This window comes from Pristiophorus japonicus, chromosome 1 (assembly GCF_044704955.1).
Source record: "Pristiophorus japonicus isolate sPriJap1 chromosome 1, sPriJap1.hap1, whole genome shotgun sequence".
Taxonomy (NCBI): domain Eukaryota; kingdom Metazoa; phylum Chordata; class Chondrichthyes; family Pristiophoridae; genus Pristiophorus; species Pristiophorus japonicus.
This window is the reverse complement of record NC_091977.1, coordinates 205,498,611-205,570,699: the sequence shown is the minus strand read 5'-3', so window position 1 is coordinate 205,570,699 and position 72,089 is coordinate 205,498,611.

The window sequence follows — 72,089 nt, the reverse complement described above, 5'->3', positions numbered from 1 at the left end:
ACCCATGCTGATAATATCACTAACTGTAACTTCAGTCAATGTTAAGCAATAGCTGTAGGAGTGCCTACTTTAAGAAGTAATATTTTTCTCAACTTTACTGCATTATAAGCCCTTAAGATTAGAAATGATAAAAATCGATAAAGAGGAGGTACTTAAAAGGTTGGCACCGTTCAAAGTACCAAAGTCACCTGGTCAGTATGGGATCCATCCTCGGTTGCTGAGGGAAATAAGAGCGGAAATAGTGAAGGCTCTGGCCATAATCTTTCAATCCTTCTTAGATACAGCGGCGATGCCAAAGGACGAGGATGAAAAATGTTACACTGCTGTTCAAAAAAGGGAGAGGGATAATTCCGGCAATTACAGGCCAATCAGTCTAACGTAGGTGGTTGGGAAACTTTTAGAGACATTAATCTGGGACAAAATTAATTGCCACCTGGAAAAATATGGGTTAATAAATGAAAGCTAGCATAGATTGGCTAAAGGCAAATAGTGTTTGACTAACTTGATTGAGTTATTTGATGAAGTAACGGAGAGGGTTGATGAGGGTAATGCGGTTGATGTGTGTATCGATTTTCAAAAGGCCTTTGATAAAGTACAACAAAATAGATTTGTTAGCAAAATTGAAGCCCATGGGATTAAAGCGGCAGTGGCTACATGGACATGAAATTGGCTAAGGGAAAGAAAGCAGAGAACAGCGGTGAACAGTTGCTTTTCAGACTGGAGGAAAGTGTGCAGTGGTGTTCCCCAGAGACCACTGCCCTTTTGATATATATTAATGACCTGGACTTGGGTGTACATGGCATAATTTCAAAGTTTGCAGATGAAATTAAACTTGTAAATGTAGTAGGCAGTGAGGAGGATAGTAAGAGATGTCAGAAGGACATAGACAGACTGGGCAGAAACATGGCAGATAAAATTTAACACAGAGAAGTGTGACGTGATTAATTTTGATAGGAAGATTGAGAGAAGTCAATATAAACTAAATGGTACAATTTTAAAGGGGATACAGGAATAGAGAGACCTGGGGTGTCGTATATAAGTCTTTGAAGGTGGTAGGTCAACTTAAGAATGTGTTAAAAAGGCATAGGGGATCCTTGGCATTATACATAGAGGCACAGTGTTCAAAAGCATGTAAGTTATGTTAAATATTTATAAAGCACTGGTTGACCCCCAACTGGAGTATTGTGGCCATTTCTGGCACCACACTTTAGGAAGATTGTAAAAGCCTTAGAGATGATGCAGAAGAGATTTACTAGAATGGTAGCAGGGATGGAAGACTTCAGTTATATGGAGAGACTTGTGGATAGACTCGTGAAACTGGGATTGTTCTCCTTAAAGCAGAGAAGTGTAAAGTCCTATCCCTGCAGTACAGATTCACACGAGGCACACTCAGGACCTGCACCTTTATTACACAGCTCTCGAATGCCTCACTTGCCTGAGACCAGTCCTTATATACCTGTCTGGGACAGGTATCCAGTGTCTCCTGCGAGTGCACCCCTGGTGGTAAGGTAAGCTTGTGGTTACAGGTCTTCTCTGGTTACCGTCATGTATAGCATGGTAAGATACAGTTATGTACAGTAGTGTGAGATACATTACATCACCCTCCCCCAAGGTCTTATTGTCGTTATAGGTTCAGTCTCTCAGGTGGTTTACGCTCTTGTGTGGAGCGTCTTAGTTGTGGTTCAGTTGTTTGCCTTGGTGCCTGTTGTTCCTTCGGGGTGATTGCTGGTATCTCGCCTGGGCTGTCTGTTTCATTCAGTATAATTGTTGGTGTCTCGCCTGGGCTGTCTGTTGGGATTGCCCTTTCCTCAGGTTGTTCCCTCTGTCTGTCCACCAGGTGTGGTGTGAGTTCCACATTGTAGTCTGCCTCTGGTTCAGCAGTGTTGTTGGTAAATCTACTTTTGACTTGGTCTACATGCCTCCGGCAGGTTTGGCCATTGTCCATTTGTACCACCTGTTTCATTCCTTGGCTGTCACTGTCCCTGCAAGCCATTTGGGACCCCTGCCATAGTTTAGCATAAACACTTTGTTTCCTATCTCATTCCACCTCCCCCTCGAATTTCGGTCATGGTACTCGGTTAGCTTACGGCGCTTTGCCTCAACTATTTCATGCATGTCTGGGAGGATTAATGAGAGCCTTGTCTTTAAGGTCCGTTTCATTAATAGTTGCGCGGGGGGAACTCCAGTCAATGAATGCGGACGAGATCTGTATGCCAGCAGTAGTTGCAACAGGCGGCCCTACAGTGTGGGACCTTGGATTTTGAGCATGCCCTGTTCAATGATCTGCATTGCTCGCTCCGCCTGGCCATTGGAGGCCGGCTTGAATGGTGCCGTCTTAACGTGATTTATGCCGTGGTCACTTATAAAATCTTGGAAATCTGCGCTGGTGAAGCACGGACCATTATCACTGACCAATATGTCAGGAATGCCGTGCGTTGCGAACATGGTTCCAAGGCTCTCCACAGTGGTGGAGGTGGTGCTCGAGTTTAAAATGGTGCATTCAATCCACTTAGAAAAGGCATCTACAACTACGAGGAACATTTTGCTCATGAATGGGCCCACATAGTCTACGTGCACCCGCGACCACAGTTTGGTGGGCCAGGGCCAGGGGCTTAGAGAGGCCTCCCTGGGGACATTACTGAGTTGGGCACAAATGGTGCACCATCGGACGCAGAGCTCCAAGTCCGTGTCAATGCCAGGCCACCAGACGTGGGATCTGGCTATGGCCTTCATGAGAACGATCCCCGGGTGCTCGCGGTGGAGCTCCCGGACAAATGCCTCTCTGCCTCGCAGAGGCATAACTACTCGGCTGCCCCACATCAGGCAGTCTGCTTGCAGTGACAGCTCATGCATGCGCCTATGGAAATGTTTGATCTCCTCGGGGCAGGCATCACGAGCCTCTGCCCAGTCACCGGTTAGGACACATCTTTTTACTAAGGATAACGTGGGGTCGCTGGTCGTCCAGGCTCTGATTTGGCGAGTCGTCATGGGCGAACCTGTGGACTCAAAGGCATTGATTGCCATGACTATCTCACAGTCCTGTTTGTCAGACCCTTCCGTGGTCGCCAAGGGTAGCCTGCTAAGTACGTCGGCACAGTTGTCTGTGCCTGGTCTGTGCCTTATGGTGTAATCGTAAGACGCCAGCTTGAGTGCCCACCATTGAATGCGCGCCGAGGCGTTGGCGTTTATTGCCTTGCTTTCGGATAGTAGGGACGTGAGGGGCTTGTGGTCGATTTCTAACGTGAACTTGGCCCCGAAAAGGTATTGGTGCATCTTTTTGACACCGTACACGCACGCGAGCGCCTCCTTCTCTACCATTCCGTAAATGCGCTCCGCCTGTGAAAGTGACCTGGAGGCATAAGCTATGGGTTATAATTTGCCCGCACTATTGACATGTTGCAAAATGCACCCGACCCCATACGCTGACGCATCACATGTAAGAACTAACTTTTTACCTGGATCAAAGGAAGCCAAAACACTGTTGGAACACAGAAGGTTGCGTGCCTTATTGAAGGCGCGTTCCTGGGCGTTTCCCCAAAACCAATCGCACCCCTTTCTGAGTAGCACGTGGAGAGGCTCCAGCAGCGTGCTTAAGTTCTGCATAAAGTTCCCAAAGTAATTGAGTAGCCCGAGAAAGGCGCGCAGTTCTGAGACATTCCAGGGCCTGGGTGCCAGGCGAATTGCTTCGGTTTTGGACTCTGTTGGGCGGATTCCATCAGCGGCAATCCTTCTGCCCAAAAATTCAACCTCGGGCGCGAGAAACAGGCAATTGGATTTCTTAACTCTTCGGCCTACCCAATCCAACTGCTTTAGTACTTCCTCTAAATTGCGGAGATGGGAGTCGGTGTCCCTGCCCGCGATAAGTATGTCGTCTTGAAATACAACCGTCCCCAGGATGGACTTGAGCAGACTCTCCATGTTGCGCTGGAATATAACAGCTGCCGACCTGATGCCGAATGGCCATCGATTGTACATGAAAAGACCTCGATGTGTGTTGATGGTGGTGAGTAGCTTGGACTCATCGGTCAATTCTTGTGTCATATATGTAGATGTGAGATCTAGTTTTGAGAAAAGTTTTCCTCCAGCCAATGTGGCAAATAAGTCCTCCGCTCGGGGCAGCGGGTATTGGTCCTGTAGGGAGACTCTGTTTATGGTAGATTTGTAGTCCCCACAGATTCGTACGGATCCATCAGGCTTCATGACTGGGATGATGGGAGTTGCCCAGTCGCTAAATTCCTCGGGTGAGATAATGCCTTCCCGCAGAAGCCTGTCCAGTTCATGTTCAATCTTTTCCCTCATCACATAGGGCACAGCTCTAGCCTTGTGATGGACCGGTCTAGCATCCTGTGTGATGTAGATTTTGACTTTAGCCCCTTTGAAGGTGCCCACACCTGGCTGAAAGAGATGTTCAAATCGACTTAGAACTGTTGAGCAGGAGGTCCGTTCCTCTGACGACATGGCATGAACATCATCCCATATCCAGTTTAGTTTTTCCAGCCAGCTTCTCCCCGGGACAATCCACAGGGGAAGTCGGTTCACTGTCCCTTTGTGTGCGACTGAGAGCATGGCGATGCCGAGGACTGGGACGATTTCTTTGGTATTGGTCCTTAGTTTGGTGTCGACCCTTGTGAGTTTTGGTCTGTCCCTTTCGTGCGGCCACAGCTGTTCAAATTGTTGAGCGCTCATGAGAGATTGACTCGCTCCCGTATCCAGCTCCATGTTGACGGGTATCCCGTTGAGTAGGACCCTCATCATTATCGGAGGCGTTTTGTTGCAGTGGCCATTGATCGTGTTGACCTGCTGTACATCGGTGTCCCGGGTACTGTCCCCACCATCTTCTGGTCCGCTTTCCGACCCTTCCAATTCGTATACGAGCCGAGCTGCCGTTTTTCTGCACATGCGGGCCAGATGTCCTGTATAGTCGCAGTTTCTGCAAACAGCATGCTGAAATCGACACCCCTTTGATGAGTGCCTTCCCCCACATCTCCAGCACAGACCGCTTCCATTGTTTCAAAAGAATGAGCTGCGCCTGGCTGATCTCTCCTGAGCTTCTCTCAGTTTGTAGTTGATTGCTCGCATTGTGTGTTGATGAGGTGTGAATGGCCGTTCATTTGGCCCTTGATGGCTTCTGGCACCACTGCCTGCTGTTGAGGGCCTGCTCTTCTGTCTTTGTCTGTGTGTGGGGGTAGCAGCTTGTTTCACGCTGTGAACCCCTTGTTCTGATGTTTCGTTAGTTGTCGTACCCGCAGTGTAGATCAACCTTGTTTCTTCTTCTCCTGCCAGGAATGTCTGTGCAACCAGTGCTGCTGCCTCTCGGGTCAAGCTCTTGATTTCTATGAGCTTTCAGAATATGCCTGCATGGCCTATTCCTTCAATGAAAAAGTTTTTCAGTACTTCTCTCCTTACTTCATCGGAGAACTCACATAAGCAAGCCAACCTCCGAAGTTCCGCCACGAAGTCAGGTATGCTCTGGCCCACACAGCGTCTGTTGTTGTAGAACCTGTGTCTGGCCATGTGTAGGCTGCTCGCTGGCTTCAGGTGATCTCTTACCAGTGTGCTCAACTCTTCAAATGACTTGCTTGCTGGTTTTTCGGGTGCCAGCAGGTCCTTCATTAAAGCATATGTTTTCGAGCCACAGCTGGTCAAGAGATGGGCTCTTCTCTTGTCTGCCTTGTCATCGCCTAACTAGTCTTTGGTTATAAAGCTTTGCTATAAAGTCCTCCCAATTATCTCCAGCATTGTATTTTTCATCTGAGCCGTTGTTCGCCATTCTGTGGATTCTGTAATCCCGTAACTCGTCGCCACTGTAAAGTCCTGTCCCTGCAGTACAGATTCAGACGAGGCACATTATGAAGTCAAGGTCACTCAGGACCTGCACCTTTATTACACAGCTCTCAAATTCCACACTTGCTTGAGACCTGTCCTTATATACCTGTCTGGGACAGGTATCCAGTGTCTCCTGCAAGTGCACCCCTGGTGTAAGGTAAGCTTGTGGTTACAGGTCATCTCTGGTTACAGTCATGTATAGCATGGTAAAATACAGTTATGTACAGTAGTGTGAGATACATAACAAGAAGCTTAAGGGAAGATTTGATAGAGGTGTTCAAAATCTTGAAGGGTTTTGATAGAGTAACTGAGGAGAATCTGTTTCTACTGGCAGAAAAGTCAGTAAGCAAAGGACAAAGATTTAAGACAATTGGCAAAAAACAGAAGCAACATGAGGAAAAACATTTTACACAGGAAGTTGTTGTGATCCGGAATGCACTGCCTGAAAGGATAATGGAAGCAGATTCAATCATAACTTTCGAAAGGGAATTGGATATATACTTGAAAACGAAAAAAATGCAGGGCTATGGGAAAAGAGCAGGGGAATGGGATTAATTGGATAGCTCTTTCAAAGAGCCAGCACAGGCACAATGGGCCAAACAACGTCCTTCTGTGCTGTATGATTCTATAAGAGGAAACAATGCTCACTCCACAGCCAATCAGGTTAATAGTGTAGGGTAAATGACTTGTACATAGAACAGGAAGATCCCAGGTACATTCCCCAAACCATGCGGAGATAGGAGATCTCAGCCCGAGCTACAATTGGCCTGAGCTAGAGAATAGTGGCCTTGGACTTTCCTGGACTAAGGAGACACAAAATCTACCTGGTTTATTACTCCTGAGCACTATGCAGTGGGTGTGAGTTTCAGACGAGGAAAGGATTGGTGTGAGTTGTGATTCCTCACAGTTAATTAGCCTGCTACCAGATACAGTCTCAGTTTGCACATGAAGAATGGCACTTGGGCAAATTTCTGTTGGGTGGCTTCCACCATGGAACTGTACCCCAGCAGGAGTAACCAAAGGAAATGTGAAAGACCTCAAAATGTCCCAAAGCGCTTTGCAACTAATGAAGTGTTTTTGAAGTGTAGTCACTACTGTAATGTAGGAAACACCAGCACACTGCATGCTCCAACAAGCAGTAATGAGATAAATGACCAAGTCATCTATTTTTTAGTGATGTTGGTTGAAGGATAAATAGCGACCAGAACACCGAGGAGAACTCCCCTACCCTTCTTCGAATAATGCCATGAGATCTTTTGAAAGTTCTGTGAGATTATCAATTAAACTGAAGCCCTTGCTTTACAGAGTCATCCTTGGAGATTGTCCAAAAGAGAATCAGCCAGCATCTGTAGTGCAACTATCAGTGTTTGTAAATTAGTGTAACGTCCATTAAAGGCTATAGAAATGTTCAAATAAGGAGACTGGTGGGCAGACCTGATCAGCAATAACAACAAAATTACAATTGATATCTTGATCATGAAAGCACTGCTTTTGGCAGAAAACGTGACTGGCCAGTGCTGAGGACGTTGAATCTACTGCACAGAAGCAGCCCATTCGGCCCAAGTAGTCTATGCTGGTGCTAGTATACTACACGACTCCTCCCACTCTAATTACCTCCTTCCACCCTCAGCTCCCTCTATTCCCTTCTCCCTCATGTCTGCATCAAGCATCCCGCCCCCCTTAAAAGCATCAATGCTATGTGTCAACCAGTCCAATTAGCAGCAAATCCTACATTCTCACTGCCAAGTGTGTAAAGAAATTCCTCCTAAATTCTTTCTGTATTTGACCTGTAAGAAGTTCCTCCTGATTTCTTTATTTGACCTGTTATCATTTCTGAGCATAGTGCCGACTCCTTCCCATGCAATAGCTCTTCTATAGTGTGTGAGAGACTCCAGAATACACTTTGGAGAACTCCTTCAAGAAATGTTATGCAATTTTTATAAGTCACTGCTGTTCTCTTTACTTCCTTCCTTGGCCAAGGGATTTTAAAAATAAAATAATCATCTCGGTTATTGTCAGTCCAAGATTTTCTTTTTAAAAAGCACCTCTTCGAACCGAACCGGGACCCAGAGACCAGAGAATGATGTCCGTCTCTGGTTCTGTGTATTGCAATGTCCACTCAGTTGCAGTCAGTCAGTGGAGCTGAAAGCTCCCTGGTTTTAGAATGATGGGGCCCAAGTTTCGGGCCGTGCTTAGAACGACGCAGCCCCGACCTGGACGCCCATTTTCGCGCCACATAATGCGCCTAAAAAATACTTACCTATTCTCCGGCTCCCTGCAGGCCCTCTGGAGCTGGGCGCGGCACAGCACGAGCTGTGGGGGGCGGAGCCAGGTCCCTGCGCTGAAAACAGTGCCGGGACCTCTGCACAGGCGCGCTACAGTGGGCCCAAAACTGTGTGGGAGGGGCCCGAAGCACGCAGCCCCTAGCCCTGGCCGAATGGGCTCACTGGGGCTGCGTGGATAAGGCTGCCCCCCACGCCCAGCTCCTGCTTCCTCCCGACCGGACCCGACCTGACTTGACTCCCGCTCTCCCCCCTCCCCCCCCCACCGGACCGGACCTGACCCCACCCCCCGACCTCCGCTCCCCCCCACCCAACACCCTGACCTCCGCTCTCTCCCACCCCCGACCTCCGCTCTCCCCCACCCCCCTGACCTCCGCTCTCCCCCACCCCGACCTCCGCTCTCCCCCACCCCCGACCTCTGCTCTCCGCCCCCCCGACCTCCGCTCTCCCACCCCCCGACCTCCGCTCTCCCTCCCACTCCCCGAACTCCGCTCTCCCACCCGACACCCGATTTCCCACTCCACCACCGACCTCCACTTCCCCCCCCCATCCCCGACCTCCGCTCTCCACCCCCCCGACCTCCGCTCTCCCTCCACTCTCCCCCCCCTGACCTCTGCTCTGCCACCCCCACCCCCGACCACCGCTACCCCCCCACCCCCGACCTCCGCTCTCCGCCCCCCCCCGACCTCCGCTCTCCCATCCCCCCGGCCTCCGCTCTCCCCCCCGACCTCCGCTTCCCCCCCCCGACCTCCGCTCTCACCCCCCCCGACCTCCGCTTTCCTCCCCCCCAACCTCCGCTTTCCCCCCCGACCTCCGCTCTCCCCCCCACCCCCGACCTCCGCTCTCCCCCCCCCCGACCTCCGCTCCCCACAACCCCCTACCTTCGCTTCCCCCCCCGACCTGACCTCCGCTCCCCCCCTGACCTCAGCTCTCGCCCCCCGACCTCCGCTCTCCTACCCCCCCGACCTCCGCTCTCCCCCCCCCGACCTCCGCTCCCCACAACCCCCGAACTCCACTCTCCCCCCCCCGACCTCCGCTCCCCACACCACCCTACCTCCGCTTCCCCCCCGACCCGACCTCCGCTCTCCCCCCATGACCTCCGCTCCCCACACCACCCTACCTCCGCTTCCCCCCCGACCCGACCTCCGCTCTCCCCCCATGACCTCCACTCTCCCCCCCGACCTCTGCCCTCTCACCCCCACCTCCGACCTCCGCTCCCCACCCACCCCCGACCTCCGCTCTCCGCCCCCCCGACCTCCGCTTCCCCCCCCGACCTCCGCACTCCCCCCCCACCTCCGACCTCCGCTTTCCCCCCGACCTCCGCTCTCCCCCCCCACCCCCGACCTCCGCTCTCCACCCCCCCCGACCTCCGCTCCCCACACCCCCCTACATCCGCTTCCCCCCCAGACCCAACCTCCGCTCCCCCCCCGACCTCCGCTCTCGCCCCCCGACCTCGACTCTCCCACCCCCCCCGACCTCCGCTCTCCCACTCCCCCCGACCTCCACTCTCCCTCCCCCACCCCAACCTCTGCTCTCCCCCCCGACCTCTGCTCTCCCCCCCGACCTCCGCTCTCCCACCCCCCCGACCTCCACTTTCCCTCCCCCCCCGACCTCTGCTCTCCCCCCCCGACCTCCGCTTCCTCCCCCCCCACCCCGACCCGACCTCCGCTCCCCCCCAGACCAGCGCTCCTGACCCCCCACCGGACCCCGGACCCCAGACCCGATGCCACCTACCTGTAAATCTTTAAATCCGGTGCTGGGGGCAGACCCAGCCCCAAGTATTGGGCTCGGCCGGCCCCGGCCCGTTCAGCCTCCCTCTCCTTTCTCCTTTCTCTCCCTCCCTCCCTTTCTCCTCCCTCTCCCTCCCTCCCTCCTCCCTCCCTCTTTCCTCCCCCTCCATCCCTCCCTCCTCCCTTCTCTCCTTCTCTCCCTTCTCTACCTCTCTTCTCTCCCTCCCTTCTTTCCATTCTCTTTCTCCCTCCCTCCCCTCTCTCCCCTCCCCTCACCTCTCCCCTCTCCCCCACTCCCCTCCCCTCTCCCCCCCTCCCCTCCCCTCTACCCCCCTCCCCTCCCCTCTCTCCTCCCCCTCTTTCCCTCTCCCCCCCTCCCCTCCCTTCTCCCTGACCCCCCTCTCTTCCCCTGGCCCCCCTCTCCCCCACTCCCCTCCCCTCTCCCCCCCTCCCCTCCCCTCTACCCCCCTCCCCTCCCCTCTCTCCTCCCCCTCTTTCCCTCTCCCCCCCTCCCCTCCCTTCTCCCTGACCCCCCTCTCTTCCCCTGGCCCCCCTCTCCCCCCCCCTCTTTCCCTCCACCCCCCTCCACCCCACTCCTCCTCCACCCCTCCACCCCCCTCCTTCCCCTCCCCTTCCACCCCCCTCCTCCCCCTCCCCTTGCTGTCAGAAACACAGACACTGACAGACAGAGAGTGAGAGACACACACACTGACAGACAGAGAGATAGAGACACTGACAGAGACACACTGGGGGGGGGGGTGGCCGTCCCAGCACGCTGTTGGAGGGCTCCCGGTGCTGCAGTCAGTAAGTAGAAAATGTTTTATTTATTGATTTTTTAATTTTTTTTATTTTTTATTAATTTTTTTGATTGATTTATTGGTTGATTTATTGAAGTATTTATCATTTATTATTGATAATGGCTCTTTATTTGTAAAACTGAAGTGTTTAATGTTTGTAAACTTCCCTTTAAACCCCACCCCCCCATTCCCTACGCCTGATTTGTAACCTACGCCTGATTTTCTAAATGTAGACAAGGTTTTTCTGAGCGTACAAAAATCTACACTTACTCCATTCTAAGTTAGTTTGGAGTATGTTTTCACTGCCTAAACTTTCAAAATGGGAATAAGTGGCCGGACACTTTTTTGAAAAAAAAAATCTGTTCCAAACTGAAACTGTTCTAACTGACTAGAACTGGAGCAAACTAAATGCCGAGAAGTGCAATTTCTAAGATACTCCATTCTAAACCAGTTGCTCCAAAAAACCAGGAGCAACTCAGGCCGAAACTTGGCCCCCTAGTGTCAGAAAAATACTAAGGAGATTATCTTAACCTGATGTACAAATCAATCTTTATCAAGCAAAAATATGAATGCTGGAAATGTGAACTAAAACTAGAGAAGGCTGGAAACATGCAACCGGTTAATCAGCAACTGAAAGAAAGTTTAAGATTTCAGATATGACCCTTCATCATCGCTCATGGCAAACGAGCCAAAGGTGGGCAGAGGAAACGTTACAAGGACACCCTCAAAGCCTCCCTGATAAAATGCAACATCCCCACTGACACCTGGGAGTCCCTGGCCAAAGACCGCCCTAAGTGGAGGAAGTGCATCCGGGAGGGCGCTGAGCACCTCGAGTCTCGTCGTCGAGAACATGCAGAAATCAAGTGCAGGCAGCGGAAAGAGTGTGCGGCAAACAAGTCCCACCCACCCCTTCTCTCGACGACTGTCTGTCCCACCTGTGACAGAGACTGTGGTTTTCGTATTGGACTGTACAACCACCTAAGAACTCATGCTAAGAGTGGAAGCAAGTCTTTCTCGATTCCGAGGGACTGCCTATGATGATGATGGTAGCAATTCAATTCTGAGGTAGCCCACACTATAATGTTTACAAGAAAACCACTATTAAATAATGATGATTTTTAAGCTAATCATAGAATCATAGTATCTTACAGCGCAGCCATTCAACCCATTGGCCCTAAAATCCCAGTCCTCCGATTCCCGCGGGCGCTCGGCAGAAAATGGTTAAAAAGATGTGCACCTACCTTTTCCTGCTGCACCCACCAGCGATCCGGGTACTGAGGCCTCCTCTCCCTGTGCATCGGACCGCGTGCACATCTGGATGTCCGTATGTTGGAGCTGGAGTCACATGGCACAGGTACAGTATTTTCTCATTGATAATAATAGGAACTCCGTAAGTAGGAGTTCTCATTATTATGATTGAGAAATACCGCCCCCCCCCCAAACACCCAAACACAAATAAAAAATAGAAAAAATACATCACATATTTAAGATTAATTTAAATTAAAGTTAATAAATGTATTAGAAAAGATAAACATTTTTCCGATTTTTAAAATGTTTTTTTAATTATGGTTTAAAATAAACTTACCTTAATGGACAGGGTTTTTAACATTAAAATGTATTTTTACTATGTTTTTGTATGTTTTAAAACTCTTACGCTGATAAAAGTAGGCTATGCACCTGCTTTTACTAGGTGCAAGAGTTTTCAGGACATTCGCTGGGCAAGATATGGGTAAATATCACAATCTTGCCCATGCGAATGTCCGGTTTTGGGGATATGGAGGATCTGTCATGCCACAGCTTGACAGATCGGAAAAGCCGGTTTTCGGCACATGCACATTGCGTGCCGAAAACTGGCTTTTATGATGCCTTCGCGAGTCCGTACACACTCTGTACGGACCTGGGGAGTCTGGGATTTCTGCCCCATTATGTTTGTGCCGGGTCTTTGAAAGAGCTACCCAATTAGTTGCACTCCCCCGCTCTTTCTCCGTAGCCCTCTAAATTCCTCCTTTTCAAATATATATCCAATCCTCTTTAGAAAGTTGCTATTTAATCTACTTCCACCACCCTTGCAGGTGGTGCATTCCAAATCATTGCAACTCACTGTGTCAAATAATTTTTCCTCATTTTCCCTCCTGGTTCTTTTATCAATTGTCTTAAATCAGTGACCTCTGATAATCAACCCTCCTGCCAGTGGAAACAGTTTCTCCTGATCAAAACTCTTCATAATTTTGAACACATCTAAAAAAATCTCCCTTTAACCTTCTCTATTCTAAGGATAACACTCTTAACTTCAATAGTCTCTCCTCGTAACTGATGTTCCTCATCCCTGGTAGCATTCTGGTAAATCTCCTCTGCACCCTCTCCAAGGCCTGCGCAAGGTGTGAGCGAGTGCGGTTTTATTTCACCCTGCTGTCAGGTAGATAGTAAAGTCTACACCGCACTCACTGTGCTTGCACAAAAGGGATTGTGCAACTTACAGAAAAAGCAAAACCTAAGACAGCCCTGTGGAGCAATGTGGAGTTCTCCAGTGATCTGCACCTTTCCCTTCCCGTGCTGCTATGTGCTCCTCAACAATCAGGATCATTGCATTTCTCCAATCATCCACAGACCCCTAGAAGAATTTGAGACTCTTCAAGTCCTCCCCAGGGTCTTTTCTAGGAGAATTTTTTGCTACCCCAGGCTTTAACTTATTGATTGTAATAAATATCTCTCTCGCTTCTTGCTGTGGCTTGTACATAATTAAACTGCACCTTGTTTAAAATGTCACTAATATTAAAGAGAAGAAAATCAAAGCCTAAATACAAGTATTGATTCATATCATGAAGTCAGTAATGTGTTACGTTTCAGAAGATTTGTTCCAATAGCATATACCGTAGTGCATCTAAATCATTATCATCTTCATAGGCTGTCCCTCGAACGAGGATGACTTGCTTCCAGATGAGTTCACAGATATTTCAATGAAGGACCCGATATTCCAGTTCTGAACTCCAATTGAAGGTGTGGAAGATGCCTGTGCATGGATTTTTTTTAACATGTGGTGACCGTTGCACATCAACCACCACACGGGCTTGACAGAGCTAGGTTTTTATCCAGTGGTAAGGGTTAACCAGGACGACTGGAGATCTGCTCTGCTGCACGGACCTAGTGCGCACACATATCGCCGTGTGGGCTGGCCCGTGCTGCCCCTGGACCCTCAGTACTTCTGGGCATCATACCCTCATTTCCCGCACCTCCACCACGATCTCTCACCGCTCCTCCGCCACAATCTCTCACCGCTCCTCCACCACGATCTCTCACCGCACATTCGCCTCAATCATTCGCCGCACCTCCTCCACGATCTCTCGCCGCACATCCACCCTGACTTTCCCACTGCTCTGCTGTACCTAGGCCCCGCCGATGTTCCTGCCCACGCTCCAAACAGCGAACTGGGTTTTGATGATGTCACCCAGTCGCCCAACTCGAAATTGTTGCACACTTGAAGCAGCTCATGCTGGAAGTTGTAGTGGTATGCTGCTCCAGCTCTTTTATAGCCTGACCTGCAGAGGTATTCTCTCGCACTTAATGCGTTTAAATATCTATAATATGAATAACATAGAGGAAAAGAAGAAACATAGCCATTTATGTGCCATGCTCTTGGGTTAGTTTAGGGCTAATAATGTCACTCGTACCTTCGAGATCACAATTAACTACAGACCCCCTGTAGCTTTGTAAATTCCCCCCACCCAAATGAGTGGAGACCAATAGATTTGTAACATCAAAAGGAGAAATACTGGGTGGGATGAGTATTTACAATCCAATGATTCCTGATGGAAGAACATAAGAAATAGAAGCAGGAGTAGATCATCTGGCCCCTCAAGCCTGCTCCGCCATTTAATAAGACCATGGCTTATCTGATCATGGATTCAGCTCCACTTCCCTGCCCGCTCCCCATCACCCTTCACTCCCTTTTCATTCAAAAATCTGTCTATCTCCACCTTAAATATATTCAATGACTCAGCCTCCACAGCTCTCTGGGGCAGAAAATTCCATAGATTTACGACCCTCTGAGAGAAGAAATTCCTCCCCATCTCAATTCTAAATGGGCAACCCCTTATTCTGAAACTATGTCCCCTACTTCTAGATTCCCCCACGACTGGAAACATCCTCCCTGCATCCACCTTGTCAAGCCCCCTCAATATTTAATATGTTTCAATTAAGAAGGGAGAAAGGGATAGACCGAGTAATTACAGGCCTGTCAGCCTAACCTCAGTGGTGGGAAAACTATTGGAATAAATCCTGAAGGACAGGATAAATCTGCATTTAAAAAGACACGGATTAATCAGGGACAGTCAGCACGTTTCTTTTAAGGAAGGTCGTGTCTGACTAACTTGATTGAATTTTTCGAGGAGGTAACTAGGAGGGTCAATGAGGGCAGTGCATATGATGTAGTGTATATGGATTTTAGCAAAGCATTTGATAATGTCCCACATGGCAGACTGGTCATGAAAGTAAAAATCCATGGGATCCAGGGCAAAGTGACAAGTTTGATCCAAAATTGGCTCAGAGGCAGGAAGCAAAGCAAAGATGGGTGTTTTTGTGACTGGAAGGATGTTTCCAGTGGGGTTCTGCAGGGCTCAGTACTGGATCCCTTTCTTTTTGTGATCTACATCAATGATCTGGACTTGAACATAGGGGTTATTGTTATGTATGTAAACACTACCAAAGAGTAAGATTTGCCACCAGAGGTCGCACCTGTGGTAGACCCAAGGGTCACCTGCACACCCTGGGCAAGCAGGTATAAAAAGCAGACTATCATGCTGCCTCCTCACTCTGGAGTCACACTAAAGAGACCAAGGTCACAACAGTTTGAGCTTAAGAAGTGCAGTCTTGTGGAGTTATTCTAAACATAACAATTGGCGACGAGTAACAGATCACGAACTTTCACGCAGTTATGGCTGCCATTGGTATTCTTGAGAGATTTGTTGAGAGTGATGATTGGGAAGCCTTCCTTGAGCGTCTTGACCAGTACTTCATGGCCAATGAGCTGGAAAAGGAAGAAACCGCGATCAAGTGCAGGGCGATTCTCCTTATCGTTTGCAGGTCCATGATATATGGCCTCACCGACGAAACCAACGGAGAAAACATATGAAGAGCTGTGCACGCTGGTTCGGGAACACCTCAAGCCGAAGGAGAGCATCTTGATGGCCAGGTATTGCTTTTATACGCACCATCGCTCCGAGGGCCAGGACGTGGCGAGCTATGTCGCCAACCTAAGACGCCTTGTGGGACCGTGCGTATTTGCTAGATTTTTGGGGGAAGTGTTGCGGGACTTTATCGTGCTTGGAATCGGCCACGAGGTCATTCTTCGCAAACTGCTGTCTGCCAAATCCCTAAATCTGAGCAAGGCCATCACGATAGCCCAGACTTTTATGTCCACGAACGATAACACCAAATAGGTATCATGGCAGCATCGGAACTCACCCGCAAGTACTGTGCATAAAATAATACCTTCAGCAGGCAGAACTGTACATGACAGGGCCTACACACCCGCAGAGGTCAGACCTAGGATGACTCAGAGCCCGCCGTGGGGCGTGAATGCAAATCCATTAGCACCATGTTGGCACTGCGGGGGTAATCATCGAGCCCATCAATGTCGATTCAAGCACTACGTGTGCAAGGGCTGTGGAACAATGGGGCACCTCCAGCAAATGTGCAGATGTGCTGCGACTCATCACGTGGCAGAGTCGGCAGAAGATGACCGATCCGGCACAGATCACGCTGAAGAAGTAAGAGAGGTAACTCAACCCGAGGCTAATGAGGAAGTTTATGGGGTACACACCTTCACCACCAAAAGCCCTCGATAATGTTAAAAGTCAAATTAAACGGCATTCCAGTTTCCATGGAATTGGACACGGGGGCGAGTCAACCAATTATGAGCCAGAAGGCTTTTGAGAAGCTGTGGGGCAAGAAGGCACAAAGGCCAAAATTAAGCCCGATCCACACCAAGCTGCATTTACACCAAAGAGCTCATATCAATCATTGGCAGTGCGACAGTGAAGTTATCGTACGATGGAGCTGTGCATGATTTACCACTATGGATTGTACCAGGCGATGGCCCAATGCTGTTCAGCAAAAGCTGGCTAGAAAAGATCTGATGGAACTGGGATGACATCAAAGCACTGTCTGCGGTGGATGATGCCTCATGCGCCCAAGTGCTAAACAAATTCCCGTCGTTATTCGAGCCAGGCATCGGCAGCTTCACAGGCGCCAAAGTGCAGATCCATCTAGTCCCTGATGCATGACCCGTTCATCACAAGGCCTGAGCGGTTCCATACATGATGCAAGAGGAAGTTGAGATCAAGCTGGACAGACTTCAATGAGAGGGGATCATATCGCCAGTTGAGTTCAACGAGTGGACCAGTCCAATTGTGCCGGTGTTGAAGAGCAACGGGACAGTCAGAATCTGCGGGGACTACAAGGTAACGATCAACCGAGTCTCGTTACAGGACCAGTACCCACTACCCAAAGCAGATGACCTGTTTGCAAAACTAGCAGGGGGGAAGTCATTCACCAAGCTGGATCTAACCTCTGCTTACATGACACAGGAGCTGGCTGAACTTTCAAAAAGATTGACGTGCATCAACACGCACAGGCGACTGTTCATATACCACAGATGCCCCTTTGGGATTTGCTCAGTGGCGGCCATCTTCCAGAGGAACATGGAGAGTCTGCTGAAATTGGTTCCGCACATCGTGGTGTTCCAAGATAACACCATGATCACTGGCCGCAACACCACCGAACACTTGCAGAACCTGGAAGATGTTCTCAAGCGACTGGTGTAAAATTCGTGGCAACCAAGTTTGAACCAAGTTTGGGATTTTAAAAGGCATGTTTTGGCCTGTGGGGAAAGCTGCAGAGGCAGAGGGGTGGGATCAACCTTCACCTTTAGAATTTGAATATTGTAACTAATCAGTTTCTCTGGGGGGAGCTGTTTAAACATAGAAACATCGAAAATAGGTGCAGGAGTAGGCCATTCGGCCCTTCGAGCCTGCACCGCCATTCAATGGCTGAACATGCAACTTCAGTACCCCATTCCTGCTTTCTCGCCATACCCCTTGATCCCCCGAGTAGTAAGGACTTCATCTAACTCCTTTTTGAATATATTTAGTGAATTGGCCTCAACAACTTTCTGTGGTAGAGAATTCCACAGGTTCACCACTCTCTGGGTGAAGAAGTTTCTCCTCATCTCGGTCCTAAATGGCTTACCCCTTATCCTTAGACTGTGACCCCTGGTTCTGGACTTCCCCAACATTGGGAACATTCTTCCTGCATCCAACCTGTCTAAACCCGTCAGAATTTTAAACGTTTCTATGAGGTCCCCTCTCATTCTTCTGAACTCCAGTGAATACAAGCCCAGTTGATCCAGTCTTTCTTGATAGGTCAGTCCCACCATCCCGGGAATCAGTCTGGTGAACCTTCGCTGCACTCCCTCAATAGCAAGAATGTCCTTCCTCAAGTTAGGAGACCAAAACTGTACACAATACTCCAGGTGTGGCCTCACCAAGGCCCTGTACAACTGTAGCAACACCTCCCTGCCCCTGTACTCAAACCCCCTCGCTATGAAGGCCTACATGCCATTTGCTTTCTTAATTGCCTGCTGTACCTGCATGCCAACCTTCAATGACTGATGTACCATGACACAAAGGTCTCGTTGCACCTCTCCTTTTCCTAATCTGTCACCATTCAGATAATAGTCTGCCTCTTTGTTTTTACCACCAAAGTGCATAACCTCACATTTATCCACATTATACTTCATCTGCCATGCATTTGCCCACTCACCTAACCTATCCAAGTCACTCTGCAGCCTCATAGCATCCTCCTCGCAGTTCACACTGCCACCCAACTTAGTGTCATCCGCAAATTTGGAGATACTACATTTAATCCCCTCGTCTAAATCATTAATGTACAGTGTAAACAGCTGAGGCCCCAGCACAGAACCCTGCGGTACCCCACTAGTCACTGCCTGCCATTCTGAAAAGTACCCATTTACTCCTACTCTTTGCTTCCTGTCTGACAACCAGTTTTCAATCCATGTCAGCACACTACCCCCAATCCCATGTGCTTTAATTTTGCACATTAATCTCTTGTGTGGGACCTTGTCGAAAGCCTTCTGAAAGTCCAAATATACCACATCAACTGGTTCTCCCTTGTCCACTTTACTGGAAACATCCTCAAAAAATTCCAGAAGATTTGTCAAGCATGATTTCCCTTTCACAAATCCATGCTGACTTGGACCTATCATGTCACCTTTTTCCAAATGCGCTGCTATGACATCCTTAATAATTGATTCCATCATTTTACCCACTACTGAGGTCAGGCTGACCGGTCTATAATTTAACCATAATCAGGCTCCCAGAAAACACTAGCATTTAAACAATCGACCACGGAAGAAACATTATCCATCCCACCCACAGGACCCAAATCTCACATACATATTCCAACACCTTTTCAACATGCATAGAAATATCTGGCTCGGCCCAGACTTCCTGAAGCCAAAGCAGTGCTATTGCAATGGACAAGAGTTCATCAGCTCATAAATAAGAAGTATCACGATCCCAAAGTCTATCAACACCAGATTAAAACATTTAATCAAGTTTCAGTTAGCTAGGCCGCCAAAACCTATACAAAGAAGACCACTTAAAATCAATGGGCAGCAAAACTCAAATAAAAGAAACGTTAGATTTGGCGCGAAGATAAGCAATATGGTTAGTCTGTCTACAGTGACAAGTCCAGCAATTGGACAAGAAAGTCGAGTTGCTGGAGGCAGACCTCAAGGTGTCCGAGGAACACTCGAGTGCCAGAGCTATCATGGGGAGAGATTATTTGAGGAGTTAGGCAAGCAAAAGCAAGGGTAACTACAGTTAGTGGAAATACATAGAAACCGCCAGGATTATCTTCAGTGCCAGGTCACCGAAGCGAAGGATCAAGAACTGGTGTTGCGGGGAGAAAACTGCCGCCTCACCAGGATAATTAAAGAGCTGGAGGAGAGGTTGAGAGATGCCCAGGCAGCTTACAAAGTAGCAAGCACTAGGGGGTTTGAGTCGGGAGACCACGGCCCCTGCCAGCAACAAATAAATAGTCTGAACCTTGCTCTGTCCAAGGCTAAAGGCGTGGTATGCCTAATAATCCTGGGTGTGGCCCGGGTGGACCTGGAAGAGCAGGGGGAAACCATTTGGTCGCCACCTGTGGCACCGGGTAACGACCCGAATGGGCAGCAGAAGGGGCGAGCGGGGAGAGACATTCGACCACGACCTGTGGCGCCGAGGTTGGACCCAGTTCGGCAGCAGGAGGGGCGAACGATTTGTGAAGCAGGCAGAGATTGTGGACCACCACCACTTGTGGTGCCGGGTTTTAGCTCGGTTTGGCAGCAGGGAGAGGTGGGTGAGCCAATGTGAGAAGCGCCAGGACCGGGGCCGATATGCCTGATCCGGCAGCAGATGTTTGGCCCGCCCAACGGTGGTGGGGGCCAGGGGCCCCTCAAAAGTCACTTTGCGGTTCCCCACTGCACCCAACAGCTTAGGGCTATGGTAAGCCACCTGGGTAAGCTCATTCACAAAGGGGACCCCTCGCTCCACTTCATGGAGGTGGAACAGGCGGGGGGGGATAAACGGTTGCGACAACTCCGAAATGGCAAAAATGCTCCTATTCTGCCTAAACAGTAGAGTATACCAGTCTCTCTCTGCGGAAAGCAAGAGAGGACAGAATACATACGCTGCAGTCAAGGAAGAAGTCTTGGAAGTTATGGGCCTAAATGACGGGAGTCCCTTCTCCCGAGTGGAGAAGACGATCAACAGGCAGGAGAAACCCCACAAGCTTTCACAGACAGGCTGTGGCCTGTCTACGAGAGTGCCTGCAGTGGGATCCTCAACCGGGATCACTTGACCCGGGATGAGAGAGCCCCCTGGTTCCGGATCCTGGTGGTAAACAGTTTGCCACCAGTGAAGGCCAAAGCCGAGCTGTGGTTTGATCCTAAGGATCCCAACGCCACTGAGGAGTCAGTGATTAGGCAACTAACCCTGGCTTTTAGGAGCGGCCAAAGGACAGAGGAGAACCCACTCAAGGGGAGGGTACATGAGTTAAGGCCCCACCAAGCAAAGAGGGAATGGCACCAAGCGTAACTGCTTTGGGTGGGGGAAACGTGGGCATTGGAGAAAGGATTGTAGGAATCCTTGGAAGGATAACGTAGCTAAGGAACCCGCAGCACCTGCCCAAAAGGCCGGACCCGTACCTGGAACGCAGAACTCTCCCTCTTCCTTCGAGGAGTTTGTGGCCGCGCTCCGGTCTGTATTGGGCGGCCCAGGGAAGGTAGCTATGGCCATCGGGAGGGAAACCCCATCCTCTCCACTGGAGCCGACGCCGTCTGTGTACCCGTGTCCCCTTCAGTATGATACATGGAAGAGACTGTGTGTTCCGATGGAGGTGGAGAAGGTGAAGGGGACTTATCTGCTGGATACTGGAGCATCAAGCACCCTCGTCTATGCAGATAATCCCACCAACTCACCTCTGTCTAACGGGGTCCTCAGCCAGCAGCCTCCGACTTTGGAAGGCCCACAGGGGACGTTGCAGAATCACAGACCACACAGATGGGGACGGTGAATTATATTGCTGGAGAGACTATCCCACCAATTGTTTGGGACTCGGACGCACCCCCAGTAGCCAGAGCCCTAAGAATTGCTCCCCGTATACCACGGCCAAAGACACCATAGTCACCAGCACTCCCGTTTCAGTGGTTCAGCCCCGGGAGGGTTGCAGCCCGTAAAAGAATGCCCAAGGTCAAGGATCATTCTAGGGTTAGGGATCCCCAGCCTGCAGCCTTCAATGGTGAGGGACTCACAGGAGAGGTAGCGGTGGGCCAAGAGAACGACAAGGGTCCCCAGCCTGCGGCCTCAGGTTGAGCGGAATGCACAGGGCAGGACATGGACTCAGCAGCTACACAGAAGGGGGTAGTGTGCTGTAGTACAGGAGGGGTCATTCCCCCGATCATCTGGGACTCAGGGAAACCCCCAGTTACATTTAGAAGAACTCTCCGGGTCCTGCGGCACAGGTCACCTTACACCCAGGTGTACAAGCTGCCCAGAGGCCACACAAGGCAGAGGCCGAACAGGAATTAGCCTGGCCGCCCAGAGCATTTCTGATTTAAGTGTGTTTTAAGATTTTTGGTAGTTTCAGTTTTAGAATTTAATTATTTTAGAAGTAAGTTTAAGATTGTAGAACTGCATCACCTTTGCCAAGCCAGAGAATTGTCTTTCTCAAAGGCAAGTTTATCTATTTTGTGTCCCTACACGGAAGGAACCGAATGATGAGAGGGGCCTTGCTCCTGCTCGCCCTAATGGGGGCGAGTACGAGTCACAGAGGTGACATTGAGGAATCTCGTATCTTTGGGTGCTCAGGAGGAAGAGCACCACTGTTACTGCTGGACGTGGTACACCAGGCGTGGAGGAGGTCGCCACCTACTTCCACGAGGGGAGTTGGCCAGGATGGCTGGGGACCAATTCTACCCGATACTCCAGCCAGGCCGGGTTCACCCAAGGGGAGGCCTCCATCCCATGCCCCAGGGTATAAGTCATTGCAGCACGGGTCAGTGTCACTGAGGGGAAACGAGTGTGTTTGACATGTAAGGGGCAGATTCCACTGGATAGGTGCTGGTGGCTCAGGAAGCTGAGCAGGGACACGGGGGACCAGGTAGCTGACTGGGAACAACTCAGTAATGATACTTACCGAACCATCACGGGGACACAGAGAGGAGTGAGTGTATGTTGGGACAAGTGGTGGGAATCTGAACAGGGGATCTATGTATGCATGTGGGGATCAGAGAGGGTCTGTCCCGTAGGCATATCAATTGTGTTTGCTAGGCAGTGGCAGGATGACAGGGAGAGGATGGGCTGGGATCAGAGCTTAGAATCATGTGTGATCCCACATCCCTCGATCCCAGTCAACGCCACAGAACTCGTTGCACGTACCAGAAAGCCCCTGCCCATGACCCCAACAGTACGGACAGTGATAGAGAGGTGTCCTACCACCACCAAGAGACCAGGGAATGGGTTAGTGTTTGTACCAACCGAAAAGGTATTATACTGGGGGTACACTATGCAGTAGCTTCAGTCATCTTAAACCTTACAGAAGTACACTTACCTGCATGATGCCTGAAGGAGATAGAGCAGTTATACCAGGCCCTACTCAGAGAAATGTTCAGGAAATTTTACGAATTAGATTTTGGCAACGTAGACAAAGCAGATTTATACTCACTATATGCTGGGAACACTATGGACATGGGAAGACAAAGGAGGGGAACCTGGAACGATATTTTCACTGCATATAATACAGGATCCTCTGTGATAACTAGCATGGACGATATGGAAATGCAAATGCAAATAAATGGTCTAAAAAAACAACTATGGAAGATCCTAAGAGAAGAGAACACAGTGGTAGGCTCAGAGCTACACGAGGACGAGGCTATGACGGTCCATTTAAAGGAGATTATTGCTGAGCTGGAAAGACACGCCAAAACAGTAAATGCACTTACACGGGAGGACAGGAATGCTTCAGGCCAGGCTGCACAGAATGAGGTGTGTGTGCTGTATGGGGCATGGTTGCTGGACGAGGGCCGCAGCAACCTAGAGGATCTAAAGCAAGGCCAAGTCTCCTCTTGGATCAGCAACAAGCACCTCGCAGCCCTCCACCCATTTAGTAATTCACTAAGCCCATGTCAGCTCCGTCTAGCTTCTGAAGCCTACCCTGTCCCAGTAGATTGTGGGTGGTCCAATCATACCATCATGGGGATAGGTGTAAGGATGCCGGTTATGGGTGGGACAACCCGCGCCAGTGTACAGGGTGGAGAATATTGGGATTATTCAAGGAGGTGCACATGTTCGTTTCACTGCGGTCCCACCCTATGTCATAAAGTGGGAGCACACTATGACAGGTACTGACCTCTCCAGGTGCCGGAGCCGGGGCACACACGTAATACTGTGCCCCCAGCACTTGAACGCCTATTCCAAACGACAATGCGGGTTTAAAGCTGCTGGCGCACAGCCTATCAACTGTACCATGGAGGTACTGGCACAATGACCATGTTCCCCCACAGGTAGCATATAAAAAGGAAGTGGAACATATTGTGTCACCACAAGTGCACCCCACTACCAACATGGACAACACATTTGGTGTCCGGTGAGTGAAAGCAGTTTTTGTTTTAAACCCGAGGCGGAAGTTCAAGTGGCCCAAGAACGGATTATCCCCATTCCCGAACCCTCCACTGTTCATCTCACTGTAAATAACAATTTCACAAATTTACAAAATTACGTTGCACATTTTGGATATGAAATCTCCCCTCTACCTGAACATCTTACTGCCCAACTGAAGGCTGTAGAAGTATCACAGAAACATTTCTATACTCTAGAACAAAAAACAATTGAGATAGGAGGTGAAATTTCGGATATCACCATTCCAACCTGGTGGGATATTGTCAGAAATATAGACGTCCCTCCCTGGATCAGAATAGCTTCCCACGTTTTAGTTATCTGCCAGCTTGTGATTATTTTTTATTTATGGGGTACTACCTGCAGGGTGAGGGGCAGAGGTCGTCGATCCCGGCACCAGAGGGTGCTGAACGAGCCCTAGCTGAACTTAAGGATTGTATCAGGGAGGGAAACACAAAACATGATAGAACCCTGCAGTAAAATTGCAGTCACATGGTGATGTCCGGTTCAGATTCCACCTGCTGTAAAGTGTTGTAAAAAGTTTGTACTATGTGTGTTTTTACTGTGTATTTTTGTGAAACTGAAGTAATGGAGGGGCGTTGGACTCCTCTATGCTGTAATGTAATTGGAATGACTGAATTTACCTGTAAATAGCAATACATTTCAAAGGGGAATGTACGTTTGGGTTTAGCTAGGTAAATATCAGGGAAAGGTTTTAGCTCTCGGGTTCCATGAATTTTGTTCACTTAGGATGACACTCTGTGGTGAAGAGTGTCAAATGGGGGACTGTAAGATTCCAAAATTCATGGAAACCCCCCAGTGTTTGGACTCACTGAAAAGGAAATTCGATTTGGGCCTATTAAACAGAAAGTTTGGGATCCTAAAATGCATATGGAAGAAATCTACAAGCTTTAACCAAGTTTGGGATTTTAAAAGGCATGTTTGAGCCTGTGGGAAAAGCTGCAGAGGCAGAGGGGTGGGATCAACCTTTACCTTTAGAATTTGGATATTGTAGCTAATCAGTTTGTCTGGGAGAGCTGTTTAACCATAGAAAACGTTAGCATTTAAACAATCAACTATGGAAGAAACATTATCCACCTCACCCACAGGACTCAAATCTCACATACATATTCCAACACCTTTTCAACATGCATAGAAATATCTGGCTCAGGCCAGTCTTCCCGAAGCCAAAGACAATGGACAAGAGATCATCAGCTCATAAATAAGGAGTATCACGATCCCAAAGTCTAGCAGTGCCAGATTAAAACATTTAATCAAGTTTCAGTTAGCTAGACTGTCAAAACTTATACAAAGTAGACCACTTAAAATTAATGGGCAGCAAAACTCAAAGAAAAGAAACATTAGATTTGGCGTGAAGATTAAGCAGCCTCTCAGAGTATAATTGAGGGCCTATCATACCAAGAGAACTATTCTGACCATCACTTCGGAACAACAAGATCAAGATCGAGAGCACACGGCGAGTAAACACAGGAAGAAACATTGCGACATTGGAGAAAAAAACTTCAAAAACCAATCAGTGGAACATCAATATCAACTGACTTGGTAATAGCCATCAACCGGACCACCGCGACTGACGAAACCAACCAGGAAAATCGACCACCAAGAAAACCGGAGTCCACGCAAGTTTTCCACTCTACAATTTGTGCCTAGACTATCCTGCAGATAAAAATTACCGAAAGAACTTAAAACCCTATGGCTAACAAAAGAAATTGGGTACTCACCAGAGATAAATCTAAATGTGCCCAACTGCATCAGCGGACTCACCCTAACTGGCTTCAAGACACAGCAGAGGTCTTCTACCACGTCCAGGGTATGGTAAGGCAAACCGGCGATAACCAAAGAACCCCAAAACCGCGAAACAACCCTAGTTGTCAAAGGAAGAATCTGGTGAGCATGAATCTCTGGAGCTCTAGAGTTTGACCTAGTTAGAGAGTAAGTGGGAGGTGGGAGGTGTTTCTGTTGTGTTTATTACCTGTAAGAAAGTATTCCCCATTGCTTAGAACCTTTTTTGTAAGATTTTACAGTTTTATTGGAGTGTATTTGTGTTATTTGCTTTCTTGAATAAAACCCAAACCTTCTTTGTACAAAACAGTTGTCTTCTGCACTTTATCACACCCTGATTAATAAATCCAAGCTCAAGAATCAGGGAGTGGAAGCGACTCGCAACCCCTCTGGTCAGGAAGGCAAGCTGACAGACCCACCACCCCCTATACTGGACAGAGTGGGCCTCAGGCTGAAACGCTCCAAGTGTGTTTTCCTGGCGCCAGAGGTCGAATTTCTGGGGAGAAAGATTGCAGCGGATGGCATCAGACCCACGGACGCCAAGACGGAGGCCATCAAGAATTCACCCAGACCACAGAATGTGACGGAGCTGCATTAATTCCTGGGACTCCTCAATTATTTTGGTAACTTTCTACCGGGGTTGAGCACTTTGTTTGAACCACTGCATTTATTGCTACGCAAGGGTGATGACTGGATTTGGAGTAAATCTCAAGAGACAGCCTTTAATAAGCCCAGAAACCTGCTATGTTCTAACAAGTTACTTGTATTGTATGACCCGTATAAACATTTAGTACTAGCTTCTGATACATCTTTGCACGGGGTCGGTTGTGTGTTACAGCAAGCCAATGTGTCAAGCAAACTGCAACCGATTGCATATGCATCCAGAAGCTTATGTAAGGCTGAAAGAACCTACAGTTTGGTTGAGAAAGAAGCATTTGCATGCGTATATGGGGTTAAGAAAATGCACCAGTACCTATTTGGGCTCCGGTTCGAGCTCGAAACCGACCACAAGCCGCTCATTTCGTTGTTCTCAGAAAGCAAAGGTATTAACACCAATGCTTTGTCCCGCATCCAAAGATGGGCACTAATGTTATCTTCTTATGATTATGTAATTCGCCACAGACCAGACACTGAGAACTGTGCCGATGCACTCAGCCGGCTACCATTGCCCACCACCAGAATAGAAATGGCGCAACCCGCAGACTTGCTCCTTGTAACGGATGTTTTTGAGAGCGATGGGTCACAGTCACGGCTCACCAGATCAGGACCTGGACTAGCCAGGACCCGGTGCTATCATTAGTAAAAAGCTGCATCCTCAATGGGAGCTGGTCGGTGGTCCCAGGGGAAATGCAAGATGAAATTAAGCCGTTCCACCGCTGCAAGGACAAAATGTCCATCCATTCGGACTGCCTCCTATAGGGGAATTGTGTAAATTTGCCAAAAAAAGGCAGGGAAACTTTCATATGCGACCTTCACAGTACCAACCCAGGTCTAGTCATGATAAAGGCTATCGCCAGGTCGCAAGTTTGGTGGCCCGGCATTGACTCGGAATTGAAGTCATGCGTACACCAATGTAACACTTGCTCACAGTTGAGCAACGCACCAAGGGAGGCCCCACTGAGTTTGTGGTCACGGCCCTCCAAACCGTGGTCAAGGGTCCATGTAGATTTCGCTGGCCCCTTTCTAGGAAAGATGTTCCTCATAGCAGTGGATGCTTACTCTAAATGGATTGAATGTATAATAATGTCGTCATGTACGTCCACTGCCACCATTGAAAGCCTCCGGGCCATGTTCACCACCCATGGTTTGCCCGACGTCCTTGTTAGTGACAATGGACTACGTTTCACCAGCTCGGAATTCAACGAGTTCATGACCCGCAATGGCATCAAGCATGTCAGGTCTGCGCCATTTAAGCCCGCATCCAATGGTCAAGTGGAATGGGCAGTCCAAACCATCAAGTAGAGCTTGAAATGCGAGACGGACGGTTCCCTGCAGACCCGGTTATCTCGGATTCTGCTCAGCTACTGCACGCGACCCCACTCACTTACCGGTGATCCCCCTGCAGAATTGCTAATGAAGAGAGCACTCAAAACCAGGCTCTCCTTAGACCACCCGGATCTCAATGATCATGTAGAAACCCGGTGTCACCGGCATAGCGTGTGCCACAATCGCGCGGCTGTATCACGTGACATTGAGGTCAATGACCCTGTGTTTGTTCTTAATTATGGTCATGGTCCCAAATGGGTTGCTGGCACTGTGTTAGCCAAGGAGGGAAATAGAATGTTTCTTGTCAAAGTTTTGAACGGACAAACGTGCAGAAAGCACTTGGATCAGATCAAACTGCGATTCACTGACAACCAAGAAAAGTTTGAAGAGGACATTACCATCATTGATCCACCCACACACACCCAACTAGCAATCAACCTCGCGGTCAACCACGAGAGTGAACCCACCATGTCCGACAGTCCGATCAGACCAGCCGCGCTGCAGTGCAGCAATGATCCGACCGACTCACCCATGCCAGGACTTCAACTCAGGCAATCGACCCGGGAACGCAGAGCCCCGGATCGCCTCAACTTGTAAATAACTTGTACATAAGACTTTGGTGGGGGGGAAATGATGTGTATGTAAACACTAGCAAAGTGTAAGACTTGCCATCAGGGGGCACACCTATGGGAGATCCAAGGGTCACCTGCACACCCTGGCCAAGCAGGTACAAAAGGCTGTCTCCTCGCTCTGGAGTCAATATAAAGAGACCAAGGTTACAACAGTTTGAGCTTAAGATGTGCAGTCTTGTGGAGTTATTCTAAACGTAATAGTTGTGATTAAGAAGTTTGCAGATGATACTAAAATCGGCTGTGTGGTTGATAATGAAGAAGAAAGCTGCGGACTGCAGGAAGATATCAATCAACTGGTCAGGTGGGCACCACAGTGGGAAATGGAATTTAATCCGGAGAAGTGTGAGGTAATGCATTTGGGGAGGGCTAACAAAGAAAGTGAATACACATTAAATGATAGGACACTGAGAAGTGTAGAGGAACAAAGGGACCTTGGAGTGCATGTCCACCAATCCTTGAAGGTAGCAGGCCAGGTTGATAAGGTGGTTAAGAAGGCATACGGAATGCTTGTCTTTATTTGCTGAGACATAGAATACAAGAGCCTTCAACTGTATGAAACACTGGTTGGGCCACAGCTGGAGTACTGTGTGCAGTTCTGGTCACCGCATTACAGGAAGGACGTGATTGCACTAGAGAGGGTACAGAGGAGATTTACGAGGATGTTGCCGGGAGTGGAGAATCTAAGCTATGAGGACAGTTTGGATAGGCTGGGTTTGTTTTCCTTGGAACAGAGGAGGCTGAGGGGAGACTTCATTGAGGTGTATAAATTGATGAGGGACCTAGATACAGTGGATAGAAAGGGCCTATTTTCCTTAGCAGAGGGGTCAACAATCAGGGGGCATAAATTTAAAGTAATTGGTAGAAGGTTTAGAGGGGATTTGAGGGGAAATTTCCTCACGCAGAGAGTTGTGGGGGTCTGGAACTCACTGCCTGAAAGGGTGGTAGAGGCAGAAAACATCACAACATTTAAAAAGTACTTGGATGTGCACCTGAAGTGCCGTAACCTGCAGGGTTACAGACCTAGAGCTGGAAAGTGAGATTAGGCTGGATAGTCTCTTGTTGGCTGGCACGGACATGATGGGCCGAAATGGCCTCCTTCCATGCTGTAAACTTCAATGATTCTATATTCTAAGATCACATCTCATTCTTCTAAACTCCAATGAGTATAGGCCCAACCTGCTCAACCTTTCTTCATAAGTCAACCCTTTCATCTCAGGAATCAACCTAGTGAACCTTCTCTGAACTACCTCCAATGCAAGTATATCCTTCCTTAAATAAGGAGACCAAAACTGTATGCAGTACTCTAGATGTGGTCTCACCAATACCCTGTACAGTTGCAGGAGGACTTCCCTGCTTTTATACTTCATTCCCCTTGCAATAAAGGCCAACATTCAATTTGCTTTCTTGATTACTTGCTGTACCTGCATACTATCTTTTTGTGTTTCATGCACAAGGATCCCCAGGTCCCACTGCACTGCAGCATTTTGTAATCTCTTTCCATTTAAATAATAATTAGCTTTTTATTTTTCCTGCCAAAGTGGATAACCTCACACTTTTCCACATTATACTCCATCTGCCAAATGTTTGCCCACTCACTTAGCCTGTGTATATCCCTTTACATATTCTTTGTGTCCTCCTCACAACTTGCTTCCCCACCCATGTTTGTATCATCAGCAAACTTGGCTACATTATACTCAGTCTCTTCATCCAAGTCATTAATATATATTGTAAATAGTTGAGGTTCCAGCACCGATCCCTGTAGCACCCCACTAGTCACTGTTTGCCAACTGGATAATGAAGACATGTATTGATGTTGGGTGGACATTAAGAAAGAATTTAGAATTACGGAATTGTACAGCACAGAAGGAGGCCATTCGGCCCATCATGCCTGTGTCTGCTCTATGAAAAAGTTATCCAACTAGTCCCATTCCCCAGCTCTTTCCCTATAGCCCTGCAATGTTTTCCTTTTCAAGTATATATTCAATTCTCCTTTGAAAGTTACTATTAAATCTGCTTCCATCACCCTTTCAGGCAGTGCATTCCAGATCATAACAACTCGCTGTATCAAGTAATTTCTCCTGATCTCCCCTCTGGTGTGTTGGATAATTCATTCCTTATCCTTTCAACAGATTTGAAGAGCTAGAGATAGTAATATGCCTGTTAATTAACTTTATTTATTATTGTTACAAAACAATCATCACAAAACGCCAAACATAGCAGTACACATCAGATTTACTTCTAAAGCTAATGTGTACACAGCATTTTCAAAGTCTATTCACTCTACCTAGTCCATGAAGGTAGGCAAAAGCTCTTACTGAGTGAAAGGTTGTATCTCTTTTTATACGATTTTCTTTTATGGTCTATTTTTACTGCTGGATGCATTATTGGGTGTTTTATGATCACTAGTTATTTGAACAGATTGCTGGAAAGGGATGGGGAGGGCCCCACACCATACTATCGTTTCCTAGCCCTGTATTTCCTGAGTCATAGTTTTTGTTATAGAAACATAGAAACATAGAAAATAGGTGCAGGAGCAGGCCATTCAGCCCTTCTAGCCTGCACCGCCATTCAACGAGTTCATGGCTGAACATGAAACTTCAGTACCCACTTCCTGCTTTCACGCCATACCCCTTGATCCCCCGAGTAGTAAGGACTTCATCTAACTCCCTTTTGAATATATTTAGTGAATTGGCCTCAACTACTTCCTGTGGTAGAGAATTCCACAGGTTCACCACTCTCTGGGTGAAGAAGTTTCTCCTTATCTCGGTCCTAAATGGCTTACCCCTTATCCTTAGACTGTGATCCTTAGACTACAAAGCTTTGATGTTTATGCTGTATAGCCTTTTATATTGCAGTAACCTACCGTTTCCTACACTGCCCCTGCTCTAATCAAAAGCCTGTGTTTTTAACCTAACAACCCTTTTGGTTATCTACCTAGCTTATTTATTTAATAATCTATGTGTGCCTATCCTATTCTGCATAAAAGTAATGTAAAAACATATCTACATTTTTATATGGTGTTTTGACAATTATCTTAACTCTATGTTAACTAGTTCTCTCTATCTACTCGATCATAATTTTGAACACTTCTATTAAATTGCCCCTTAACCTTTATTGCTCTAAGAATAATCCCAGCTTCTCCAGTCTCTCCACATAACTGAAGTCCTTCATCCCCGGTACCATTGGAATAAATCTCCTCTGCACCCTTTCCGTGGCCTTGATATCCTTCAGAAAGTGTAGTGCCCAGAAAGTGTGGTCCCCATAATATTCCAGCTGCGGTCTAACCAGTGATTTATAAAGATTTAGCATAACTTCCATGTTTTTTATACTCCATGCTTCTATTTATAAAGCACAGGATCCCGTATGCCTTTTTAACAGCCTTATTGACTTGACCTGTCACCTTCAAAGGGCTCAGTTTTGCCCGGTGATTTGCGCCATTTTTTTGGCATAAGTTTTTAAATTAAAATTTCCCCAAGGAATCTATCGCCAACGTAACTGAGTTAGTTACGATTTTTTTAGGTTAGTTTTTTTTTTGCCGTCATGGGGGCGGTACCTCATGTCTGCACCAGTTTTTATAATTTTTCGAAGTTCGCTCAAAAAAAATGTCTTCAAGGTTGGTGTATCTGGCCATCCCGAAAAACCTTCTGGTGCATTAAGAGAAAGCAAGGCACATTGAAAAGTCAGTTCAGAAAGAAACCATTGTTTTTCATTGAAGTTTTGGAGGGAGTCGCTAGACTGCACGAGGCATCAAATGAGCCCGGGGAGGTTGGAGTGGGGGGATGGGGGGGGGGGGCGAGGAGCTGCTGTTGAAGGCGATCGGATCACAAGATTGTACTAGACAGCAAATGAGCCCGCAGGGTTTGGGAGGGGAGAGAGGAGTGGGGGTAGGGGGGGGGGGTTCCCAATCACTGCGCTTGCTCAGACCTGGGTGTGGTCCATACAGACCTTGGGGAGAGAGAACAAAGAACCTGTCCTGCCTGCCTGCCATTTTGAGCTTCTTGCAAAGGTAAAATTTAAGCATGGGGCCAATACTGACCTTGTGCGAGCCTTCTGCATCATGGTGCTGCGGAGGAGACAATTGATTCAACGTCATCGCATGAGGAACCTCAGAGCAGGTAGGGTGCTGGGCAGGAGGCCTTACCCACATTTCTATCGAGACTGACATTTGTACCTGCACCTGAGTGATGCAGACTGTGTGAGAAGGCTGCGTTTCCGCAAAGGAGTTGTAACCGAGATCTGTGAGTTGATCAAAGCAGACCTACTCAGTTTAAGTGAAGATTACAGCTGCACTTTCATTCTATACATCCGGATCCTTCCAAGCTACAACTGGGGATGTGCATGCCATTTCTCAACATGCAACACATGTCTGCATTCGGCAGGTGACTGCTGCACTATATGCCCAGAAGAATGACTACATAAAGTTCCCCATGACTGCCCAGGCAATGCGTGACAGGGCTGTGGGCTTCTCCAGGATTGCTGGCTTCCCAAGGGTAAAGGCTGCATTGATTGTACTCACATCACCTTATGAGCACCTTTGGAGGATTCCGAGATGTACAGGAACAGAAAAGGCTTCCACTCCATTAATGTACAACTCACGTGTGATGACATGCATCCCATCATGTCAGTCGATGCAAGATACCCTGGGAGCACCCATGATGCGTTGATCCTATGTGTGAGTGCTATATCTGCCAGCAGCCAGAAGGGCACAGCTGGCTCCTGGGAGACAAGAGTACGGCCTTGCCACCTGGCTCATGACGCCCCTACATGTAACCTGGACGGAAGCTGACCAGGAATACAACATGTCGCACATTGCGTCTGTGGAAATGTATTTTTTATCTAAGCTGATACCATACGGTATTTGTGTGCCTTTTGATTAAAATGGAGTCCTGGCCCTTCCAGAACTTTCTGCATTTTAGCAGTCAGCTTGCATAAACAGCTAAACCTGGTTTGAGATGGCTGATGGCCATCAGACAGCTAGGAGACAAGTCATGCTGAGACAAGTAACCCCCCATGGTGCTCTCCTATTGTCTACACTACAGGAGTTCCATGTCACCCCACCCTTATCTTCTAGCCATTATCTCTTCCCGAGACCTCATCCATTTGATGCAAACAGATAAACTGACCAGGAAATTGGAACAATCCTGACACAATACAAGATAGGTGATAGCCCATTACCTATGACTCATGAAGTAATGGCCGTTTGGCTTTCTGATAACCCTGACAAAAGGAAATATCTGGATACCATAGTAATTAACTCTTTATCTGTATTCACTGACTGTGAGACAGAGCAATACACAGGGAGAGGCCATAACTTTGGTTTTACTGTATAAATATATTGTTAAACTGAACCATTTGGGAGGTGTTCACTTAGCCCTTGACTGAGTGTAACCTACCCCTTGCGAGCAAGTAAATTAAAGAAACTTCTACCGGAGCTGTAAGTGTCGGAGTCATTCTTTGAGGTCGAGATTTCGACACGTCGCGCAGCATAATAGAGAGGACCATTAGCATCTTGAAACAGCGATTCCAATGCTTGGACCATTCAGGAGGCTACTTGCTATACTCCACTAAGATTGTCAGTCAGTTCACTGTTGTGTGCTGCATGCTACATAACTTAGCCATCATGAGGCAGCAGCAGCTGGTAGTAGAAGAGTCATCTGCGGTGAGAGTGGCTGATGATGATGAGGAAGATGCAGATGATGAGCAGGAGGACGAGGACAAGGAAGCCATGCAACTACCTGAACCTGAAGCATGATGGCGGAGGAGGGCGGGCCATCATGCTTATCCATGGACGCTTTGCTGCCTGAAGGCTCAGCGCCAACTATTCCAAATGGACCATGTTTACTGTTTGGACCTGTTCCGTAATGTTGTGTTGTGTCAATGGAACAAATGATGGAAATGATTTTTGTTTACTTCAAAAGCTGTGTTAATAATCGAACAAATAATGGAAATGATTCTTCTTGACTTCCAAAAGTTGTGTTAATAATGGACAGCATGGAGGCCGCGACCTGCGAGAGAGCATCAGCGGCAGGTCGGGGCCATAAAAGGAGTGGTGAGCAGCGGCCTGGGAGCAGCGTGGAGCCGTGCCACAACAAGGTTCAGTGCGAGCTGGTGCAGGAGGGCAACGGCAGCGAAGAGTGACTTCAGCAAGGTCCAAGTCGGTGATTGGCGTGTGGGCAGGTGCAGCAGGAGTGACAAGATCGGGGCGAAGGAGCTGTGAGAGACTGTGGAGGGATGTGATCGGGGCCCAGGGGAGGCTTGAGTTCGGGCCCAGGGGCCCAGGGGCAGCACGGGCCAGCTCACACTGCGATATGTGTGCGCACTAGGCCCGTGCAGCAGAACAGGTCTCCAGTTCTATTGGGTATCCTTGCCACTGGACCAAGACCTAGCTCTGTCAAGCCTGTGTGCTGGCTGACCACACATTAACAAAAATTCACGCACAGGCATTTTCTACCCTTGAGGATGTAATTCGGGTTCTTCTTTCGAAACACAGTGAACTCATCCTTTTTTTTGGCATGGAAGCAAGTCATCCTCGTTTCGAGGGACCACCTATGTCGATAATAATGGAACAAATAATGTAAATGATTCAGTATAATTTAAAATATATTTTATTCAAAAGTTTAACAAACATTTGTACTTAACTTTAATAAAAATATTCTGCATCAAACTTTAAAGATTTCAGTTACGATCACTTACAAACTTTAAGATCACTTAAAAACTTGAAGATCACTTACTATCTTTAATTTGTAAATTTACATAACTTACAAAAAAGTTTTAATTTGAGAACAGTTACAACATTAACAACAATAATAATAACAACAACAGCAACAAGAAGAGCAGTAAAGAAAGGCTGCACCCATCGTTCCTACACCTTATTCTCAAACCGCCCGTCGTGCTTGGTCTTGGTGACTCCACCACCCCTGCCTGCAGTGTTGAGGGCAGTGCAGGTGGCAATGTGGTGGACCCGGCTGGGAGCTCTTCAGAGGCTGGTCTGGGGATTGGAGTGGGAGTGACAGTTGATTCGGTCAATGGGCGCAGGATCTGGGCGTGTTCCCTTATTGCAGCAGCTAACTCCAACATGCCGTCCCTCATGCGCCCTGACAGTGTCTCAACGACCTGCAACATTCCCTCCCTCGTGTTCACTGAGAGTGTTTGAAATATCTCTGACATTCCCTCCCTGATGTTCACTAACAGCGCATCAGCTACCTGTGACATTTCCTCCCTCATGTTCACTAACATGATTTCAGCTGACTGAGATATTCCCTCACTCATGGTCCCAGACATCGTTCCCATTTCTCGTGAGATTGTTGTTACTTCTCCCGCTACCTCATCATCCACCCCACTGATGGTGTCCAGGAGTGATCGTGTGAGGTCAATGCTCTCCGCACTCATTGCCATCATCTGAACCACATCTGTTAGATCCTGCACCTCAGGAGAGTGCGATCGAGCTCTCCTTCCCTTCCTCACTATGGGTGTGGCTCACAGCATCCCATGGGACCCGCAGCCTGGGACGGCGGAGTCCTGGGTGTGCCTTGCAGCACCACACCACTGGGACCTGCAGCCTCGGACAGTGGGGCCCTGGGTGTACTTTGCTGCACCCCACTGGGATCCACAGCCTTGGACAGTGGGGCCCTGGGTGTGCCTCGCTGCACCCCACTGGGGGACCCGCAGCCTCGGACAGTGGGAAACCATGGAATGTCCCACCAACACTCAAACCACTAGTCAGGGAAGGGGCTAGGAACTCAATGGGCGGCACCTGCACCGTCTCCAAAGTGAGTACAAGAGATGGGGCTTCATCCATCCTCTCCCCCTTCCCTCACTCCTATGCTCTTGGTCTGGAAGGTAGGATTGGAAGATGTTCTCCTCTTCAGGCTCGTCCTCGTCTGAATATTCGTCTGCATCATCAGGGTTGGCCTCAAGTTCTGCAAAAATATAACAGAACACAAACAAATAGTTAGCAGCAGAGGAATGGGCAGGGTGGGTGGCATGAGTAGACTCACACAGCACAGGCAGCAGGCTGATTTGAAGGACCATGATGAATGATAGCACATTGCATCAACTGAAGCATAGCTGACGGAGGCATCCCCAGGAACTGAAGCATGGCTAGCCTGCGCGGTACTTAACATTTAACAAAGCCAGATGGTGGAATTTGCAGGACTTACCCTCTCCCTTGAGTATGGGCCCAGCTTGTGCAGTGGTGGTTGCTTTTCTCCAGGCAAGACCCATCACAGCAGCAACCCTCTCTTCCAAGGCAGTCACTGGGTGTAGATTTGCCAGGTCTCCTCCTGTTCGAATTCTTTCCTTTTTATTATGTGCCACCTAGATGAAAACCTAACTTTTTAGAGAGGGTGCCTTTTTGCTGGCTGGGACATATACAGCTGGTCACATTTACATTACAATTGCAATTGCATTGAATAAATGAAAATATTACTTACACTAACTCATCATCATAGGCAGTTCCTCAGAATCGAGGAAGACTTGCTTCCACTCCTGAAGTGAGTTCTTTGGTGGCTGAACAGTCCAAAATGAGAGCCACAGACTCTGTCACAGGTGGGACAGATAGTCGTTGAGGGAAGGGGTGGGTGGGACTGGTTTGCCGCACGCTCTTTCTGCTGTCTGCGCTTGATTTCTGCATGCTCTCGCCGTTGAGACTCAAGGTACTCAGTGCCCTCTCAGATGCACTTCCTCAACTTAGGGTGGTCTAGGACCAGGGACTCCCAGGTATCAGTGGGGATGTTGCACTTTATCAGGGAGGCTTTGAGGGTGTCCCTGTAGCGTTTTTGCTACCCACCTTTGGCTCGTTTTCCATGAAGGAGCTCCGAGTAGAGCATTTGCTTTGGGAGTCTCGTGTCTGGCATGCGGACTATGTGGCCTGCCCAGCGGAGCTAATTGAGTGTGGTCAGTGCTTCAATGCTGGGGATGTTATCCTGAATGAGGACGCTGATGTTGGTGCGCCTGTCCTCCCAGGGGATTTGTAGGATCTTGCGGAGACATCGTTGGTGATATTTCTCCAGCAACATTAGATGTCTACTGTAAATGGTTCATGTCTCTGAGCCGTACAGGAGGGCGGGTATTACTACAGCCCTGTAGACCATGAGCTTGGTGGTAGTTTTGAGGGCCTGATCTTCAAACATTTTTTTCCTCAGGTGACCGAAGGCTCTGGTGCACTGGAGGCGGTGATGGATCTCGTCGTCAATGCCGGCTCTTGTTGATAGGAGTCTCCCGAGATATAGGAAATGGTCCACGGTGTCCTGGGCTGCGCCGTGGATCTTGATGACTAGGGGGCAATGCTGTGCAGTGAGGACAGGCTGGTGGAGGACCTTTGTCTTACGGATGTTTAGCCTAAGGCCCATGCTTTCGTACGCCTCAGTAAATACGTCAACTATGTCCTGTAGTGCAGCCTCTGTAAGTGCGCAGACGCAGGCGTCGTCTGCGTACTGTAGCTCGACGATAGACGTTGTTGGGGTGGTCTTGGATCTGCCTGGAGACGGCGCAGGTTGAACAGGTTCCCACTGGTTCTGTAGTTTAGCTCCATCCAGCGGGGAGCTTGTTGACTGTGAGGTGGAGCATGGCAGCGAGAAAGATTGAGAAGACGGTTGGGGCAATGTCGCCGCCCTGTTTGACCCCGGTCCGGACGTGGATTGGGTCTGTGATGGATCCGTTGGTAAGGATCACGGTCTGCATGTCATCGTGGAGCAGGCGGAGGATGGTGACGAACTTTTAGGGGTATCCAAAACGGAGGAGGACACTCCATAGACCCTCGCGGTTGACAGTGTCAAAGGTCTTTGTAAGGTCGAAGAAGGCCATGTATAAGGGCTGGTACTGTTCCCTGCATTTTTCCTGCAGCTGTCGCGCTGCAAAAATCATGTCTATTGTGCCCCATAAGGGACGGAATCCGCACTGTGACTCCGGGAGGAGCTCCTCGGCCACGGGAAGAAGACGGTTGAGGTGGACTCTAGTGACGACTTTCCCAGTGGCTGATAGCAGGGAGATTCCTCTGTAGTTGCCACAGTTGGACTTGTCCCCATTTTTAAAGATGGTCATGATTACTGCATCTCTGAGATCCCCCGGCATGCTCTCCTCCCTTCAGATGAGGGAGATGAGGTTGTGTATTTGCGCCAGCAGTGCTTCTCCGCCATACTTCAATGCCTCAGCAGGGATTCAGTCTGCATCCGTAGCCTTGTTGTTTTTGAGCTGTCTTATGGCTTTTCCTACCTCATGCTAATTACTTGACCAAACTACTTGACCAAGGTCATGCCACTTCTTTTTGCACTGGCCTCCAGATCTTGGGATGGTCACCATTGCACAGTAATCTTCTGCAAGTTGGTTCCAACGTTTCTTCATTTCTTTGGGTGGAACTTTTATGTAACCTCTGTTGGTGTCCAGCTCCTGCCATCTGGCCTCAATCACAGTAACTATTGCCTCCACTTCTTCCTGTAAGAAATTCTTGGTCCTTGCACCATGTTGCATCTTGTATTGCAGCTCCAATTTTTCTAATGATAATTACAGTTCTCACACAGCAGTCAACGTTCTCACACAACTGGCTCTTTAAAAATGGCTGATTGCAGACCGGGAGCTGTACTGCGCATGCGCACCCATAGGAATCGCATCAAAAACGTCTTTTTTTTTTCGCGCATGCGAAGAAAGTTCAGCATCATTGTTTTTGCCGCAGACAGCAGGCTCCACCCCCCCGAGGCAACTGAACAGGCTGTGCGGCGCCAAATTTGAAAAATACAGCAGGGAAACTTGTCACAAATATTTTTGGAGTATTTATGGCCTAGAAAAATGGGCGTAACTCTAGCAATACACTAAAAAATGTCTTTGGGCAAAATTGAGTGCAAAGATTTGTGTGTGAACCTTCTGGTCTCTCTGTTCATACACTCCCTTTAAAATTGTGCCATTTTGCTTATATTGCTCCTCCTCATTCTCCTTTCCAAATGCATCACTTCACACCTCTCTGTATTAAATTTCATCTGCCATGTGTCTGCCCATTTAACCAGTTTGTCTATGTCTTCCTGTAGTCTGCTGCTATCCTCATCACTGTTGTGATCCTAGGCTAGGGAAGGGGAAATGAATCAGCTAGGATTACTTCTCTTAATCAGTCTCCCGAGAACCCAGCTGGAAACTGCAAGTGTTGCAATTACCTGTGATGCCCTCTACAGCTAAATAGCCTGCTAGCATTCATTGTCTCGGCTCACAAATCAAGAATGGCCCTTGAGTGAGGTACTGGACATGCATGTGCATCAATGGATCTTAACCAAATTTGAATCAACATCTTCAGGAGAAGGGAATTAATTATAGCAACATAAAAAATTACATTTGAGGGTATTAATTAGATATATTTACTTCCATTTCATTGATTTTATGCTAAGCATTTCCTGCCTCAGTTTGACTTACAGATTTCAGCTTCACTCACTGGATTACAATGCTAGAACCCCAGGAGTGAAATTTAGATTCCTGCACAACGGCTGCAACTGGTTATATCAATTTTGCAAGCAGTCTCACCTCATAAAATTTAATCAGGTTTGGGAGCAAATTCAATTACCTGGTCATCAATTAATGGGAATCACAAGTTCAGTTCCAAACAACCGCCGACAATTCGATGCTGAGCATGTCTCCCGTAAATCCAATGACAAATTGTTTTTGTTTTATTTATGTTTTTAATGATATACTAAAGTCCAGTACAATTTCATTATCTTAAATCACTTTCCACCATTAATACAAACATTGTGACAGTAATAATGAAAAGGGCTACTCTTTTTTAAAAACAATAATATGGACTTAACTCTTCAGTTCTTTGATCTCCTAGACTGGTTTCAATCATCAGCGGGATTCGGAGATTAATTTTCCAGAGGGTTTTTTTCCTTATTATCCCTGTTTTTTTCTCTGTATGTTTGCCTCTCCCAGGAGATTGCATGGCTGTGGGGGCAAGGTGGTAGAAAGTATCTAATCATGATTCTCCAGCCGTGATGTACCAGGTTCCTTTTTCAGAGTTTCCAATGTTAGCAAAAGTCTTTTGGCTCAGGGTAGGGTTTCAGCAAAGTCGGAAAATTCATATTTGGAAGCAGTCAGAGAACGCACCATCAAGCAAATGGACACTGTGGGACGTCCTAATAGCCAACAAGGCATTGATTGATGGGGTAGAGTTGGAGCTGATATTTGAATGCGTGACATCAGTTAGTGACAAATCTTGGTGAACACCATTTCACAGGCAAATTCTGAATGAAAGGGGACCTCAAACATTCATCACCTAAATAAAAGTTACACACTTGAACTTTGAGGGAGAACTTTTCAAACATCTGTTAGAATATAACATTTATATTGGTGGAACTCCAATAGATACTGAAAAATTAACTCTTAATGAAACAAAAAACAAATAAGTGCAATTCAAAGTAGCAGGTAACATCACCCCAGAGAGAGAGCTTTGTTCAAACCTTGATCCATTGAAGTCCAGTTAAGTGTATTGACAGATTCCTCACTGAGGTGAATACTAAAATTTACAACAATAGAGCTACTGATTTATATAGTAAAAAGGTTGATTTGTACTTGGCACCACTCATAAGGGGTGACATTCAATTGTGGCAATCATGGTGTTCCAGCCTTGATAGGTGGTGTCTGATAGTCTGCCCATTATACACCTACCTGATCAAGTGCAGTATGTAAGTGGCAGCTGATCTGCTGCTGCCTATTTTGCACTCTTGACAGAATTGAATTTCATCCCCAAAGTGCAGTACAGTACATTTAACCTGGCTGGATTCCAATAAATGCTGAAAATCAGCCTTTTCCTGAAGCATTAACAATGCTTGCAGAATCATGACTGGGGATATTTGCTTATTAAATATGTATTCAATGTGCAAAACTCTACCTCTAAACAAAATCATATTTGTTATTACGATACATTTAGGCAGGCAAGCATAGAAATATATAAGGGTTAATTTTATTTTTTAAACATTTTCTAAAATATACACTAAAAGATGAGTTCTGACTGCATAAAAATGTATCTTGTCACCCTAGTGACCACATTAAGCACTCCCAACAGACAAGATGTAACATTCCCTCTCTGCTACTCCTGAAGTGTACATTAACACCAGTCTTGAGGGCCGAAATTCAGCCTCCCAAAAAGATGACTTACCACTAGAAAGTGACGGCGGAGTTGAGCAGCCGCCGACTTCCGGTCCAATAACCGCCACGATCGAAATTCACCATGGGGATTTTTCTAGCGGTCCCTACTTCCGTCCCGCTGCTGCCGACCGTCCTAAACACGTCATCAAAGCACGCACCGCTCTCCCGCACCTCCATGGCACGCCCCATGAAACTTAGCTGCGCAGTGCCCCTGACAGCTTTTTCTGTCGGTGCACCTTATATTCTGTATGTGAGCCACGGCAGCGTGGCAGTCCTTCAAGGGGAGGGTGCACTGCCGCAGCCACCATTTTTTTGTTTTGCCGGCCGACTTCATGATCGGCCGGACAATTATGGCCCCAGATTCGGCCGCGCCGCCAACAGGCAGCCTAGCACCCCCTCTTGGGTGCCAGGCTACTGGCCCGGCCAAAATCCTTCCTGGTGGCCCAGTGGACCTAACCTAAACAATCGCTTCTCTCCCCTATAAATGAGGGGACTGACAGCGGCAGAAACTCTGCTCCACCGCCACTTCCGCCCCTCACCAGCACTTACCGCCGCACATCCGCCCCCAATATGACCGACTTCTGGTCTGCTCAAAAAAAATTGTCAAAGAGCTGAAAATGGATCAAGAGTCTGCCTCGTTTGACACGACAGCAAAAACACTTGGAAAACGGTCGGTGGGCCAGGTTTCCAGTGGGAGTGAATTTCTACCCATTGGAATGTTAGCCCGAATATTCCTCAGTATGATATTACTATTCTCTACTCCAGCCCCCATTGTAACTTCTCTGAGTGAGATTGCCAATTTATTGTCAAATTATCATAGAATCATCATCGTACCGCACAGAAGAAGGCCATTCGGCCCATTACATTCATATACATTCGAGTCCAAAAAAAAATAATTTGCATTTACAGTTTTGCATTCATGGTATATGCTTGGAATATTCTTGGAGTCAGTGCTGGGGTCAGCGCCGGTGCATGAGGACAAACTAGTGCCAGGACTGCAAGATGGTGTCCAGTGGCGGCGCGGTGCCCAGTGCTGGCAGTGGGAACCCGTTGGCTCAAGTTGCCTACTCTCGGGGCTTTTACCGTTGCTTCTAGCGTCGGGCAGGTTCACAGATGCCTGTGACCTCCCTGTCCCCTCCTTGCGCCCCGGGTCGCTGCTGCTCCCTGAGGGGCAGTCGTCTAGCAGTGCAGAGGGAACTGCTGACTCACTTGCCTGGGCGTTATTTGGTTTGGGATCCTGGATGGTCCCAGTCCCATTTGGGAGATCCATTGCAGGTGACCCTTCATTCCCGGGTGTAGCCTTGGTGGCGATAGGGTCTGGGGGCTGCGCCTTAGTGCAGTTTGCTCTTTCAGGCTCGTGGCGGTTGGTGCCATCGGGTGCCTGAAAGGTGGAGCCGATCGGGGGCAGGGTATAGATATCATTGCCGTTGCCCTCCTGAGATCACTTGCTCTGCAGCTTGTATATATTAGCTGCTTGTGGCCACACTCCGTGGTGCATCACTCTGGTCCCAGGGATGCAGGCTACAGCTTGGGTAGCTCGCTGGACCTGTGTGCTCCCGATGGGTGTTTGCCTGCTGCATTGACTGTATGCAGTGGTGGGATTTGAACTTATGACTCTGAATCATTAGTCCAGGCCTCTGGAATACTGGTCCCATAAATTAACCACTACACTACTATCCTCTTTTTTTTTGGATAATGTGGAATCTGTATGGGTAGAGCTGTGGAATACCAAAGGGCAGAAAACATTAGTGGGTGTTGTGTACAGACCACCAAACAGGAGTAGTGAGGTTGGGGACAGCATCAAACAAGAAATTAGGGTGCATGAAATAAAGGTACAGCAGTCATCATGGGCGACTTTAATCTACAAATAGATTGGGCTAACCAAACTGGTAGCAATACGGTGGAGGAGGATTTCCTGGAGTGTATTAGGGATGGTTTTCTGGACCAATATGTCGAGGAACCAACTAGAGGGCTGGCCATCCTAGACTGGGTGATGTGTAATGAGAAAGGACTAATTAGCAACCTTGTTGTGCGAGGCCCCTTGGGTAAGAGTGACCATAATATGGTAGAATTCTTTATTAAGACAGAGAGTGACACAGTTAAATCAGAGACTAGGGTCCTGAAATTAATTAAAAGGTAACTTCGATGGTATGAGACGTGAATTGGCTAGAATAGACTGGCAAATGATACTTAAAGGGTTGACGGTGGATCGGCAATGGCAAACATTTAAACATCACATGGATGAACTTCAACAATTGTACATCCCTGTCTGGAGTAAAAATAAAATGGGGAAGGTGGCTCAACCGTGGCTAACAAGGGAAATTAAGGATAGTGTTAATTCCAAGGAAGAGGCATATAAATTTGCCAGAAAAAGCAGCAAACCTGAGGACTGGGATAAATTTAGAATTGAACAGAGGATGACAAAGGATTTAATTAAGAGGGGGAAAATAGAGTATGAGAGGAAGCTTGCCGGGAACATAAAAACTGACTGCAAAAGCTTCGATAGATATGTGAAGAGGAAAAGATTAGTAAAGACAAACATAGGTACCTTGCAATCAGATTCAAGTGAATTTATAATGGGAAAGAAAGAAATGGCAGACCAGTTGAACAAATACTTTGATTCTGTCTTCACGAAGGAAGACACAAATAACCTTCCGGAGGTACTACGGGACTGAGGGTCTAGTGAGAATGAGGAACTGAAGAATATCCTTATTAGGCGGGAAATTGTGTTAGGGAAATTGATGGGATTGAAGGCCGATAAATCCACGGGGCCTGATAGTCTGCATCCCAGAGTACTTAAGGAAGTGGCCCTAGAAATAGTGGATGCATTGGTGATCATTTTCCAACAGTCTATCAACTCTGGATCAGTTCCTATGGACTGGAGGGTAGCTAATGTAACACCACTTCATAAAAAAGGAGGGAGAGAAAATGGTTAGCCTGACTTCAGTAGTGGGGAAAATGTTGGAATCAATTATTAAAGATGAAATAACAACGCATTTGGAAAGCAGTGACAGGATCGGTCCAAGTCAGCATGGATTTATGAAAGGGAAATCATGCTTGACAAATCTTCTGGAATTTTTTGAGGATGTAACTAGTAGAGTGGACAAGGGAGAACCAGTGGATGTGGTGTATTTGGACTTTCAAAAGACTTTTGACAAGGTCCCACACAAGAGATTGGTGTGCAAAATTAAAGCACATAGTATTGGGGGTAATGTACTGACATGGATAGAGACTGGTTGACAGACAGGAAGCAGAGAGTCGGGATAAACGGGTCCTTTTCAGAATGGCAGGCAGTGACTAGTGGGGTGCCGCAGGGCTCAGTGCTGGGACCCCAACTATTTACAATATACATCAATGATTTGGATGAAGGAATTGGGTGTAATATCTCCAAGTTTGCAGATGACACTAAACTGGGTGGCGGTGTGAACTGTGAGGAGGATGCTAAGAGGCTGCAGGGTGACTTGGACAGGTTAGGTGAGTGGGCAAATGCATGGCAGATGCAGTATAATATGGATAAATGTGAGGTTATCCACTTTGGGGGCAAAAACGTGAAGACAGAATATTATCTGAATGGCGGCAGATTAGGAAAAGGGGAGGTGCAACGAGGCCTGGGTGTCATGGTTCACCAGTCATTGAAAGTTGGCATACAGGTACAGCAGGCCTTGAAGAAGGCAAATGGTATGTTGGCCTTCATAGCTAGGGGATTTGAGTATAGGAGCAGGGAAGTCTTACTGCAGGTGTACAGGGCCTTGATGAGGATTCACCTGGAATATTGTGTTCAGTTTTGGTCTCCTAATCTGAGGAAGGACATTCTTGCTCTTGAGGGAGTGCAGCGAAGGTTCACCAGACTGATTCCCGGGATGGCAGGACTGACATATGAGAGACTGGATTGACTGGGCCTTTATTCACTGGAGTTTAGAAGGATGAGAGGAGATCTCTTAGAAACATATAAAATTCTGACAGGACGGGACAGTTTTAGATGCAGGAAGAATGTTCCCGATGTTGGGGAAGTCCAGAACCAGGGGACACAGTCTAAGGATAAGGGATAAGCCATTTAGGACTGAGATGAGTAGAAACTTCTTCACTCAGAGAGTTGTTAACCTGTGGAACTCCCTACCACAGAGAGTTGTTGATGCCAGTTCATTGGATATATTCAAGAGGGTGTTAGATATGGCCCTTACAGCTAAAGGGATAAAGGGGTATGGAGAGAAAGCAGGAAAGGGTACTGAGATGAATGATCAGCCATGATCTTATTGACTGGTGGTGCAGACTCGAAGGACCGAATGGTCTACTCCTGCACCTATTTTCTATGTTTCTATGTTTCTATAAAATTCTACATCACACGTTTCATTACTTATTGTACATAACCTGTAGCTCCGATTGCAATTGCATGACTTTATCTTGCTTATTGCATGTACACAACTCTGATCATCAATTACACATTTTGCATCTAACTCACAGTTGCTGTTACATTGATAGTGTGGAGCTGTTCCTTTAAGTGTGGTGAGTTGCAGGCCTCCTTTATGAAAGCCTTGCTATCTTGATCGCAATCCTCTTCTTCGGTTGGTGCCACGTGTTGCTCCATCAGCCCTGCACCTCGTGGTGTGGCCGCCGCCATCTTTTTCTTCAGCGCCTCACCTCGTGGTTTGGGCGCCATCTTTTTTTTATCCACGATGTCGACTGCTGTGATCCTCTTCTCCCCGGGTTCCTCCACCGAAGCTGGGAAGTCGCCTCTGGGTCCGATTCTCTTCCTCCGGAATCCTGCCACTGGAGCCTGGAAGGTGCGTTCGGGTTGTCTCAGCTGGATCATCTCCGCGCAGTCGTGCTGAGTGGTCTGTGTCTCAGATGCTGTGCTGGCCTGCTCTCTGGTGCCGGATCCAACCTCAGGTGGGGGTTTTCTTTGCCTCTGAGCGCGGAGGATGTTAATCGTTGGAGGGATGAAATCTTCCCAGCTCCAATGGATCTTCTCCATCCACCTTCTTCTGAGCAGCGTTGGTCCATCGCCTGCAACAATCCACAGTGGTAACTTGTGCACTGCGCCATTATGGCGTACCTTTACATCCGCACTACCAACGACTGGGATAAGTTCATTGGTGTAGGTGCGCAGCTTTGCCTGAACCGGGACTAACTTGGGTCGTTCAGCCTGATTGTCCCATAGCCTCGCAAAGATTTCTTGATCCATTACTGACTGGTTCGCCCCCGTGTCCACTTCCATGAAGACTGGAACGCCATTTATCTCGACTTCCATCCTCAACGGAGAACATTTAGTGGTGCAGGTAAACATGCTGTATACCTCATCGTGGGGCTGAGCTGCCTCTCTGACTATCACTTCATAATCCGCGCTGGATTCATGGCCATCTGCAGACTCTTCATCAACACAGTGAGACAATTTCTTTTACACATTCGCTGGAGATGGCCCTTTGTGCTGCAGCCTTTACATAAATAGTCTTTAAAGCGGCACTGGTGAGCCCTGTGATTCCCTCTGCAACGCCAGCATGATGCTACTCGATTAGCACCCCTCGGTGGACTCTGAGTTAAGGGACTCGGGGGCCTGTTCTCTCTCCCCTGAGAAGATTCACGTTCTATAGTCCAGCCTCTAAAAGGCACCACTCTGTGCACAGTACTTGCCGGGTTTGAGTCCTGAGGATGAGTCATCTGCCTAGAGCCGCAGGTCGAGGTCATGAATGCATGGCTCATGGAGATGGCCTTCTGCAGTGTGACTGTGGTATCCGCAGATAGTAGTTTACGAAGAAGGCCCTCATGGTCGAGTCTGATGAAAAGATATCTCGCAGCGCTTCGGTGAGGTGGTCGCCGAAATCACACGTTGCCCCCAGCCTCCTGAGGTCTGCAGCATATTTCGCGATCTCCTGGCCTTTGGGCCATCGGTGTGTATAAAACCGGTGTCTGGCTATGAGGATGCTCTCTTTGGGCTTGAGTTGTTCTTGGATCAGTGTTACAAGCCCCTCATATGTCTTGGTCATTGTCTTCACTGGTGCCAGCAAGTCCCTGACAAGGCCATAGATGGTGGACCCACAACTGGTTAGCAGGATAGCTCTGCGCTTATCAGCCAGTGTGGCCAGATTGTCGCTTGCCAGGTCGTTTGCTGTGAAGAAATGGTCGAGCCTCTCCACAAGGGCTTCCCAATCATCACCATCGGCGAACTGCTGCAACGTACCAAGGTTAGCCATTTTCACGTGAAGGTCCGTAATCTTGTCGACAATTGTTATGTCTTCAGATGCTCTAGTAATGACTCCACGAGATAATGTGTTGTGCTTGAACTGTAGTGACCATAGTCCATTTAATGTAGCTCCAGAGTGAGGATCACACATGGTGGCCTGCCTTTTATACTAGGCCTGGCACACCTGAACAGGTAACCTACAAGTCGCCCACTGCAGTGCCCTCTGGTGGCACACCTTGTAATAGTACAATCAGTAACCATGTAGGATACATGACACTACCCACTTCCTGATCGGGGGCTGGAAGGGCTTGTAGGTAGCTTTAATGAATACAAAACCTCTAAAACCTTTGTGGGCGAATTCGTGAAGATGTTTTCCAGGGTGGGGATCCCAAAGGAGACCATAAAAGACTAGGGGACTCTTTTTGTGTCTAAGCGGATGAAAAACCTTTGTAACATGCTCCACATTAAGAGTCAATAAAGACCTCCATATACCATCCTCAAACCGATAGCCTTTTGGAGGTCTTTAAGAGTATGCTAAAAAAGCTTGTAGATGACCAACCGCCCACTCATTGACCCTGCAAGCTCTGGCAGGCATCAGTGTTGGAGAGCACCTGTGAGCATGAACCAGCACATTGCCGGGCTCACCATGGAATTTCTAAGTTGAAATCAAAGTCCATTTGCTGTAATGCGTGGTTATCAATTATGAAATCAGTGGTAATTTTTAAGGCCTCATTTGGCTGCGCATTCCGTCTGTTCTAAATCTGAGGTCCAGCACTGTGGGGGCTGACTGGTTTTGCCTTCTTTCTGCAAACTTCTCCAATACCTTCTGCACCAAGCACTTCTGGGAGGAAAGGAATGGCCATTCGTCTCATAACCCGGGTCCCAAGTCTCCCTCCTTCTAAAGGGCTTCCTGGGTTTGGTCATAAACCTGTCTTTCTTTACTCTATAACACCCCATTCCTCAGCAAATTTGCTCACTTAACAGCTGCCCTGGGCTCCCTGCTGCTATTTCAGCGACTTAAATCTCATCTAATTGCTGTTCATAGCTGGTTGAGGATCATGCCTTCTTCTATTTTTAATTTGCAGACCCACTTCAGAGTAGTTAGAGGTCACTTTTACCTCATACACTGAAAACAGGAGAATGTTTAAGTTATTTTCTTTGTAATTCTCAAAAATGTCACCCCTTCAAAAACACACCAACACCAATTGCCAGTCTGATGCCCTGAAATTTTGTCTGAGTAACATGCAGGAGCAGTATCACCAGCAAATTGTTGTTCATTTTTTTACCGACAGACAGAAGTTAGTAGCATGATTCTGATACTCCTTCTATTTAGTGTCAATGGTAGGGATCGCCTCACCAAGTTCAGGTGAGGGCACTGGATAGGCTGCTGATGGGTTCAGGTGGTCCTGTTTTTCATATCTATATATCTGCAAAAGGCAAACTCATCTCCATTTCTTTTCAATTCTTTAAGGGAAATCTCCCATTGGGCATGACATGTTTTCTGCTCTGTGAGGCAGGCAATGTAGTAATGACTTCGGGTGGGGGGCTGGGGGGTGGTGGGGAAGAAATTACATTTTAAACAATAGTATATGTGAAAGTGATAAGGAAGTGTTCTCGTGTACACTCTGGGTAAAGGCAAGTAATTGCTTTTTAATAAAGAGATTGTTAATGGCTTTAATCACTGGAACTGGGGAAGGGCAAAGTGCACTATGGGGCCGAAATTGCTCAATGCCCAAAACGGAGCACAGCGGCAGAGATTCCATTGATGTTCGGCACTTGGAAGGTTTTTTGTTGATCGGGGCAGATGTCGTGGTGGTTGAAGGGCGGAAGTGCCCTTGCAGTGGGTCATCTGCCCTGACCAGTCATCAGCGTCCCTCCCCTCCACTGCAAGCTCTGCATACTTTTAAGTTAGGTCCACTGGGCCACCAGGGAAGGTTTCTGCCAGGCCAGCGGCCTGGCACCCAAGAGGGGGTGTCAGGCTGCCTATTGGCCGGGGGCATAATTGTCGGGCCTATCTGGCAGTCGGCCGACAAAAAAAACATGGCGGATGCGGCAGTGCGTCCTCCCCTTTAGGGGCAGCCGGGCCACCATGCCACAGAGAGTGTATCGACATAAAAAGCTGTCGGGGCACCGACCGGCAGCGGAGCCGCTCACATGGGGCATACCAGGAAAGCGGCCATTTCCCAAGGGATTATTTCGTGAGGGGGTCCCCGCCAGTTGCTAAGGGGTCGGCGTGTGCACACCAGGGCAGGAAAACGAGCTGAACGGTCCCAGACACTGCTCCAAAACTCAGGAAGGGCAATTTACAAAATGGCAGCCCCTCCACAGAGAGGGCAATTCTGGCCCCTATTACTCTTGGTAAAGAGCTGCCTGAATGAAATAGCCATGGACTGTTCCACTCTTGACTCCACTGACAGAAGGGTGGTCTTTGAGAGAAGTAACTATGAGGCAGGGGCATCTTTTAAGGGCTTTTTTTATTAAGGTTTGATTGGCAATTTGCAGGACAACTAAATACATCAAATGAGTGTGATTGGATCTCATTTATACTGGAGAACTGCTAGTAGAAGTGGTTGTTCAATGCCAAATCTCAGGCAAACTTGGATAGTTACTATCTACAACTATTCCAGAGATTCCCCAAAGACTACAGAAGGCCCATACAGGCGATCAGTAGAAATTCGCTGCCTGTACATTGGATGGAAAAAGTAGTTTAGCCTTACAGCCCACCAGTGACCAAGTTGTTTGACCACATAGGCTTCATTCAGCCTTTTATATTCAAGGTTGAAGCAGTGACAATATCAAAGGCATCGGATTCTCAATGTCTGCCACTACAAAAAAAACTTGCGTGTAAATAGTGCCTTTAGAAACATAGAAACATAGAAAATAGGTGCACGAGCAGGCCATTCGGCCCTTCGTGCCTGCACCACCATTCAATATGATCATGGCTGATCATTCAACCTCAGTATCCCACCCCTGACTTCTCTCCAGACCCCTTGATCACTTTAGCCATAAGGGCCATATCTAACTCCCTTTTGAATATGTCCAACGAAATGGACTCAACAACTTTCTGTGGCAGAGAATGCCATAGGTTCACAACTCTCTGGGTGGAAAAGTTTCTCCTCATCTCGGTCCTATATGGCTTACCCCTTATCCTAAGACTGCCACACCTGGTTCTGGACTTCCCCAACATCGGGAACATTCTACCTCCATCTAACCTGTCCAGTCCCATCAGAATTTTATAAGTTTCTATGAGATCCCCTCTCATTCTTCTAAATTCCAGTGAGTATAAGCCTAGCCGATCTAGTCTTTCTTCATATGTCAGTCCTGCCATCCCGGGAATCAGTCTGGTGAACCTTCACGGCATTATCTCAATAGCAAGCATGTCCTTCCTCAGATTAGGAGACCAAAACTGAACACAATACTCAAGGTGTGGTCTCACCAAGGCCCTATACAACTGCAGTAAGACCTCCCTGTTCCTATACTCAAATCCTCTCGCTATGAAGGCCAGCATGCCATTTGCCTTCCTTACTGCCTGCTGTACCTGCATGCCCACCTTCAATGACTGATGTACCATGACACCCAGGTCCCTTTGCACCTCCCCTTTTACTAATCTGTCACCATTCAGATAATAATCGGCCTTCCTGTTTTTGCCACCAAAGTGGATAACCTCACATTTATGCACATTATACTGCATCTGCCATGCTTTTGCCCAATCATCTAACCTGTCCAAGTCATCCTGCAGCCTTTAGCATCCTCTTCACAGCTCACACCGCCACCCAGTTTAGTGTCATCTGCAAACTTGGAGATATTACACTCAATTCCTTCGTCTAAATCATTGATGTATATTGTAAATAGCTGGGTTCCCAGCACTGAACCCAGTGGCACCCCACTAGTCACTGCCTGCCATTCTGAAAAAGATCCGTTTATCCCCACTCTTTGCTTCCTGTCTGCCAACTAGTTCTCTATCTACGTCAATACATTACCCCTGATACCATATGCCTTAATTTTGCACACTAATCTCTTGTGTGGGACCGTGTCAAAAGTCTTTTGAAAGTCCAAATACACCACATCCACTGGTTCTCCCATATCCACTCTACTAGTTACATCCTCAAAAAACCCGAGAAGATTGGTCAAGCATGATTTCCCTTTCATAAATCCATGCTGACTTGGACCGATCCTGTCACTGCTTTCCAGATGCGCTGCTATTATATCTTTAATAATTGATTCCAGCATTTTCCCCACCACCGATGTCAGGCTAACCGGTCTATAATTCCCTGTTTTCTCTCTCCATCCTTTTTTAAAAAATGGGGTTACATTAGCTACCCTCCAATCCATAGCAACTGATCCAGAGTCTATGGAATGTTAGAAAATGACCACAATGCATCTACAATTTCTAGGGCGATTTCCTGAAGTACTCTGGGATGCAGACTATCAGGCCCTGGGGATTTATCGGCCTTCAGTCCCTTCAATTTCCTTAACACCATTTCCTGACTGATAAGGATTTCCCTAAGGTCCCCCTTCTCGCTAGACCCTCGGTCCCCTAGTATTTTCGGGAGGTTATTCATGTCTTCTTCAGTGAAGACAGAACCAAAGTATTTGTTCAATTTGTCTGCCATTTCCTCGTTCCCCATTATGAATTCATCTGATTCTGACTGCAAGGGACCTACGTTAGTCATAGAAACATAGAAACATAGAAACATAGAAAATAGGTGCATGAGTAGGCCATTTGGCCCTTCGAGCCTGCACCGCCATTCAATGAGTTCATGACTGAACATGCAACTTCAGCACCCCATTCCTGCTTTCTCACCATACCCCTTGATCCCCCTGGTAGTAAGGACTACATCTAACTCCTTTTTGAATATATTTAGTGAATTGGCCTCAACAACTTTCTGTGGTAGAGAATTCTACAGGTTCACCACTCTCTGGGTGAAGAAGTTTCTCCTCATCTCGGTCTTAAATGGCTTACCCCTTATCCTTAGACTGTGACCCCTGGTTCTGGACTTCCCCAACATTTGGAACATTCTTCCTGCATCTAACCTGTCTAAACCCGTCAGAATTTTAAACGTTTCTATGAGATCCCCTCTCATTCTTCTGAACTCCAGTGAATACAAGCCCAGTTGATCCCATCTTTCTTGATATGTCAGTCCCGCCATCCCGGAAATCAGTCTGGTGAACCTTCGCTGCACCTTCCCTCAATAGCAAGAATGTCCTTCCTCAAGTTCGGAGACCAAAACTGTACACAATACTCCAGGTGTGGCCTCACCAAGGCCCTGTACAACTGTAGTAACACCTCCCTGCCCCTGTACTCAAATCCCCTCGCTATGAAGGCCAACATGCGATTTGCTTTCTTAACCGCCTGCTGTACCTGCATGCCAACCTTCAATGACTGATGACACCCAGGTCTCATTGCACCTCCCCTTTTCCTAATCTGTCACCATTCAGATAATAGTCTGTCTCTCTGTTTTTACCAACAAAGTGGATAACCTCACCTTTATCCACATTATACTTCATCTGCCATGCATTTGCCCACTCACCTAACCTATCCAAGTCACTCTGCAGCCTCATAGCATCCTCCTCGCAGCTCACACTGCCACCCAACTTAGTGTCATCCGCAAATTTGGAGATACTACATTTAATCCCCTCATCTAAATCATTAATGTACAATGTAAACAGCTGGGGCCCCAGCACAGAATCTTGCGGTACCCCACTAGTCACTGCCTGCCGTTCAGATAAGTACCCACTTACTCCTACTCTTTGCTTCCTGTCTGCCAACCAGTTCTCAATCCATGTCAGCACGCTACCCCCAATCCCATGTGCTTTAACTTTGCACATTAATCTCTTGTGTGGGACTTTGTCGAAAGCCTTCTGAAAGTCCAAATACACCACATCAACTGGTTCTCCCTTGTCCAATCTACTGGAAACATCCTCAAAAAATTCCAGAAGATTTGTCAAGCATGATTTCCCTTTCACAAATCCATGCTGACTTGGACCTATCATGTCACCTCTTTCCAAATGCGCTGCTATGACATCCTTAATAATTGATTCCATCATTTTACCCACTACCGATGTCAGGCTGACCGGTCGATAATTCCTTGTTTTCTCTCTCCCTCCTTTTTTAAAAAGTAGGGTTACATTGGCTACCCTCCACTCCATAGGAACTGATCCAGAGTCTATGGAATGTTGGAAAATGACTGTCAATGCATCTGCTATTTCCAAGGCCACCTTCTTAAGTACTCTGGGATGCAGACCATCAGTCCCTGGGGATTTATCGGCCTTCAATCCCATCAATTTCCCCAACACAATTTCCCGACTAATAAGGATTTCCCTCAGTTCCTCCTTCTTACTAGACCCTCTGACCCCTTTTATATCCGGAAGGTTGTTTGTGTCCTCCTTAGTGAATACCGAACCAAAGTACTTGTTCAATTGGTCTGCCATTTCTTTGTTCCCCGTTATGACTTCCCCTGATTCTGACTGCAGGGGACCTACATTTGTCTTTACTAACCTTTTTCTCTTTACATATCTGTAGAAGCTTTTGCAGTCCGTCTTAATATTCCCTGCAAGCTTCCTCTCGTACTCTATTTTCCCTGCCCTAATCAAACCCTTTGTCCTCCTCTGCTGAGTTCTAAATTTCTCCCAGTCCCTGGGTTCGCTGCTATTTCTGGCCAATTTGTATGCCACTTCCTTGACTTTAATACTATCCCTGATTTCCCTTGATAGCCACGGTTGAGCCACCTTCCCTTTTTTATTTTTACGCCAGACAGGGATGTACAATTGTTGTAGTTCATCCATGCAGTCTCTAAATGTCTACCATTGCCCATCCACTGTCAACCCCCTAAGTATCATTCGCCAATCTATCTTAGCCAATTCACACCTCATACCTTCAAAGTTACCCTTCTTTAAGTTCTGGACCATGGTCTCTGAATTAACTGTTTCATTCTCCATCCTAATGTAGAATTCCACCATATTATGGTCACTCTTCCCCAAAGGGCCTCACACAACAAGATTGCTAATTAATCCTCTCTCATTACACAACACCCAGTCTAAGATGGCCTCCCCCCTAGTTGATTCCTCGACATATTGGTCGAGAAAACCATCCCTTATGCACTCCAGGAAATCCTCCTCCACCGTATTGCTTCCAGTTTGGTTAGCCCAATCTATATGCATATTAAAGTCACCCATGATAACTGCTGCACCTTTATTGCATGCACCCCTAATTTCCTGTTTGATGCCCTCCCCAACATCACTACTACTGTTTGGAGGTCTGTACACAGCTCCCACTAATGTTTTTTGCCCTTTGGTGTTCTGCAGCTCTACCCATATAGATTCCACATCATCCAAGCTAATGTCCATCCAAACTATTGCATTAATCTCCTCTTTAACCAGCAATGCTACCCCACCTCCTTTTCCTTTTAGTCTATCCTTCCTGAATGTTGAATACCCTTGGATGTTGAGTTCCCAGCCCTGATCATCCTGGAGCCACGTCTCTGTATTCCCAATCACATCATATCTGTTAACATCTATTTGCACAGTTAATTCATTCACCTTATTACAGATACTCCTTGCACAAAGCCTTCAGGCTTGTTTTTTTAACACCCTTTGTCCTTTTAGAATTATGATGGAGTGTGGCCCTTTTTGTTTCTTGCCTTTGTTTACTCGGCCTTCCACTATTGCTTTTTACCTTTCTACCATCCGTTTCTGACTCCATATTACCTCGCCCTGTCTCGCTGCATAGGTTCCCATCCCCCTGTCATATTTGTTTAAACACTCCCGAACTGCATTCGCAAATGTTACCTCCAGGACATCAGTTCCAGTCCTGCCCAAGTGCAGACCATCCCTTTTGTACAGGTCCCACTTCCCCCAGAATTGCTTCCAATGTCCCAGGAATTTGAATCCCTCCCTCTTGCACCAATGCTCAAGCCACATATTTATTCTAACTATACTGTTCCCTCTACTCTGATTAGCATGTGGCACTGGTAGCAATCCAGAGATTACTAACTTTGAGCTCCTACTTTTTAATTTAACTCCTAGCTCCCTAAATTCAGCTTGTAGGACCTCTTCCCGCTTCTTACCTATATAATCGGTACCTTCATGTACCACAACAACTGGCTAATGTTCACCCTCCCTCTCCAGGCTGCTCTGCAGCCGCTCCGAGACATCCTTGACTCTTGCATCAGGGAGGCAACATACCATCCTGGAGTCTCGGTTGCGGCCGCAAAAAGTCCTATCTATTCCTCTACAATAGAGTCCCCTATCACTATAGCTCTCCCACTCTTTTTCCTGCCCTTCTGTGTAGCAGAGCCACCCATGGTGCCATGAACCTGGCTGCTGGTGCCTTCCCCTGGTAAGTCATCTCCCCCAACAGTATCCAAAACGGTATATCTCTTTTAGAGGGAGATGGCCGCAGGGGACTCCTGCACTACCTTCCTGCTCTTGCTTTGTCTCTTGGTCACCCATTCACTATCTGTCCTAACCCTTACCTGCGGTGTGACCAACTCACTAAATGTGCTATCCACAACATTCTCAGCATTGCGCATGCTCCAGAGTGAGTCCATCCGCAGCTCCAGTGCCGTCATGCGATCTGTCTGGAGCTGCAGCTGGACACACTTCCCGCACACATAGTAGTCAGGGACACAGGGACCTGACTTCCCACATAGCACAGGAGGAGCATGACATGGGTCCGAGCTCTCCTGCCATGACTTAACCCTTAAATGAATTTACTTACTAAAATGTACTTGAACACCAAACAGCTACTTAGTAGTTCGCTGCCAATTAAACCTATCTAAAAGTCAGTCTAAAAAGAGTTAAACTTACCAGTCAAACAGCCAACCACTTACCAGCTTTGCTGTGACGTCACCTCTCGATTTCGCACCCCTCTATCTTTGTCTGCAGCTGGTTGGGCTGGTCTCTGGGCCTCCGCTCCTACTCTCGCACTTCTTATCAGCTGCTCTAGTGTCAGCACTGGTTGGAAAAACAAGACAAAACAGCACCTGCCACCACCACTTGCCCGAACTCACCCACTTACTAAACTCACGAATGCCACTCTTTGCTGCTGCACTCCGTGCTCTGCATGAGCTGCCTCTTTTTAAACTGTATCTAGGTCAGATGACTCACGACTGGTCAGTTGTTTACAGAACTGGTTTTAACTAGCTGCTAATTGCCTCCTACTGGAGAATTACCTTGTTTTTCTTTGCCTAAACTTGAAAGATTCCCAACTATTTAACTTTTCCCCTTTAAATTAAACGGCTACTTACTTAGAAGCAACTGGCAATTGCCACTAACAATTTACTCCAGCCTCCAAATGGTTTAAAGAGAATAACCCTTAAAACTCACCCACTTACCAAACTCACGAATGCCACTCTTTGCTGCTGCACTCCATGTTGCCTTCGCTAATCTTATTCTCTTCACATATCTATAGAAGCTTTTGCTGTCAGTTTTTATGTTCCCAGCAAGCTTACTCTCATATTCTCCCCCTTCTAATTAAACCCTTTGTCCTCCTCTGCTGAATTCTACATTTCTCCCACTAATCAGGTTTGCTGCTTTTTCTGGCCAATTTATATGCCTCTTCCTTGGATTTAACACTTTCTGTAATTTCCCTTATTAACCACGGTTGAGCCACCTTCTCTTTTTTATTCTTACGCCACACAGGAATGTACAATTGTTGTAGTTCATCCATTTTGATCTTTAAATGTCTGCCATTGTCTATCCACCGTCAACCCTTTAAGTATCATTCTCCAGTCTATCCTAGCCAATTCACATCTCATACCGTCAAAGTTTCCTTTCTTGAAGTTCAAGACCCTAGTCTCTGAATTAATTGTGTCACTCTCCATCTTAATGAAGAATTCTACTATATTATGGTCATTCTTTCCCAAGGGCCCCCGCACCACCAGATTGCTAATTAATCCTCTCTCGTTACACAAGACCCAGTCTAGGATGGCCTGCACTATAGTTGGTTGCTCGACATATTGGTCTAGAAAACCATCCCTTAATCACTCCAGGAAATCCTCCTCCACAGTATTGCTACCAGTTTGCTTAGCCCAATCAATATGTAGATTAAAGTCACCCAGATAACTGCTATACCTTTATTGCACGCATCCCTAATTTGCTAACTTCCCTACTACTGTTTGGTGGTCTGTACACAACTCCCACTAACGTTTTCTGCCCTTTGGTGTTTTGCAGCTCTACCCATATATATTCCACATCAGCCACGCTAATGTCCTTCCTTACTGTTGTGTTAATCTCTTCTTGAACCAATAACGGTACCCCACCTCCTTTTCCTTCCTGTCTGTCCTCCCTGAATATTGAATACCCCTGGATGTTGAGTTCCCAGCCTTGGTTACTCTGAAGCAATGTCTCCATAATCCCAATTACATCATACCCGTTAACAACTATCTGTGCAGTCAATTCATCCACTTTATTAGGAATGCTCCTCGCATTGAGACTCAGAGCCTTCAGGCTTGTTTTTTTAACACTCTTTGTCCTTATTATAATGTGTAAATTGACGACTCACCTCCTGGCAGCGGATTGGTTGCCCATTCACCGTCCTGCCTCCGTTAAAACTAGAAGTGGGCAGGTCGGAGGCGGGTTCAGGTCGGGATTCTGAATTTTTAAAACACTTTAATACCCACAGGCTCTAAACCCACCCATTTTTTTTTAGTTTAAAATTTACCCCATAGTTAGATTTGTGGGCTCAGATCAAGAGAGAGATTATAAAGTAAAAGAAAACCAAACAGAAGATCAAAACAGAAAGAGATTTTCCTCTGAAGTTGCACCATCTTCCCACCCGTACTCCAGTGAACAGGGATAGTAATATGGGCAGGGAGCCATTCCACAACACTTCATCCCAGCGATTGTCATTTCCAGGATTTCCCACCCGTTCCTGCTGTTTCGTGTTGTCATAACATTGGGTGAGAAATTTTAATCTGCTGCAAAATGTTAGGATTGTTAAAAAAAAATCTATATATTTTCTTTGGCTGGCCCACAGGCAGCTGGCCAAAAGCTGCAAGCTCCAGAGGCATGTAGTGTTGGTTTCCCCGCCCCGCCATTCCCCTCCCCCCACGCCACTGCCCACCCCTTTGCAGTTAGAACATAAGAATTAGGAACAGGAGTCGGCCATCTAGCCCCTCGAGCCTGCTCCGCCATTCAAAAAGATCATGGCTGATCTGGCCGTGGATTCAGCTCCACTTACCCGCCCGCTCCCCGTAACCCTTAATTCCCTTATTGGTTAAAAATCTATCTATCTGTGATTTGAATACATTCAATGAGCTAGCCTCAACTGCTTCCTTGGGCAGAGAATTCCACAGATTCACAACCCTCTGGGAGAAGAAATTCCTTCTCAACTCGGTTTTAAATTGACTCCCCTGTATTTTGAGACTGTGCCCCCTAGTTCTCGTCTCCCCTACCAGTGGAAACAACCTCTCTGCCTCCATCTTGTCTATCCCTTTCATTATTTTAAATGTTTCTATAAGATCACCCCTCATCCTTCTGAACTCCAACAAGTAAAGACCCAGTCTATTCAATCTATCATCATAAGGTAGCCCCCTCATCTCTGGAATCAGCCTAGTGAATCGTCTCTGTACCACCTCCAAGGCTAGTTTTTCCTTCCTTAAGTAAGGTAACCAAAACTGCACGCAGCACTCCAGGTGCAGCCTCACCAATACCCTGTACAGTTGCAGCAGGACCTCCCTGCTTTTGTACTCTATCCCTCACGCAATGAAGGCCAGCATTCCATTCGACTTCCTGATTACCTGCTGCACCTGCAAACTAACTTTTTGGGATTCATGCACAAGGACCAATCATGGAGCTTTGGAAGCGTGTCCTGCTCAGTTGGCTGAGTGAGCAGTGAGGAGAGCAGCTCCTGTTGTAGCTCCTGGCTGGGCCTGTGAATCAGCCCAGGAAGAGAAGGAAGGAAGGTGCTTCACCACCAACATTCACCCAGAGGGAGAGGAGGAAAGCAGAAAACTTTAACAACTTTACCATTTCTACAAAGAGTTGGAGAGAGGGGGAAAGACCAACAACAACATCCAGTGTGGAAGGAGGGAGACTCTACCATTCTACAGGTGGGTGTATTGGTGTAGTCCCTAAAAGACTTTGTTGTATCGGTGGGGGGAGGAAAGAAGACCAGTCGGGGGCCGGAACATCGCGGGGGGTGTGTGTGTGTGGAAGTGTGTGTGGGGGTCTCGCTTACAGCTGGGCCCTACACACCACTGAAGCACCTCTCCCCCATTGCCTAGCCTGGGATAGCTGGAGCTACCAGGCTGAAGAAACAATTAATGCACCCGAATTAACATCGTTGGGAGTGTGTGCCTGTGTGGCTCCAGCTGCACCAGGTGAAGACATTTTCTCCCCTCACCCGAAGACCACCTCAAAGACTATTTTTGTTTGCCATCTGGGGATTGCAACCACCCACAGCTGCGAGGGGAGATCTGCCCTCGCAGTTTCCCCCCCCTTCCCACCCCCCACTCTCTTTCTCTGTTACTCTCTGTTTCTCCCCTCTCTCTCTGAGAGCCCTTCCTCCCAAATTGATTGGAAAAATATAAAACAATGAAGACAACTGAGCAGAGGGAGCAAGGCCCCTCCCCAATTGTCAACTAGGGGAGAGGTGTGCCTCGTTAAGAGCTCCTCTGCTCAGTCTTTTGAACGAGGCCATTTAAAGACCAGTAAGGCCTGTGACTTTGGGGTGGGTGTAGCCCTTAAAGGGACCCCGTGATGGCGACCCCATCCACGTCGGTGGCAGGGCCAGCTAGGACTTATGCGCAGGCGGCATCCACATCCACGGTGCCTCCTGCGCCACCCGCTGCCCTGCCACCATTCAAACTAATACCTAAAAAACACAGGGCCAAGAGCTACACTCACCCCACAATGAGCATCGAGGAGTGCGTGCGGGCGATGGCTGGGGTAGTCGGCCCCTCGGCCATTGTCGCAGCCTCTAAGATGTCTGGGAAGGCTGTGTTCTTCCTGGGGTCGGAGCGGGCGGTGTCCCTGGCCCTTGAAAGGGGGCTCACGGTGAGCAGGACGTTCCTGCCGGTGGACCCTCTCGAGGCCACCGCGCAGAGGGTCATCATATCGAACGTCCCGCCCTTTGTTCCTGCTGAGCTCCTCCTCCCTCACCTACACCAACTGGGGGAGGTAAGGTCGGGGATTAACCCCATACCACTCGGCCTCAGGGAGAGCAGCCTGCGCCACGTGTTCTCCTTCCGCCACCAGCTCTTTGTCCGGCTGGCGCGGGAGGAGACGACGGAAGGGCATTTTAATGTGGTGCACGAGGGGACTGCCTACCGCGTCTTCTGGACGTCGGACGGCGTGCGGTGCCATGCCTGCAGGGAAGTGGGGCATGTTCGTAAGTACTGCGCCACCTCCAAGGCCGCCAAACCACCGAGGGCGGCCAAGGCTGGCGCCGCCGCCACCCCTCCCCCTAGTTGCGTCCGCGTGCCGGGAGCCGTAGGTGCGCGGGCATCGTCAGAGGCCTTTGTTTTCACGGCCTCCGGCGGGGGGGAGGGAGAGCGTCCGACCGGAAAGAAGGCGCGGAACAAGGCGAAACATCTAGAGGCGGGTCCCCTCGGTGCGCCAAACAACTTGTTTACCGCGCTCGGCCCAACCCCGTCATCGGCGAGCGCGGGGTGCCCTGAGCCCGTGCCCGAGCCCTTGAACAACACCACAGAGGGGCCCGGGCGCGGGCAAGAAAAGGAAAAGGGGGGAGTGGAGCGGGAGGCCTCGGCAGACATGGGGGTCTCCCTGCCTCCGCGCACTCCCAGGAAAAAAAGGAGGCGCCGCTCCAATGAGGTTGAGGGGGAACAACATCCCTCCGCCGTGTGTCCCGCGTCCCCCACCAGCGCCCCCAAACTGCGCCGTAGGCACGAGGAATCTGTCCCCGGGGAGGGTGAGGCAGTCGAGGCTGCCCAGCCTCTGCCTCCTGGGGATGGGGTGGAAGATCTACCTGTCGTGGGGGCGTGGGGCCAGCGGAAGAATGCGTAGCCGCCGGGTCGAGCGTCCCGGGGACTGAGGCGGGCGGGGCCGAAAAGGCCGAACCTGAGCCCGCCCAGCCAATACCCAACTTCCCCCGAGATTTGCTCGACTCGGCAGAAACTGACACTGCAAACAATTTTAACATACATCCACACGCTGGGCCGTGGGGTGGCGGCGGGGAGGGGGAAGAACAACAACCCTCGCCCCCTACTTTGGAGCTGAGGGACTTGGTGGACCTGGAGAACTTCCTAAACCAGGTCTCTCCGTGTTCCCCAGCTCCTGGGGCGGAGGAGGACGCCTTCCGCTGTCACTTCCCGACCCAGCACCAATTTTAAAAGAGCCCAGTGGGGACTCCTCTGCCGACGATCCTGGGGGTGGGATCGGGGCAGAGCCAGGGCCAGATGGAGCGGCCGGGTTGTTTGCCGTACCTCGTGCGGTCGACGGGCCGGCTGCTAGCGGCGACCTCCCGGAGGGGGACGGGGACTCGGTGGAGGACTGCAGAGGAACTCCGGGACTTTTTGGTCCAGTGCCGGGGTCGCCGCGACCAAGCCCGTCTGGCCCTGGAAAGATGGTCAGAGCCGGTGTTGCTCATCGCTTCCGTCCGCGCCGCCGCTAAAACCATGGCCGCGGGCGGGCCCTTATCAAGGGCGCAAGGCCTTGAGCTGCGCCGGCTCAAAAGGTTCCTCGCTGGGCTGCTGAAGGAGTGGAGGTCAACAAATGACTCCACTCCCCCCCACACAATAGGTTAGGTAGAGGTTGCACTATGCTCTAGTCATGAAGATAACCATAGCCAGCCTCAACATCAATGGCAGCAGAGAGGCACGCCGTAGATTTAACAATTATTCGCTCCTGCGGGAGGGGAAATATGCGGTGTGCTTCCTGCAAGAAACCCACACCGTTCCGGGAGATGAAGCCACGTGGCTCCTGGAATGGCAAGGAGAGGTCCGCATGAGCCACCTCACCGCCACTTCTAGTGGGGTGGCCATCTTGCTGGGCCCGCATTTTCAGCCGGAGATCTTGGGGGTCGAGGAGCCCGTGCCAGGCCGCTTGCTGCACGTAACGGTTCGCCTGGGGGACGTGCCGCTCCATCTCGTGAACGTGTACGCCCCTCAGCCCGGCCCGCAGCAGGCGCGCTTCTTTGAAGAGGTGTCCGCTCTTCTTGGCTCCGTCGACGTCGGCGACTGCATTGTCCTCGGGGGGGATTTTAACTGCACCCTCGAGGCGAGGGACCGCTCCGGTGCCCCGCAGTGCATGACGGCGATGGAGAAGTTGAGGGACCTGGTCGGGTCCTTCGACTTGGTGGACGTTTGGCGAAATCTCCATCCCGACTCCAGCGCCTTTACTTGGGTGAGGCCTGGAGTAGGATGGTCCAGAGTCGACCGCCTTTACGTGTCTCGGGCATACGTTTCCTGTGTCCCGGCAGCCTCCATGCGGCCGGTGCCGTGTTCGGACCACCACCGGAGCTCGCTTCGCTCCGCGCGAGGACGGGGTCCGCGTACTGGCATTTTAACAACCGGCTGCTGGAGGACGTGCAGTTCCAGGACTCGTTCCGTCGTTTCTGGGCCGACTGGAGAAGGAAGCAGGGGGGCTTCCCCTCCTTGAGGCTATGGTGGGACGTGGGCAAGGCTCACGTCCGCGTCTTCTGTCAAGAGTACGCGAGGGGGTCGACCAAGAGGCAGGCGGCCAGGGTCGGGCGCCTAGAAAAAGAGGTGCTCGACCTAGAGTCCCGTCTCGGTCAAGTCGTTGGGGACCCGGCCCTGCGGACGGTGTACGAAGCAAAGAAGGCCGCGCTGAAGGACCTGCAGCTCGTCGGGTCCCGAGGCGCGTTCATGAGGTCGCGGATCTGGTTCCTGCGGGATCTGGACCGCGGCTCCCCTTCTTCTACTCGCTGGAAAAAAGGCAGAGTGTCCGTAAGCAGCTCTTGACGCTGCTGGCCGACGACGGCTCTCTCGTCTCGGATCCGGAGGGCGTCAACAACAGGGCCCGTGAATATTACGGGGCCCTGTTTTCTCCGGAGCCGTCCGACGAGGAAACACGTAGAGTTTTGTGGGAGGACCTGCCGAAGGTCAGCCCGGAGGGCGCCGAAAATCTCGAAGCTCCGCTAAGCCTGGCATAGCTGACCGGTGCCCTCGACCGGCTCTCGAGGGGAAAATCCCCGGGGCTGGACGGGCTGACCGTGGAGTTCCACAGGGCGTTCTGGGACGTCCTGGGGGGCGACTACTCGCGGGTCCTGGGGGAAGGTCTAGCGACCGGGGAGATGCCCCTCTCTTGGCGCATGGCAGTCATCGTCCTGCTGCCTAAGAAGGGCGATCTCCGCCTCCTTAAGAACTGGCGCCCGGTCTCCCTCCTCAGCATGGACTACAAAATCTTCGCCAGGGCGATGTCTGCTCGCCTTGGTGCCGTGCTGGACCACATGATCCACCCCGACCAGTCCTACACTGTCCCGGGCCGGACAATCCACGATAACATCCATCTGGTCTGGGACCTCATCCATTATTCCCAGGAGGCTGGTCTGTCGGTCGCCTTCCTATCCCTCGACCAAGAGAAGGCATTCGACAGGGTGGATCACGACTATCTGCTTGGAACTCTGCGCGCTTTCGGGTTCGGGACGCATTTCGTCGCCCGGATCCGACTTTTGTACGCCGCCGCGGAGTGTCTGATTTAGGTTAACGGGTCCTTGACGGCGCCCCTTCGCTTTGGGAGAGGGGTGCGCCAGGGATGCCCCATGTCCGGCCAGTTGTACGCCGTCTGCGTGGAGCCTTTCCTGTGCCTCCTGCGGACGAGGTTGACGGGACTGGCTCTGCAAGGGCCGGGCGTGGAGGTCGTCCTCTCGGCTTACGCCGATGACGTGCTCCTCGCGGTAGAGGATCCCGCTGACCTGCGGAGGATGCGTGAGTGCCAGGAGATTTACTCGGACGCATCCTCCGCCAGAATCAACTGGGAAAAATGTTCCGGACTCCTGGTGGGTCAGTGGCGGGTGGACTCCCTGCCGGAGGAGCTCAGGCCTTTTGCCTGGAGCACGACCCATCTCCTCTATCTGGGAGTCTACCTTAGCCCCGACGAGGAAGCCTGGCCGGCGAACTGGCAGGAGCTGGAGGCCAAGGTCGCCTTTCGCCTAGGGCTCTGGACAGGACTGCTCCGAGTGCTGTCCTACAGGGGTCGAGCGCTGGTCATAAATCAGCTGGTGGCCGCCATGTTGTGGTACCGGCTGGTCACTTTGACCACTCCCCCTGCGTTTGTCGCCAAGATACAGAAGAAGCTGGTGGACTTCTTCTGGAACAACAGGAAGCACTGGGTCTCTGCGGCGGTCTTGAGGCTCCCGCTTGGGGAGGGCAGTCAGTCGTTGGTGTGCGTCAGCGCCCAGCTCGCGACTTTCCGTCTTCAGACCCTGCAGAGATACCTTTACGTCGAGCCCCCTCCTAGGTGGCGTACTCTGGCGACGTATTTCTTCCGCCAGCAGCACGGCCTCAACTACGACACGCAGCTCCTGTTTGTGAGTGTGGGGGGAGTCAGGACCGCCCTCCGGGAGCTGCCTGTCTTTTACAAGGAACTCATCAGGGTCTGGAACAAAGTCTCCACCAAGCGCAGCTCTCCACCGGCTGGAGTGGTGGCCGTCCTGCAGGAGCCGCTGCTCGGGAATCCGTACCTCCACGACCGAGGTTTTTTGTGGCGGTCGGATGAGAGGGCTGTGGCTGGTGAGGTGACCAGGGTCAGGGACCTGCTCGATGGCGGAGGAGCGGGCTGGATGGCGCCAGACATGCTGGCGCGGCGCCTAAATTCTGCCAACGTCCGCCGCGCGGCCGATGCCATCGAGTCGCTAAAAAGAGCTCTGGGCACCGACTCCGTTAGGTGCATCGAGGAGGCTCAAGCACGTGGGGAGATCCCGTCCGAACTGACCCCCGTCCAGACGGAATTCCTCATGGGCGCCAAACCCCGGAACCTCCCTCGGGGGCCGGCGCCTCACAACTTGAGCCGCCTCGAGGAAATCCCCTCCGTGCCTTTCAGTTCTGCGCAGAGAGGTTTCCTGTACGGGCTGCTCCTGCACACTCTCAACTTTGCCATCCTCGCCTGCCGCCCGGACACACCATGGCGTACCATCTTGCCGTCCGGAGGAGGCGAGGGTCCCCGATGGAGGGCACTCTACGCGGGAGTCCTCCCAGTATTTATCGGGGACTTGGCCTGGAGGGTGGTGCACGGTGCAGTGCCGTGCAACAAATTTTTAAGCCGGTTCACGGACTCCCAGGCCGCCTGCAATTTCTGCGGTCTGGAAGAGTCCGTGTTCCATGTTTTTATTGAGTGCACGAGATTGCAGCCCCTGTTTCATTATCTAAAGGGGCTGCTCCTGAAATTCTGGCTGCACTTCAGTCCCACTCTCCTGATCTTTGGGCACCCTGTGCGGAGGGGAGCGGGTAGGTCCGAAGGCCTCCTCGTAGGACTGCTCCTGGGCACGGCCAAGGGTGCCATCAGCGGGTCCAGGCAGCGGGCGGTCGAGGGGGTCATTCAAACTGACTGCCTGCCTCTCTTCCGCTCTTACATCCGGTCCAGGGTGTCCTTGGAGATGGAGCACACGGTGTCCACCGGTACGCTCGCGGCCTTCCGCGAGAGGTGGGCACCGGAGGGACTGGAGTGCATCATCACGCCCGGCAACCAAATTTTAATTTGATTTCACGTTTTAAAGTTTAATTTGTTTTAATTGCCGGTGCTTTTAGTGTCCCCCTCCCCTTTTATTGGGGGCACTTGGAGAAAAATTCAATTCTGTGCTAAAAAAAAAAGGCATTGTAAATATTGGTGTTTCTTCCAGATCGGGGGGCACGGTTTAATGTTTTTTCCGTTAACTCCCAAAAAGAGTTTCATGCACAAGGGCCAAAAAAAACCACAAAAAAGGAAAAAAAAAAAAGGGGCCTTGTAAATGTCTGGTGTGTCATCCAGGTCGGGTGGCACCGATTAATGTTTTATGTTTTCCAGATAAACTCCAAAAAGAGTTTCATGCACAAGGACCAATCATGGAGCTTTGGAGGCGTGTCCTGCTCAGTTGGCTGAGTGAGCAGTGAGGAGAGCAGCTCCTGTTGCAGCTCCTGGCTGGGCCTGTGAATCAGCCCAGGAAGAGAAGGAAGGAAGGTGCTTCACCACCAACATTCACCCAGAGGGAGAGGAGGAAAGCAGAAAACTTTAACAACTTTACCATTTCTACAAAGAGTTGGAGAGAGGGGGAAAGACCAACAACAACATCCAGTGTGGAAGGAGGGAGACTACCATTCTACAGGTGGGTGTATTGGTGCAGTCCCTAAAAGACTTTGTTGTATCGGTGGGGGGAGGAAAGAAGACCAGTCGGGGGCCGGAACATCGCGGGGGGTGTGTGTGTGTGGAAGTGTGTGTGGGGGTCTCGCTTACAGCTGGGCCCTACACACCACTGAAGCACCTCTCCCCCATTGCCTAGCCTGGGATAGCTGGAGCTACCAGGCTGAAGAAACAATTAATCCACCCTAATTAACATCGTTGGGAGTGTGTACCTGTGTGGCTCCAGCTGCACCAGGTGAAGACATCTTCTCCCCTCACCCGAAGACCACCCCAAAGACTATTTTTGTTTGCCATCTGGGGATTGCACCCACCCACAACTGCGAGGGGAGACCTGCCCTCGCAGTTTCCCCCCTTCCCACCCCCCACTCTCTTTCTCTGTTACTCTCTGTTTCTCCCCTCTCTCTCTGAGGGCCCCTTTTTTTCTTAAATTACAAAAACAATTTAAGACAACTGAGCAGAGGGAGCAAGGCCCCTCCCCAATTGTCAACTAGGGGAGAGGTGTGCCTCGTTAAGAGCTCCTCTGCTCAGTCTTTTGAACGAGGCCATTAAAGACCAGTAAGGCCTGTGACTTTGGGGTGGGTGTAGTTCTTAAAGGGACCACGTGATGGCGACTCCATCCACGCCGGTGGCGGGGTCAGCAAAGACATATGCGCAGGCGGTGTCCACATCCACGGCACCTCCTGCGCCACCCGCTGCCCTGCCACCTTTCAGATTGATTACAAAAAAACACGGGGTCAAGAGCTACACTCACCCCACAATGAGCATCGAGGAGTGCGTGCGGGCGATGGCTGGGGTAGTCGGCCCCTCGGCCATTGTCGCAGCCTCTAAGATGTCTGGGAAGGCTGTGTTCTTCCTGGGGTCGGAGCGGGCGGTGTCCCTGGCCCTCGAAAGAGGTCTCATGGTGGCGGGACGTACCTGCCGGTGGACCCTCTCGAGGCCACCGCGCAGAGAGTCATCATATCTAACGTCCCGCCCTTTGCTCCCGCTGAGCTCCTCCTCCCTCACCTACACCAACTGGGGGAGGTAAGGTCGGGGATCAACCCCATACCGCTCGGCCTCAGGGAGAGCAGCCTGCGCCATGTGTTGTCCTTCCGCCGCCAGCTCTTTGTCCGGCTGGCGCGGGAGGAGACGACGGAGGGCTATTTTAATGTGGTGCACGAGGGGACTGCCTACCGCGTCTTCTGGACGTCGGACGGCGTGCGGTGCCATGCCTGCAGGGAGGTGGGGCACGTTCGCAAGAACTGCCCCGCCTCCAAGGCCGCCAAACCACCGAAGGCGGCTAAGGCTGGCGCCGGCGCCACCCCTCCCCCTAGTTGCGTCCGCGTGCCAGGAGCCATAGGTGCGCGGGCATCGTCGGAGGCCTTTGTTTTCAGGGCCTCCGGCGGGGGGGAGGGAGAGCGTCCGATCGAAAAGAAGGCGAGGAAGAAGACGAGACATCTAGAGGCGGGTCCCCTCAGTGCAGCAGAAAGTTTGACCACCGCGCTCAGCCCAACCCAGTCACCGGCGAGCGCGGGGTGCCCTGAGCCCGTGCCCGAGCCCTTGACCAATACCGCAGAGGGGCTCGGGCGAGGGCAAGATAAGGAAAAGGGGGGGGCGGAGCGGGAGGCCTCGGCAGACATGGAGGTCTCCCTGCCTCCGCGCACCCCCAGGAACAAAAGGAGGCACCGCCCCAATGAGGCGGAGGGGGAACAACATCCCTCAGCGGAGGAGGCGGTGCCCGTCGCGTGTCCCGCGTCCCCCACCAGCGCCCCAAATTGCGCTGTAGGCACGAGGAATCTGTCCCCGGGGAGGGTGAGGCAGTCGAGGCTGCCCAGCCGCTGCCTCCTGGGGATGGCGTGGAAGATCTGCCTGTCGTGGGGGGCGTGGGGCCAGCGGAAGAATGCGTAGCCGCCGGGTCGAGTGTTCCGGGGACTGAGGCGGGCGGGGCCGAAAAGGTCGAACCTGAGCCCGCCCAGCCAATACCCAACTTCCCCCGGGATTTGCTCGACTCGGCAGAAACTGACACTGCAGACAACTGCAATATACATCCACACGCTGGGCCGGGCGGTGGCGGCGGGGAAGGGGAAGAACAACAACCCTCGCCCCCTACTTTGGAGCTGAGGGACTTGGTGGACCTGGAGAATTTCCTAAACCAGGTCTCTCCTGGGGCGGAGGAGGAACCCCTTCCGCTGTCGCTTCCCGACCCAGCACCACTTTTAAAAGAGCCCAGTGGGGACTCCTCTGCCGACGATCCTGGGGGTGGGATCGGGGCAGAGCCAGGGCCGGATGGAGAGGCCGGGCCGTTTGCCGTACCTCATGCGGTCGACGGGCCGGCTACAAGCGGCGACCTCCGTGGGGAGGACGGGGACTCGGTGGGGGACGCGGGAGAAGATCTAGAGTCCGTCGCCAGTGAGGCGGTGGATCTGCTCGCGTCCACCGCTGAGACCGTCCTCATTCCTGCAGAGGAACTCCGGGACTTTTTGGTCCAGTGCCGGGGTCGCCGCGACCAAGCCCGTCTGGCGCTGGAAAGATGGTCTGAGCCGGTGTTGCTCATCGCTTCCGTCCACGCCGCTGCTAAAACCATGGCCGCGGGCGGGCCCTTATCAAGGGCGCAAGGCCTTGAGCTGCGCCAGCTCAAAAGGTTCCTCGCTGGGCTGCTGAAGGAGCGGAGGTCAACAAATGACTCCACTCCCCCCCACACAATAGGTTAGGTAGAGGTTGCACTCTGCTCTAGTCATGAAGATAACCATAGCCAGCCTCAACATCAACGGCGGCAGAGAGGTACGCCGTAGATTTAACAATTTTTCGCTCCTGCGGGAGGAGAAACATGCGGTGTGCTTCCTGCAAGAAACCCACACCGTTCCGGGAGACAAAGCCATGTGGCTCCTGGAATGGCAAGGAGAGGTCCGCATGAGCCACCTCACCGCCACTTCTAGTGGGGTGGCCATCTTGCTGGCCCCGCATTTTCAGCCGGAGATCTTGGGGGTCGAGGAGCCCGTGCCAGGCCGCTTGCTGCACGTAATGGTTCGCCTGGGGGACGTGCCGCTCCATCTCGTGAACGTGTACGCCCCTCAGCCCGGCCCGCAGCAGGCGCGCTTCTTTGAAGACGTGTCCGCTCTTGTTGGCTCCGTCGACGTCGGCGATTGCATTGTCCTCGGGGGGGATTTTAACTGCACCCTCGAGGCGAGGGACCGCTCCGATGCCCCGCAGAGCATGACGGCGATGGAGAAGTTGAGGGACCTGGTCGGGTCCTTCGACTTGGTGGACGTCTGGCGAAATCTCCATCCCGACTCCAGCGCCTTTACTTGGGTGAGGCCTGGAGTAGGATGGTCCAGAGTCGGCCGCCTTTACGTGTCTCGGGCGTACGTTTCCTGCATCCCGGCGGCCTCCATGCGGCCGGTGCCGTGTTCGGACCACCACCTGGTGTGGGCGGAGCTCGCTTCGCTCCGCGCGAGGACGGGGTCCGCGTACTGGCACTTTAACAACCGGCTGCTGGAGGACGAACGGTTCCAGGACTCGTTCCGGCGATTCTGGGCCGACTGGAGAAGGAAGCAGGGGGGCTTCCCCTCCTTGAGGCTATGGTGGGACGTGGGCAAGGCTCACGTCCGCGTCTTCTGTCAAGAGTACGCGAGGGGGTCGACCAAGAGACGGGCGGCCAGGGCCGGGCGCCTAGAAAAAGAGGTGCTCGACCTGGAGTCTCGTCTCGGTCAAGTCGTCGAGGACCCGGCCCCGCGGATGGTTTACGAAGCGAAGAAGGCCGCGCTGAAGGACCTGCAGCTCGTCGGATCCCGAGGCACGTTCGTGAGGTCGCGGATCCGGTTCCTGCGGGATCTGGACCGCGGCTCCCCCTTCTTCTACTCGCTGGATAAAAGGCAGAGTGTCCGTAAGCAGCTCTTGACGCTGCTGGCCGACGACGGCTCTCTCGTCTCGGATCCGGAGGGCATCAACAACAGGGCCCATGAATATTACGGGGCTCTGTTCTCTCCGGAGCCGTCCAGCGAGGAAGCGCGTAGAGTTTTGTGGGAGGACCTGCCGAAGGTCAGCCCGGAGGGCGCCGAAAATCTAGAAGCTCCGCTAAGCCTGGCGGAGCTGACCGGCGCCCTCGCCCGGCTCTCGAGGGGAAAAGCCCCGGGGCTGGACGGGCTGACCGTGGAGTTCCACAGGGCGTTCTGGGACGTCCTGGGGGGCGACTATGCGCGGGTCCTGGGAGAAAGTCTGGCGACCGGGGAGATGCCCCTCTCTTGGCGCAGGGCAGTCATCGTCCTGCTGCCTAAGAAGGGTGATCTCCGCCTCCTTAAGAACTGGCGCCCGGTCTCCCTCCTCAGCACGGACTACAAAATCTTCGCCAGGGCGATGTCTGCTCGCCTTGGCGCCGTGCTGGACCACATGATCCACCCCGACCAGTCCGACACGGTCCCGGGCCGGACAATCCACGATAACATCCATCTGGTCCGGGACCTCATCCATTATTCCCAGGAGGCTGGTCTGTCGATCGCCTTCCTATCCCTCGATCAAGAGAAGGCGTTCGACAGGGTGGATCACGACTATCTGCTCGGAACTCTGCGCACTTTCGGGTTCGGGACGCATTTCGTCGCCCAGATCCGACTTTTGTACGCCGCCGCAGAGTGTCTGTTTAAGGTTAACGGGTCCTTGACGGCGCCCCTTCGCTTTAGGATAGGGGTGCGCCAGGGATGCCCCATGTCCGGCCAGTTATACGCCGTTTGCGTGGAGCCTTTCCTGCGCCTCCTGCGGACGAGGTTGACGGGACTGGCTCTGCAAGGGCCGGGCGTGGAGGTCGTCCTCTCGGCTTACGCCGATGACGTGCTCCTCGCGGTAGAGGATCCCGCTGACCTGCGGAGGATGCGTGAGTGCCAGGAGATTTACTCGGCCGCATCCTCTGCCAGAATCAACTGGGAAAAATGTTCCGGACTCCTGGTGGGTCAATGGCGGGTGGACTCCCTGCCGGAGGAGCTCAGGCCTTTTGCCTGGAGCATGACCCATCTCCTCTATCTGGGAGTCTACCTTAGCCCCGACGAGGAAGCCTGGCCGGCGAACTGGCAGGAGCTGGAGGCCAAGGTCGCCGCTCGCCTAGGGCGCTGGACAGGACTGCTCCGAGTGCTGTCCTACAGGGGTCGAGCGCTAGTCATAAACCAGCTGGTGGCCGCCATGTTGTGGTACCGGCTGGTCACTTTGACCCCTCCCCCTGCGTTTGTCGCCAAGATACAGAAGAAGCTGGTGGACTTCTTCTGGAACAACAGGAAGCAC